This window comes from Columba livia, chromosome 18 (assembly GCF_036013475.1).
Source record: "Columba livia isolate bColLiv1 breed racing homer chromosome 18, bColLiv1.pat.W.v2, whole genome shotgun sequence".
Lineage (NCBI taxonomy): Eukaryota > Metazoa > Chordata > Aves > Columbiformes > Columbidae > Columba > Columba livia.
In genome coordinates this window covers 12,206,340-12,273,296 of record NC_088619.1, presented here as the reverse complement: position 1 = coordinate 12,273,296, position 66,957 = coordinate 12,206,340, and the positions used below count along the sequence as shown (strand labels likewise).

The 66,957-nt window shown below is 43.2% G+C and overlaps 1 protein-coding gene and 1 long non-coding RNA gene across 14 annotated transcripts; one reads left to right on the top strand and one right to left on the bottom strand.

Annotated features, from left to right (window-relative positions):
- Positions 1 to 13,578: 13,578 nt before the first annotated feature.
- On the top strand, positions 13,579 to 39,177 carry LOC110365798 (uncharacterized). 13 transcript variants are annotated; one of them, XM_065035031.1, is made up of 6 exons: positions 13,579 to 13,978; positions 15,945 to 15,990; positions 18,649 to 18,858; positions 19,677 to 19,912; positions 33,261 to 33,358; positions 34,655 to 39,177. In XM_065035031.1, the coding sequence occupies exons 1-6, from the start codon at positions 13,940 to 13,942 to the stop codon at positions 34,680 to 34,682; spliced, it is 657 nt and encodes a 218-aa protein (XP_064891103.1). In that variant the 5' UTR covers positions 13,579 to 13,939; the 3' UTR covers positions 34,683 to 39,177. The 13 variants fall into 13 exon arrangements, with proteins under 13 accessions (XP_064891103.1, XP_064891113.1, XP_064891106.1 ...); XM_065035041.1 differs by lacking the exons at positions 33,261 to 33,358; positions 34,655 to 39,177 and adding exons at positions 22,012 to 22,075; positions 25,328 to 25,692 and having other exon boundaries at positions 13,581 to 13,978; XM_065035034.1 differs by lacking the exons at positions 33,261 to 33,358; positions 34,655 to 39,177 and adding exons at positions 21,997 to 22,075; positions 25,328 to 25,692 and having other exon boundaries at positions 13,581 to 13,978.
- On the bottom strand, positions 19,508 to 53,956 carry LOC110365791 (uncharacterized). The gene is made up of 5 exons (XR_010467089.1): positions 53,683 to 53,956; positions 49,774 to 49,911; positions 29,749 to 29,903; positions 27,010 to 27,113; positions 19,508 to 25,620 (listed from the first exon to the last, which is right to left on the bottom strand). It is a non-coding gene; the product is annotated as an uncharacterized LOC110365791 (long non-coding RNA).
- Positions 53,957 to 66,957: the final 13,001 nt, after the last annotated feature.

Sequence of the window (66,957 nt, the reverse complement as noted above, 5' to 3'; positions counted from 1 at the left end):
AGGAAAAAGATCCCTTCGTGCCAGGGAACATGTTCTGCGGGGAGGTGATGTCATTGTTTAAGTCACAGAGGCAGTGGTCAGGAACCTTCTTCGTATTGAAAGATAGGCAGGTCCACAATGGTCCATGAAACTTCACGTAACTCCAACCATTCCTTTTGCTTGAGCTTAGAACAGAAACAGGTCGATTATTTATCGCCAGTCTAGCGTGGGTGCTGCTCAGAGCAGCACGCGGAGCCTGGGGAGTTGTGTCTCCAAGACCTATAATAATTCATTGCAATACCTTAACTAAGGCACTTCAGTGGTGGTTTTTGGTGTTCTTCCCTTTGTAAGATGGAGATAATAAGTCTGGAACCAAATTGTAAGCATTGCATTGTTTGAAATGAAATTTGTGAAAGATAATGTGCTCCTTGTGACAACGGAGGCCTTGAGGAAGGATCCAAAGCTCCTTCCCTCTTCTGTATTTCTGTAATCAGATCAAAGGCTTTGGATAAACACATCACATTAGCTGCTAGGAGGTGCCAGCATTTCTGAAACATATTTTTCCAAACTCTTTGTTTCTCAAGCATTTCTAAAGCATCTTTTTTTTGGTTCCTTTTTCTCATTTGCCTGTCATGAGGATCAACACGGACCGTACTGCAGCCGAGCAGTGAAACTGCTTCAAACACAGCAGCTGCGAAACACAGTGGCAGTAAGGAAAGGGAAAACATCTAAGGACAGGAATATCAGAGAATAGAACGTATTGGTAAAAAAGAATCTCAAGATATTCTCTGAGCTCCAGTTGGGTCTCCCTGTGAAGACTTTTCCATGGGGTGAATACTGCGAGATTTGCCGTGTAGAAACCCCTTGGTGCTGGCCGTGCTCCAGCACAACGACTGCACCAAAGGGGCTGAGGCGTATCCTACCAGCCAAGCAGAAAATTGCTTCAAGGCTAATGGCAGCAACACCTCCACAGAGCAAACCCTGCCATTAGCAATACAGCAGCACCCATGCCCAATGGGCCTATTGTGTCCCGTGCATGATTTTGCTCTTTGGCGCGAAGGGGAAACGTGCGTGTGAGTGCGAATGAGCGCGGGGGGGAAATCCCCGTCCGGCACGCTCGTGATGAATGGGCTGCAGTTGGCATGAAGTGGAACCCGCGCCAAGATGAGGCCCTCGTGTTCCTTCCAGTCCCCCACCCGCCTTCTCCCAAACACCGCATTATATTTTTAGCGTTTTTATTTTCTTGGAAAAATATATAAACTGCAGTTATAAAATGTGTTTGAGCAAATGAAATGGAGCTAGCAGGTGTACAAAACGGCCTAAAATGCTTCCCATGGCTGCAGTTAGAAAAAAAAGAAAAAGAAAAAAATGGGTAAACTTAAACAGTTCCATAGTACGGAAAAGCTCCAGGTAGAGTATATAAATGTCATTTTTTCACACTGCGCAGTCACTTTCATTTTTTACTCCCGCAATGAGTCTTGGTTTGGATCTTTATTTCTCACCCAGATTCAAGGCGTTAGTTCTCCCATTGCCACCTCTGAGGCAATAATACATCACAGGTACCCTGTTTCAAATTCTGAGGCCCCAGCACTCCGTGTGGAAAGCTGGTCTGCAAAGCAGTGACTTTATTCTGTTAATTACTATTTGCGACTTTATCCTGTTAATTACTCTCTTTGTTATCTCCACGTTGAATCTGGAGAAGACTTTGGTCCAGTCTGGAGATTATTTATGTTCAGGATTTAATTTTTAGTAGAATAGGGTTGCATTTACAAGCTTAATAAAAACTGAAGGACTGCTGGCAGTCCACGTAAAAATATAAGCACATATATATAGATTTGTATCAATGCATGTATACATATAGAGAAGACGTCTGCCCAAAATAATTTATAACCAAAATATACCAGTAGCCAAGAGACAGGAGGCTGTGCAAAGAAAATAACTCATTCTAAGTAGAGCTGGGAATAGACTTTTGTATTGTGCTTGTGCTGCCTGGTTTGGTGGAAATCCTCTCGGAAAGGGGCTGTTTGGGAGGTTAAGTGAATGGATTCTGACTCCTCTTTGCCCTCTGGGTGCTCAGAGGAGTTGGTACCTTGTATTTTGGATAAGGCCCATCACTGGCTCTTTGTACCAATCCTGAACAATTTGAACACAGAGAGGGAAGAGGTTGGCTTTCATTTGACAATGAAAAGTGACATTTTAGTGTGTCACATTCACATTTGATCTTTCTGAAACAGTTTGGTTCTCTAAGTAATTTTTTAATGCATAAATTCAATGCAATATCAAAATTTATTAGAACATATTTTCCCATCTCTGCTCTTTTGTTTAATCCTAACACATCCTATTTAACTCTAACGATAGAAATATTCTATCAGTTATTTTTTACAGGAATAAAATTCACAACCATGCTATTAATTACTAAATAAATATAATTGCTATTGTTTTGACTAATTCAGACTTTTGAACTGAATTCCAAATTTCAGCTGTGCATCTCAAAGTATCTTCTTGATTGCTCTGGCCTTGAGCAGTTGTCTGAAATGTTTGGTTCAAATCTTCAGTCCAATTTACTTTGTTGAACACCCCCTGTTCCTCTGGTATGTTAATTTATACGTGCACTTCTCCAGCCCCACTCATTGTGCTGATATGAGTATTAACGTGCAAGGCTGACAAATGTGTACGGATGGATTATTCCCAGTTGTGTGCCCAATTTTCTTTTAATGGGTCATTTTCTTCTGAATGGGTAATTCATTCCACCTTTGCTCTACAAACTAGAGACCTGGTTTAAATCTCATCTCTACGACATGGCTGCAAGTGTGATCTGAGTTTGCAAAATGGTGAGGATTCATTTGGAAAGCAAAGAGGAAAAGGAATAGAAAAAGGAGAGGGTTCATTGTCTGAGGTATAAGGTTTCTGGCTGTGCAAGAGCAACTGCAGAATGAGACAAAGACAAATGTCAGTAAATGAAAACATTTTGGAATGCAGAGGACTGTTGAAAAGCTTTGGAGATGTCTTCTCATCTAGTGTAACATTATCATTGTTCCAGCTTCTCCAGGTTTTTTGGTATCCCCATCTCTGAACAGAATTACAAACCTAATTACCAGAAATGAGTTTTTAAAGCCTGAAAGCAATCCAGCTCCCTGTACTAACAGTGATGGACTCGCAGGAAAACTATTTTAAACTCCTGATCCATGTGCGGTCTGAAGTTTAACATGATTTGCAGTTATGAGGACTGGAGCTCTATATTCCAGCCTGTCCATAGGCACAGACAAGTGAAATCCTTTCAAACAAACAGGGTGGAAATTCTTGGCTTCTCCAGGAACCAGCCCTATTTCCAGCAGATCGTGGTTTGGATTCCCAGCCTTCCCCTTGGCATTCCAGTTTTCCCCCTGCTTGCCACAGCTAGATTGTATTTGCTGTTTCTGGACCGAAATGCTGAACAAGATCCCGGTGCCTCAGGTAGGCGACGCTTCACCATGGAGGGAGAAATCCCTGTCTGAAGTCAGGGAATGGAACCTCCTCGTTAACAACTGGCAAACCTACAGGAAAGGAACTGAGCTGCCGTCAGTAGGTAACATATTAATGGCTGGTGTTTAATTTCTTATAGGTAAAACATAAGAATATGGTGGTCCTCACATTAGTGGTCTAACTACAGAAAAGTCTGTGTAGAAAGGCAGCGCCGTTTCCTTCCATCTGCCGTTAAGGGCCTTGCAGATCTGCCAGAAAAGGGAAAATTAACCTTCTGTGGAAATCCAGCAAAAGGCCTTTTCCCCTTTAAATCGTTAGAGGAGAACTTAATGATACATCGGCCTGCAGAGTGCGTTGCAGCCAGATGCACACGGGCATTCTGGATGTTTGACTGGTGGATTTTAGACACTGATGCTCCGTATTTCCTCCTGGGACTAGACTGACTGTAGATACCAATAACTCCATTTCCCTCTACCATTTCTGAACTGGGAAAGGTTAGAGGCTGTTGCAATCAGTAATAATATCTATTGCTAACTCAGCTCTGCTGAACCCAGTATGTGCTGGTTTCTCTGTGCATAACTGGCAAAAATAGCATCGAGGAGGAAAAGAAGACTCGGCCTTGTGCGGGAACAGATAAAGACGACTGCAGTCTGGCTGACAAAAAGCTCAGGGAGGCATAAATGAAGGGGTTATGGTGATGCTCAAAATGATAGCAACAAAATAAAAGAGAAAAGCTTGTGTTTTCTAAGACACTTTTAAATGCAAAGACTCATCTATAGCGAACAGATGCATGGTACAGGATTTTAATTGGCTGGAGACCAGATTAGTGACAATGCTATACGTGAAACTCGTTCATTTGACCAATGTTATGCTTCATTTTCATCAGTGCTGTCCATGGAATATTAGATATTTTGGCAGTTATTTAATAAGGCAAACGCACACAAGGAGCCCTTTAAGGTAAGAAGTAAAATAATCTCTATTTTCTCTTCAGGAGGTTTTGGCAAATGGGAAAAGATGGAGAAAAGGGAATAAAAAGTGTATGTGAAACAAAAGTTTTAACAGTGTGTCTAACCAATTGGTATAATTAAGTTTTACTTCAGCCCTCAGGAAACCCCAGGGAAGTTTGTGGCATCCCGGTTCGTGTGCATGTTAAGTAGGGGATCATGTAACCTCCATGCGATGTTGGAAAAGGTTGGTTTTTAAAGAGTTCCAGCGCTCGTTCGCAGCAGCGTCAGTCGGCGGCAGCTCTGGGCTGCAGCACTCTTGATCCAGAGCTGTCCCTGCCTGCACAGAGCTGAGTCTGGACTCACCCAAGTTCTCCAAGCTGGAAGTGGGGGCAATGGAAACGAAGGGAGAAGATGAACTAAACCAAATGGGTCAAAGTGCCCTGTGGCCGTGTGACAGCTGTGCCGTAAGAAATCAATACAATGAGCAGTAATGCCTTACGGTTGTTATTAATGGTGTCTCCTCATGAAAAAGCAGTAATGGGAGTAACCTCTTCAACAAGGGCAACGTTGTCCAGTATGCAGATCTTAGTTCCTTCCAAACATACTTAGCTGCCCAATATACCCAATTCTGCTCACCCTCAGTAGGCTTAATTGCTTAAGTTTCTTACAATATAGGAGTTAGTCTCATATCTTCATGAAGTCTCCTTTGAATACTTAAAGCTATCAGTTTACACTGGCATTATTTCTTGCATTCGGTACCAGGGTAAATCCTCAGCTGCTGAAATCAGTCCTGTTCTACTGCAGTGAAATTACATACAATTTGTATTGGAACTTCTTCCCAAATAAAAGCTTGCTTTTCCATTCCAAATGAAATGGAAAGCATGAGAAGGCTTTGCGCATCAGCTGATTCTTAACAATTTCAGTAGTCTTCCCGAGAAGATCTCAATTGTGCTATCTCATCGTGTAGGTGGAGATATAAAGAGTGAGGAGGAAGGACATTGCAACTCATTTTAACATATAAACCACTAATAATATTCCGAGTTACAAATTCTAAACCTTACCTTTTCTTCCCTTCTTTAGCCCTCCAAGCAGTCCCAAATACGAGAGACAAACATTCCGATGGTATTTCAAGAGTGCTGAGGTGGGAGATATAGATTTACGAAGGCCTTACAGTGAGGATTTTTTTTTAGCCCCCCAAACAATGCTGGTATAGAACATGTCCTCACAAAATATTCAACCCTTGCACATTTCCATTTTGGGCTTGCAACCAGGTGTGTCTGAGCTCCGTGCAGCGGGGTTTTACCCAGCGTGATTCCTGGAACGTAAATGCAGCTTGTGCCCATGTGCTTTCCCCAGCAGCTTCAGTTCCTGAACAAGCAGTTCTTTCCTTGCACGTAAGTCACCTACATGCTGGAAAAAACCCACAAGGAACATGCAAATAGCTGCCATGCATAATGTCCTCCAACACAGGCAGGCATCTTCTCTTAGGTGTCTCTCTTGGATTTCTTGGCTGTCTCAAAGGCTGGGATTGTGCACACTGACTTACATGTACTCTGGTTTTTTTGACAAAGCAGTGGGAGCAGGAGGAGTAAAGGCTATGGCACCCTCTAAGCTCCCTGTTGTGTGATCTAAATCAACAAATATTAAGTGGGAGCAAACAGGACATTTGCTTCAAACCACCCCCCCCCATCATCAGTGTTCTGGTCCAGAGCAGCCAGCACAGCCCAAGTCCACAATGGTTATATCTTTAGCTCGGGTGCTGCAGCACAATCCTCTGGTGTAGAACATCCCAGGCTTGCTCTCACAGGTGATTTTCTGCTGCAACAGCACTTTCACAGCTGTTTACTGAGAATGGCACAGATCTGGCATTTAATAAATTAGCTCTTCTGTAAAAAAGCTGTTAGAAGCTGCTCTGCCGGGGCTCCCCTGGGCTGAGTCAGACACCGGCCAGGGGCGGCTTTGTCTTTATGATCTTGCCTCTTGGAAAGGTTTTGAACTGGAGGCCTCTTCAAGCCCTACCTTGTAGCATTCTAAACATCTTTATTTTTATCCCCATTGCATCAAATGTTGGGCTGTATTTCCTTCCCAGGCCATCAGTCTACTCATGTCTTCTGCAAAACAGCATCTCTCTCTCATGCAAAGCATTAAAACCACCCCACTCATCACAGAAGGGTTAAAAACACGATTGGTGGGCAAAGACCCCCCCTTTTTGCTGCAAGGTTGGTTGAAATTGCGAATAGAGACTGACAGCTTGCCTGAGTGTTTGTGGTTCCATTTGAAACCACAAGACCCAGAAGCACATGGTTTCGATTCAGTGTCTTTCTCCAGCTAACACGAACCATTTGTTCAAGCAGCTTGGCTATCTGTTGGAGAACAGTTTTGCACCAGGATCAGCCTTGATTCACCCCAGACGGCCAAATACGTTCACATGGAAACCCAAGGCAAAAAAAAAAAAGGAAAAAAATCCCAAACAAAGGCTTGCATTTACTTTTTCTTGTTTATTTTTGCAGCTTGTAAAGGAGCTACTAATATCCTGGTTAAAAAAAAATAATAAAAAAAGAAAATCTGAAATGCCAATCAAAAGCAGCACCAAATTAGGTAGTGTTTACTTCAAAAATACGTTTTTCATTGCTTTTCTAAAGGCAAATTCCTGTAAAATGGTAATATCAAGGAGGGCATGGAAAGAAGAGACTTAAGTGACTCAAAAACATAGTTGGACCAATCTTTACAAATGTGGCCGTGTAAAGTGAAGCACGTAACAAGGCTAAAGTTTAGTCACTGAGCTCTCACACACAACGCACTTAAATAGACACTGAACGGCTTGTCATCGACCAGCCCTGGCTGGAATGAGCTGATGCCGCTGCAGAGAGCAGGACCCGCCACAACGGGGAATTGCACATGCAGAAACTCTGCCGAAGAGCATCTCTTACAGCCTGCTTACCCACCAAAGTCACTCCCTGTGCATCAGCACAGAGCTCTCCCCTCTCCTGCTCGCAGCAACGGGCACAACTTGCTCCGATAAACCAGCTTTTGATTATACGCTCGCACACCAACTCAAACCAGGCTCACTTCAAAGACCGGCAGCACAGAAGCGAGAGGTAATTTGATGAATTATTGTGGTGAGGCAATAAACCGGGTGTTCAGTTACCCCAAATCACAGGTATTAGGGCTGAAATGAATTCTCCTAAAACGATTTCCCATAATTTAGCCCCCGGGATTATTTGGTTTATCTTTCTCCTTGATATAAAACTCGTTCCAAGATATTACGTTACAATACAGGGAACCACCTACTGTCCTCGGAGGTGAAGTGCCTTGGAATCAAAAAGAAAGAAAGAGAGAATGCTTCTCTGCTGTGTCTCTATCTCCTAGTTAGGAATAAGTGACCATAAAATCTGTGTATGTGTGAAACCACAATATGTTCCCCTGTTCTGTCATTAAAAGCTCCTCACAACAGAACCGTGATCAGAGGTGGGAGTGCGTTCACCGGCGGGGAGGAGCATGCGATTATATACCCTGGGTTTACTTCCAAGAAAATATTCTATTTCTGGGAATTCAAAATAACATACATTTTATTTTAGTATTATGGGAATATTGAAAAGACTTCTAATGTTACTGCTTTTTTCAGCTACTATATAATCACAGTATAATTTTTATTAACAAAATGACTTCATAAATTCAGGGACGTGCAGCAGCCATTGCAAAGTGACCATGAGGCTTTGAGGGCTGAGATACGCTGTAGGTTTATCAGCAAAACTGCCCTGACCATTTTAAAGCTGAATAGAAATACAGGTTTAATGTTAACATCTGTTGTTTAAGACTGAACTCTTAAATTATGAGATATACATCAGACTCCAAGCAAGGAATGGGACAGTAGCATTTAGAATATGTTTGCTTTTATACCCGTTTCTTTTCTTTGGGGAGCAGCGGGTGCTGGTTGGGCCTCGGCAGTGGGACTGCTGCTGCCTTTGAGTTTCTCTGGTTACAACGGGGTTTATTTCAGGGATCAATCACAATCTGCTGGAAAGGGAACGTGTGTCCCGGCCATGTGCCCTGTGCTCGAGCCGTGAATTATCCGCTCCAGCCCCATGAAGAGACAAGGAGGCCCTGGCGAGGACTTGGGCTGTGCTGGACGGTTGGGTCTGGCTTAAGAAAAGGGGAACTCCTCCAGCGGTGGGGTTTCCTTTCTGCAGTGGCACCTCGGTGAGGCCGCACTGACAGCGTTGTGCTTCCATAGCTCATTATTTCACCCTGGATTTACAGCACGAAGAAGGCATCATAACGCACCAAGAGCCTTATAACATGACAGTATATATATTTTTTTAAACATAGGAAGCATAAGAAATGCAAACTGGTTAATTCCTAGAGCGTTCTGGTTCCATTTAGTGTGTTTTGCTTGCAAACGTGGCTTCAAATGTCTGGGATTATCAGATTCCTTTTGATGAATGATATTATGACAAGTTACTTCTACTGTTTTTTCTATTGGGAGAAATCATGTTTATGGAAACATAGAAGGGAGGAAAAGATAGCTTCAGGTTTAGGTTTTACTTTCCTATAAATAAAGCCTTCTGAACTGTTTCTCATTTGGAAATGGAATCATTTTCTGTTAACAAAAATAATAAAAAAATCAGGATGATATTTTACTAAAATAAGATTAAAACAAAAAATATTAAATTAATAAAATGAAATAATATCACTTCTACCAGCATGGGAAACTTTTACTCTTAAAAAGCTGAAAGACTTCAGTGTTACAGCTCTCAAGAGAGCACGGAAAAGTTTCCCTAATTTTAATGAAAGTGCAACTACCTCCTGTGGATAAGAATAAAGAGCCTCGTCTACGACTTACAGCGTTTGTTCATATGAATACAATTAGTTCACTTCTTTGTGCGATCAAGTGGTACCCAACAGAAACAAGCCCAATAATTATTTACAAACCATATGATTCTGGCTGTGGCTTTTGTTATTGTGCATGTGGTGCGGTTATTTACACCAGTGCACGCCAGTTACAGCCCAGTTCAGAAGGCGCTGGAATAAGGAGCGTATGGGATGGGAGCTGATGCGGTTGGCACCGAGGGGAGCACGGTGCTGTGGTCCTGCTCAGCCCTGTGATATTTCCCCATTGAACCAGGTCAGACACCTAAGAAGCTGATGGAAGCAATTGAGAAGCAAACAAAGCATGGACCCAATGCCATTAATAATTTTTTTACCTGAGATGACTGCAGGCTCGATTTCCATTCAGGTTAAGGCTCCTGTTAGCATGTTACTGGAGCATCATGCACTAGGTGACCATCAAAGGTCCCTTCCAACCCAAACTATTATATTATAATATATATATATAAAACTCATATATACATATATATATATATATATATATATATATATATAATATAACTCTTTATGTCCCTGCAGGCATCAGTCTGTTTTTCACGTCACACCATTTGCCTCTGTGGCAAGGCAGACTTTGGACTCCAACCTGAAATATGGAAGATTCAGCCCTATGTGATCATCAGTGTGCTGTTTTATCTCAGTACTGCACAACACAACGTCTTTGCTTGAAGGGGAGATTTCCGTGAATTGCAAAGGGGAAATATTTGCAGTAGCAAAGAAGAGACGAGCTGGAGGGTTTAATGTTTCTCACAAGCTCGAGTGCCGTGGACATCGTCCACTGTGCGGTGATGCAGGAGCAGGAGGAGGGTGCAGGGGGTGCCCGTGACCTCAGACACACGTTTGAGTCCAGGTTACAGCTGAACTGGAATCCTGAGGTTTTACTGGCCAGGAACCAGTTTGAAACCCACTCGAGCCACCCGAGTATTTTATAACATCGTAAAGACGGCATTGTTTAAAACATTTCAAAAATTCTCCACTCAATCTGGCAGCCTTCCAAAAGCGTCTTAAATGAGCCAAAACTATCAGCAGCCACCCACCTTCCTGTCCATTATCCTCTGATTAATGACATTCCACCAACAGGGTCCGACATTCAGAATCTCCCTGCTGCAGGACCTCTGCGTAAATATGATCTCTGAGACCTGTAAATTGTCTGTATAGTTTGCAGCTGTGTTCTATACGGAGGTGTCTCTTTGTCGTGGGGTGACCGTGCCGGAGGGGGTTCTCAGGAGGGGGAGAGAGACCAGGCCTTGCAGCATCTTGTAAAACCTTAATTAGATGCAGGAAAGCAGGAGAAATCAAATCATGCTGGAGGTACGATGCTGTTTCTGTGATTGTTTTTGTGCTCCTTATCCACTCACCTTGTACCTTCTGAGTCAAAACAGCCATAAGAAATAACCAACGGCCAACCTCTTCAGTTGGAATTAACTGTCAAATAGATTTAGCTCCATTAGGAAAAAGAACATCAATGTTTATTTCCTGTTATGGATGCAACATATAGATGGTAATTAGTTACAAGAACAATGTTATTTAGGCATCTTTATCCTACTAGTTGAAATCTTGAATTAGGATTTTTTATCCATATGACATTTTCTTTGCCCCCCCCGGTAACTTTTTATTACCTGACTGCCTGTAAAGGGGAAATTCAGAGTAAAACCACGAAGAAAAGACACATTAATTTAAAGTCAGAAGTTCACACTTCCGAAATGTCTTAGAGCTTCTGCATTGCCCTGGGCACGTGACAGAAGATGAGCAGAACATCTGGTTTGTGATTTCATCAGGAGCTGGGCAGTGAAACACCTTTAAAACTTGCATCTGAGGGGCCTCAGCTCTCACACAGAGGGTCATTGCTTCATGTCCATTTATTTTCTTAAGCATTGATTTTTTTGCCAAGTAGGTACAAAAGAGGAATGTGGTGGGATGCTGCACAGTTCCCTCAGGACATTCGGGTTTTATGTCCTGTGCATCTCTACACTCACCTCCGTTCTGAATTTGGTGTTACATGCTTACAGACAGACATTTCGGGGTGCACGGGTACCAATCTTCCTTTGTCTCATGTCAGTATATAGAAAAGGTATATCTAGAGGCACATCATATGATTTTTAAGAACACTTTATTTCCATGAGGAGCTACAGAGTACGTTTTCACTCAGCAGTGACTCATCTTTCTAGCTCTTTTTTTTTCTTGCTACTTCATCCAAGAAACTCTAAGTCAGCTCTGCCACGTCCCAAGTGTAGCAGGGATTCCTCACAGCCCTTGATGCAAACAGAACTAGTAATTCTCCTCAGAAATAGCAAGAAGCTGCTATTTGCGGGCTCGTGCTTTACGCAATGATGACCTTGGCTGAGGCAGCCCAAGTGGAAAGGGCCGCAGCGCATGAAGTCAGAGCCGCTGCGGTAAATACAGGTGGTGCCAGGAAGGCACCGTTTCAACAGCCCTGGCTCTGGAGCGCAGCTGGGCAGGGGCACCGCGTATGAGCTGGAGTTTCTTAGTCTGGGAACCTCATGGCACTATGTCATAGAGAGACAGGCCAGCTTGGGATCTCAGCTTGTTGGGTTTATTTATATATATATATGTATATATGTATTTTAATATGTAGACCCTTCTAATGTTCTACACAGCCATAAAAAAAAGAACGATAATAAAAACTGATGGGCTACAGAGATAGACTGGAAGCAAAATGACAGTTAATTGCGAATGGCCCAGGCTAATGTGATTTCAGAGAATTTCAGGTGTCAGTTGAGAGAAAAAAATTAATGGAGAGACCATTTCAGCACTTCACCTTGGCATTGAGAAATCATCAAGTGAGACATTATAGACCACGATCTAGACTCACACGCACCATTTTAGATGGCAAGAGTCAAACTAGGTGCATACCTACAGCCCATAAAACCCAATCACATGTGTGGCGATCTTAAAGTAAAACAAAACATAGCTCGGCTTCATGAAACAGCCTCAGCGGCCTCATGGCAGCTTGCTTGGACCACTGAGTGGTGAGGCTGACCTGTCTTTTTCTCCCTGTAAATCGCTAGATAGCATCGTGAGTAGCCAGTACCCATCAAATTGCCTTAGTTGACCAAAAGACATTGCAAAATCAGCCTTGTGGAACACTCTCTGACTTTTTCTGCATCTGTTTACTGCGTGGCTTCTTCACTGAACAGGCTGCATACTTGTTATCATATGAAATCACGTTTTATTGGAAGAAATATTGTCTAAGAAACACACTCTAGGTGTATGAGCTTACTGTTTCTCCCTGGGTCCTCAGCGTTCTTTCATCAGGACAGTTTTGTTGAAATGATATTACCTCTCTCGGACGTATTTCACAGGAGCTTTACAGTGATGATGAATAAAACAACTGTGGCGAGACTGCAATAAATTAATTGCACCATTTCATATGAGTAAGAGACTGAGACTGAAACACAAATCTGACTATGACTTGGGATTCGTGGTTGAAAGACTGGTATGAAAAAGAGAAGAGATGTCATGGCAGGAGTGGGAAGGGGTTTTGGGGAAAAAGGCAAAACCAGCCCCAGCACATTGTGGTTAATAATAAGCAATTTGCAGTCTCCCTTTCCATTCAGCCAAGTACATGGAAGATTTGAATTTCTAATTTAACAGTTGCATTTTGTGTTTTATGAGATGGAGAAAGTTTTTATGAATCTGTGTCTCTGCCTTTTATTGGCTGGAAACTCATTGTCTCGCTGCATTACAGGAGCCCTCCAAAAATCAAAGGCTTCCTGGGGAGCCAGGAGGGAGACGCCGACCTCTGCAGGTTCTGTTCTGTCTCAAGGAAGATCTCGGTTCCAGCTCTGCTACCTACACCGACAAATTCAGCCCTTCAGGTGCGCTACAGCTCCCCGTGTTGCTCTGTTAAACACCAAATTACTCTTAGCCTGTAGTGGGAAGGCTGAATTTTGTCCAGTTTAATAGAATATATAACAAATGACCCAGTCAGCTGCAATCAGAAACGTGCACAGAAGTTGTCTGAGCCCATGGGATGAGACACAGCACGTGTTGAAGCGCAGTGCCAGGGGCGTTGTGCAGGATCATCTCCCTGCTGTGACGTGTCACTCAAGGAAAGCAGCCCAACGCAGAATGGAAGCAAAGGTGCAAATCAAAGGTGAGCATTGCTTAAAACACCAACATCCACCATGTTTATTGGCACAATGAAATATTCTGTTGGAGGTGCAGCCCCGTGTTTCCATGATGACGCATGCTCAGACTGCAGGGCAGTGCTGTTTGTACCCACCTGTCCCCAGGGCAGGTCTCATTCCTCGTGGTGCCGGCACTGGTTGATCTGGATTGGCCTCCACCCCTCCCTGACACGGAAGGACCGGGAGGGAGCGTGGGGAGGAAATCCAGAGCAAAGCACTTGTTTGATAATCCCAACTTTATTTACAAAGGGAGAGAAGGCGACTTGTCAGACACCATTGCATTGCTGAAAGAAAACTGCAGACTTAACAAGAACTGCTGTCAGCTTGGGCAAGGGAGCATTTTGCAGTGGGAAGTCCCTGGACATGCCGTGACATGAAGTCCTGATTATATCTGTGCTGCTGCTGTTTTGCAGTTTGCTTGCTGTTGTTTTCCTGTGGTGCGAGAAAGCTTTTTGGACATCCCAGTAAGACGCTTTACTTTTATATGCCCCTTTTCTGGGATTTTTTTAGGCTAACATGCTCTGCTGTTGCTGTCTCTCAGCTACTTCAGAAGAGGTAAGAAAGCAGCTTCCCCTTTGCTGTCAAGAATGCAGGAAGGACATAGGGTAGAAGGGGAGAGGAAGGAGATTTTTAGTGTATGGTGGTGTGTACCAAGATCTGCTGTGGGGTCGTGCTGTTGGGAGAAGGGCTGGTCCTCCTGTGCTTGGCTGTTGGGAACAGTGACAGGGACTTACGCGTCCCACCGGTGGGTTTGGTTCATGTCCCACCTCCGGCCACCCACAGCCCCATCCGCCCCAGCTTCCCGCAGATCTCCCACAAGGATTTTGTGATGCACCTTGCAAAGCAAGCTGCCCACTGCTCACACCGAAGGGTCCGATCCTGCTCTGGGGATCTGCCCAAGGATGGAGGAGGCAGCGAATGGTCCCTCCTGCCATCTCAGCTCAGGGTCACTGTGGGGGAAGGTGACCCAAGTGGTGGTGGGACAGAGAACCCAGGGCAGGTACCAGCCCAGCCCCCAAAAGTGTGATGTGCCTTTAAGGATTACAGTAAATCGTTTCATAATTTTGGGCAATAGTTATGCTGGTTTTTCAGACAGATTTCAGAGAGTAACTGGCCTGGTAAATCCTGTGGGGCAAGAACTATGTTACAGCTGTACCACAGCATAAATGTAATTGATTAATTACTATTGCTATGAGATGACTAACAAGATTTCTCTGGTCTCCTTTCTTCATACTTAAAAAGGCAATTTCTACATTAAATTTTCAAGGGAAAGTGTGTTCCAAACCATATCATTTTTAATAGTGACATAGTCATCTGCTATATCAACACATAAAACATCCTGAAGACAAATGTAAGTCCTGATTATTCACAAATATAATTGCTGATTATTCCCCAATTTTCCAAACAGGGGTTAAAGCCAATTCTGCTATATTTAAGTTGCTTTGCCTATTAGTGCACTGTGACAATCCAGCTTTTTAATCTGAATAGAGCTGCTATTTTAGATATTTTTAATTTTGTGTTTAAAGCCCTGACATTTCACAGTTATCAAGTGAACAGGTGAAACTTTCCTGCAGGATTTGAGCCATAGTTCTCAGAATCAGATACTGTTCAGTATCTGAGTTGAACGGGCCTCACTGCCTGGTAGGTAAGAGTCGCTGCCCTCAGCTTCCAATGGAAAACAACACCAAAAACAACCCCAAAAAACCAAACAAGAAACGTGGGCACTGAAAGGGTAGAAAAAGTCAGGATTTCTTGAACGTTTTTGATTTTTAAAGACTTCCTGAACGGACTGGCAAGTGCTTTTTCCAGCATTTCATCCCAGGACAGGCTGGGCTGTAGGATTCGGGACAGGGAGTTATGAAGTGTGCGGCGTGGTGACGATGGGCAGGTAGCAGCTTCTGGTGGCAACACCAGCGCATGGCCTGGGTGCCAGAGCCAGAAAAGACCTAAAGAGCTTCTCTGTTCATCCACAGCCCGGGAGAGGGGTTGGTGCCAGCACAGCGTGCAGGTGGTACCTGATTTATCACCTCCGATGGCTTCGCAGGGCACAGGCATCACCTTTTCTCTGCGGTAGCCAAGCGTTAGGAGAGCGTTTGGATGTTGGCTCAGGACCCACCGGTGGGAAGACGACAAAGTTTCTGCTGGGGGAGCCGCAAAAGTCATAGGGAAAGTTGTACGGACTGTGGTGGGAGAGGTGAGGGAAACCAGCATCCTGCCCTGCTCAGAACGTTCCAAATCTGAGTTTTAGTCAGTATTTTGAGGGAAAGTTTTCCTTTTGTTGCTTCGCGTGGTTTATACACTTTGTGAACGTGTGGTCCAGTGAGATGGGACTTCATGCAGGTGGTCAAGTCCGGCAACTGCGGCCAGGTCTGATCCACCCCAGCCCTCCTGCTTTCCTGGGCTGCTCAGAGTCCCTTTCCCTCTGGAGAATATATCTCTGTCTATATAAAACCGTTGTGTAAAGAAAGCTGATTCCTCCTCTGTTTGCAAACGACATCCTAACCTTCCTTCTCTTCCACAGCGGGAACCCCTTCCTGTAAACACAAGGCAGCCCTGTCGAAACATTGGTAATAAGATTTTAACTATTTTCTTTGGACATTTCACTCCTCGCCCTCTTCTTTGTGGATAGTGGTTGAAGTGATAATTAGTAAACTCTGGTACTCATCCAAAAATGCGCCAGCTCTGAAATCGTACACAGATACACAAGAGGCGCGTGTGCGCAGATTGTCAGCACCCCAACTGCTGCCCTTGGCAGAAACAAAAACTAATGGTGCAGACCCCCTGCCAGAGGCTGTAAACATGCAGTTATAAAAGAGTATGTTAAATGGTAATGAGCTCACATTTATACAGCGCTTTTCAGCCAGAAGAACCCGACTGCTTTGCAAACTGCTGGGCGGTTCGGAAAGTCACTGCAGGGCTGCTAATGGGCAACCACTTTGGGACAATTTAGGACAGGAAGTGAAAAATGAAGGAAAACTCAAAGATCCCCCAAAATAGCTTGTTTACAAGAAACTCAGACTCAAAAAGTGTCAAAGCTGCAGAATGTGCAATGGATTATTTACAGAATGTGCAGTGGCTTATTTATGTGACAGAGAAACTCCAGCGGAGATCAAAATAACATTGCATGAGCAAAAAGTATATAACAAATGAGGACATTTTTTCCAGCCCAAGTGGGATGTGCTGACTTTACTACACTGCATGTCAATGCAAAGGTTCATTTAAAGGAGTGTGCAAGGACAGTTTCCATTTGTAATGCTAATTCAGTCATAAATTCTCCAACACAAGACACGAGTCCAGCTCTGTGCCGTTCACTCATGGAAAATGTTCCCGAGGCTCCAAATAACTGAAGCTTTGGTTGGGGTCACAGAAGGAGAAGTAAGAAGAACCTTATTTAATTGGTTGAACTAAAACTGACAAAACGTGAACTTTATTTTTCAGTTTGTAGGTGCTGCAGTTTGGATGAATTAAGGCACAATTTTCCTACATGGGCCAACTCACCTTATCTTACTCCATCCCTCCTGATGGGCCCCGACAATTTAACTTTCGATGAAATGTTTAAGCTTTCAGTAAAGACAAAGACCTTTAATGTTTTCCAGGATATCTATTTTTTAACAAAACTCTGATTTTCTCCAGAAAACAAGGCATGTTCTGTGAATATTTTCCTTTTCTGAAAACCCCATGTTTCCATCAAAGACCAGTCCCGGTCGGTCAGTGGGACGGGAGCCAAGAGGGTGCCGAAGAGAGTAAGCTGTGCGATAAATAATTATCCCAGAATTTGCTCTGAATTTTCCTTAAATTGGTTCTATATAACGTGCTTCGGGGTAGTCTAATCAAGTATTTATTTAATCATTGACTCTACTTTAAATACATTTTATGGAACTAGATGGAATTTCATAGAAAGTCATTTTTCCTTCTCTTATACTGTTATAAATCTATAGGAACATCTTGATCTTCAGTGACACCCTGCAGAAAAGGTTCTTGATTTCTCTTTATCGCTAGGATCCATGGCTTTATTGGCAAACCCCTGTGCTCCCTCCTGCTCGTCCCCCTGCTCCTTTTTTGTGTAGGGGGAAACTCAAACACAGAAAAGCAAAACAGAGAAGCAAAGCAAAGCACACTCAGCATTAATTTGGCAGCAGGGAAACTCACTAAAACAGATTTTATTGTTTAGAACTGAGACTGAAGTTTTCCTTCTATAAAAAAACAAACCTCTGTGACATTTGTTGGAAATGTTGCTAGCAAATGGCTCATGTATTCCATTGCGCGGGAGATGCAATTAGATTTCTGCAGGTTTGTAAAACAAACTATAGTCGAGTGCTGTCATGGAACCAGTGCTCCGATTTCCAGTTGGATAACTGAGCTTTTCATTAGGGCTCCAGCGGTGCAACTGTTCTGCAATTCCTAAAGCTGCCTAAGGGATTTGAATGTCAAATCCTGATTGAAATTGTTGTGAACTGCGCATACTCGAAAAGGACCTGAAACTTTGGCCTATATATTCTCTTTGTGTAAGAAGGAAGGATTTGCTTAGTGGAGAAAAGCTTTACAGGAGGTCTGAAAGATTCCTGGCTGAGATCCTCTGCTGCTGGAACTCAGTGGACTTTACCCCATGTGACTGGATCATTTGTAGCCACAAAGTGTAAAAGCCACCGTCATGTTTTCTTCCTAGCAAAGGAAGAGCCTTGTGGAGGCCACATAGTCCAGACCTTCATACCCAGGGGTTCTTCACCTTCCCTCTGGAGCATCTGGCACAGCAGTATTGTGCTTTCTGCTTTGGAGAGGTTCTTGGTGTGATCCAGTCTCAGACCTGATCACAGATGAGGTGTTTCTGATAACTACGGAGAGTCCTTCAGCAATACAGCATTTCCAAAACTTGCAGAGAGTGAGAAAAATGTTTCAATAGTCAATTTACATTTCAAATGGAAAAGCCATTGCAATTTTTTCTGCCACTTTGGAAGTTATCAATACGGACTGTTTCAACTATTTCAGCACTCCCACCGCCCTGGCTGCAAATGGCTTTGTTAGAAATTGCTCAGAATCTATCATTTTGTGAAGTTTTGATTTCAGGTAACAGAAGGACTCCCAAAGCCAAATGAAGGGTGTGTAGCTGATGTAAGTGACGTCCCGTGCTCATTTCAAACAAGTCTTTGCTTTCCTTCACCCTTTCCCCAAATCCCAGCGTGACTTATTCTCCTGCTAACTCTCCTCCGGGGCTCTGATTTCCCCAGGGCTCTTCAATAAGGAGGGGACCCTCACGATGAAGCTGGTGAACGTACGTGCCATCGACACCCTGTTCTCCGATGTCGCCGAGGCGTTCAACGAGCAGCACGGGGATCACTCTGAGATGCTGCGGGCTGCCCGAGGGCTGCGGGAGGTTTGTGGCTGCGCTCCCACGGCCGCTCTCACCGCCTGCATGGACACCCTGCGGCATGAGCACGGTACCCCCAGAGCCAACAGCTCATTGACGCCAGCCTTAGAATAATCAGGACCATGTGAATTACCTGATGCTACCGCATCACCGGACCCATGTCTGGAGCTGGTCAGAACCCCCATCATTGCTGCTTCACACGCTGTATGACACAGTATAGATAGATCTCAGACTTCTTGGGGATTCTGTCCATTTTTATAGCTTGTTTCTACTTCATGGTATGATATAACATTTCCACCTGGGCTGACTGATCTTTAAAACACATTGAGAGATCTGGCTTTTCTAGTGGCACCAACTCCAGCCCTGCCCTGTGACGTTGCCTTTGCGCAGAACCAGCCCCGAAACCTGGGGGGATCTGATCAGGAGAACAATGAGGTGTCTAATGGAGGATTAGGATGGATTTACAACATGCTTTTCAGAAAAGACTCACCCAATACCCCATGCTTTTCGCTAAATGAACAAACAGAAAAGATAGTTCACATTTAGCCAGGTGGAAAGACTATTGATTTCACTGCAGGGAAGCCAGAGCAGCTGTATCAGGGATGATTTTGGCCCCGTGTGCTTCAGGAAGTCCTTGAGGAAGTTATATATGAGTCTATTGGGTTGCTACTGGCAAACGCCTCTATTATACAGCACACGCACACAGAGCAGCGACAGTGATAAGGAAACTGGAAACAAGTTTATTTTTCTGGATGTTTTTCAGAGTCGGTCACCGGAGAGCTCTTGCGTCATGTGTTTAGTTTTGCAGAAACAAAAGTGTTTAGATATCTCTTTGTTGGACTTGAACCAGATGCAAGTCACAAGAGAAACGTTGCTTTGTCCTTTCAGGTGCCTCCAAGGTGCAGGTGCATGTGGAGGGCTATAGCTTTTCGCTCGTTGTAAAGGAGAAGCAAGTGCCTGAAAAACTGAAGCGGGTCCAGCGGCACATGGGGGAGCTGAGTCGTTCCACAAAGCGCGTCCTTGCGAGAACAACGACGCTTCGGGAAATGATCTGCTCGATGCTTCAGAACCAGAATGAGCTGGAAGAGAGGATCAAAACCGCAAACCCAGAGTATCTGAACCAGGTACGGCTAGAAAGTAACCTGAGAGAGAACATGCAAAAACTCAGCCTGGCCAAGGAGCTCTCCGAGCAGTATGATGGAGCAGCCAGGAGCGTCTTGAGGGAAATGGCCAAGTTGGCTGGCTCAGTGCTGGAGGGGGCTCCTGAAACAGGGGCTGAATAGGTGCTGATAACCTGCCCACACATAGTTGTCAGGATACTGTGTTTTGGGGCAAAGGCATTGACACAGGAGGGGCAGTTGGTGGAGATAAACACACACTAAGATTTTGGGAAAGAATGAAATAAATCGGTAAATCAGGTCCGTTAGCCTCCCACCCACTGCCATCAGGCTCCCGCTACCAACCACCTGCACGAAATGGCAGAAATAAAGCTTTTCTTCGGATACTCTGCAAAACTTGGGGTGATTGCTGTGAAATAATGCCGAGTCTGGAAAACTGTGTGCTGTGACACAGCCTTTGGAGAGCAGCTGGATAACCCTGATGCGCTTCGGGTACCCAGCGCGAAAGCCCCGTCCGGAGCAGGGTCCGTGCAATGGGGAGGGTCGGCTGCTTTTGCCATGCTGGACCGGTCAGAAAACTTATTGAATTCATCACATTTTTTAAGGATGAGGGAAAGAATAGAAACCACGAGTGAAATCCTACCCAGCGCCACAAATAACTACAAAGGGAGCTCAACCTCTGGGTTTTTAGGCTGTCTCTACTCTGCCCACTATTAGTGTTTTTCAGTCCTTTTTCTGTTTGCCTCAGCGTATCCCCAAAATACATCAACAATTCCCAGGAGACTTTTCTGCCCTTAATTGGCCTTGTGCTTCCTTCAGGTCTCCATCTGCTCACGTACCCGTGGGGCCAAGGGCAGCATCTTTCTTTGCTCTGTCGGTCTCCCTGTAACTCCCCATTAGCCTCTGTCTTGCCAGAAATACGAACTATTCAGACATTGCCTTTAGTTTGCCCATTTGCAAGGCACGTTTTGCATGAAGTTAGCAACTCAACAAAGACATTTGTAGCTTCATTCATATTCTAAATGGAAGGGCCACTATATTCAAATCAGGTAAGAGCCCTTGGTCTCCCCTTTTACTGCCCAGCCCAAGGGTTTCTCTCCGGACATATATCTGTTTCTATTCATTTAGTTTGTTAAGGAATTTGGGTGAAAGGTTCATTGTCACGGATGTTTCTTGCCGTTCACCTGATAACAGGTTGAAAACTACAGCAATGCTTCCAATAGGTCCATGGTAAATAATTTCTCAAACTCATTGACAATTTTAGCAGCCAGGGTCTCCACTTGACGTACAACTTTTTAGGGCACTAACTTTTCTAAAGCCTATTATTTCTGTCATTTTTGATGGAAAAAAAACAACTCAGGTCTTTTATCACAAGAAACAGTGGGTTCCTGTCTTCTGAGTGAGTCAGTTCTGTGGTCACTATATGGTCCTTACCAGGACTGGGACCCAATGTCCCGGAACAGGGGTGAGTGGGTGACCCTAGGAAGGGGAATGTTTCCTATATACGGTGTTCCTGATAACATGGAAGCATATATAACATCACGTAGCTGTGAATCCTGGCAGCACTGATCTTATTTCCTACAGATCTCAGGAGCTAATTGCACTATGACTCCAGTTCAGCTTTCTTGGGGTTCGCAGTGTATTTAATGGAACATATGTAATCTATATTAGCCTTGCACGTCCGGGAAATCTTGTATGGACTTGGGTTGCTATTGTTACACTCAGACACACCACAAACCTCATAATGTCTGTGGTTGATCCAGTCCAGTGCACTCAGACGTGTACGTTTCCAAGTAGCCCTTAGACATTTTGAAATGCACAGAGCTCCTCTGCTGCCGTTTCTAAGGTGGGAGAGCTCGCTGACCTGCGGAGCCCACGACCCTGCAACGTCGCCGTCATCCCTCAGCCATCCCGAGCCCAAGCTGACCATCAGGCGGAGTTCTTCTAGCTATTGGGAACGTCAAAGTGGAGTGTTTATTCACCCCTTTGGGTTACTAAAAACAAAAATATGTTTTGTCAAATGTGTTTTGTGAATAGAAGGATTTAAATTCATTGCTTCATTTATGAAAAAAAAAATAATCAATGTTTAGGTTTTGTACTTGCAGACCAGCTCAGGACTGAGACAAGTTTTGCAGCCCTGAAGTCACTGGGAAGAAGGACTGGCTGCAGGTCTGTGAGTTTTCATCTGAGCATCTCTGCTGAAAGCACATTGGTGTAGTTGCCTTTGTACATAAGTATTTCTTAATTAGAGTAAGCGTGGCAGATATCTACACCATGATAGAACTGGAGTCTGCTTTCTTCCTTAATGTCCATGAAATGCAGTAGCAAGGAGATCGATTTGGCAGCTAAATACTAGCCTGGAGTTTGGAAATTTGGATTATTTTCTCTATTTCATTTTCTGCTTTCTGAGCAACACAAATAGTCTGTCTTCTCCCAGATTCCCCATCTGTAAAGTGACAATGTTTCATGGGAGCCTTGGGAAGAGAAATAGGCTAAAAGCTCAAGAGGTCCTCGGGTAGTATTGTAATGTAGGGGTGGATATCCTCTGAACCTCAGGTGGCCAGACAGAAGGAGCTCTTGCGCCAACAGAGCCTCAGGAAGCTCCTTCAGTTCAAATAAACACTCCAACACCAGTTGCTTAGACACCCTATTGAAAACCTGCAAAACAAGGGTGGAAACCTCGGGAGCTGCTCACTGTGTCTGCTCAGGTTGGAAATCGGAAACTGTGTTTCACAGCCTTAAGGCTCTTCTCCTCATGACCGTGACTCAGGGGAGCAGAGGCTCTAACAGGAAAACAATGAGAACGGGAAGCTGGGCAACCCTACCAAGAAAAGGCTTTTAGTTTTGAGAAGGTGTTCAGGGGTGGACTTTGGCATAAACCTTGGACATGCCACAAAGCCTCCCTGCTGAAAACCTACACTCTTGTTTTCCTCATCACATTTGCCTTGTATATTTTAAGCGCTGCAGGGTGGCGTTGCTGGCCTGTGTCTGGCTGGAGCAGAAGGTGGGACCTCCATTGCTGCTCAGTCTTTCTAGGAAAAAGGGCACTGTATGAAAACACGTGGATCCTTAATTGGCCTCATTAAAGGATCTGGCCGTCTGGACCTCACTCATTCTAATTAGTCATCAATAGGGCAGTGATTTTTTTTGTAAACCACCTCTGTTCTCTTAGCTCTGCCTTTCCACTGAGTTTTTACCCAGAAATGCGTCTCCTTTGCTCTCAGCCGGGGCGGGTGGATGTGTTCTCACTCAGCAGCCGTCCACCCTGCTGTCCGCGGGCCAAGAGCTTGTTTCTTGGCAGGGCCGCTCAACCCAGGCCCGTAATCCGCGGCAGTCTGGAAAGGATGGAGCTAAATATGGCAAAGAAACCAGGAGCATGTGATCACCCCACCCTTCGCTTGTAAGTCAGTCTGGTATCCACGCTTCCAAATGTCATTACTGCGCAGAAAACCTTGGGTAACACATGGAGAAGGTTTCCAGTCATTGCTGAAGCACCTGTAAAGTTTTGGGGCTATTAACCAGCACCCCCTTGTTTCCAAGGAATTTCCCTCTGGTCACTATTACTTGCTGCTCACACAAGGACGGGTCAGGAGAAGCAGAGGTAGATGAACCAAATGATTCCTGCTGCTTCATTTGGGCTTCCCAGATTCACACGTTCCATATACTCCTTTTGAGTCACCCCGTTTACACCCAGGTAGAATCACCAGGACACTTCTCTGAGATGGAGCCTCCCCAGATTTGCCCATCCGGAAACAGGACAAGGCAAAACAATGACGGAAGCCACAAAAAGGTGGCTCTGGCTCAACAAGCATAAATAAGAATGCTTTAGGCACAACATGGTTTGCAGTAGTGGATGGTGAGGTCTGGAGAAAAATGGCAAAAATCAGTTCCTTCAACACTGATGGTGCACCAGTGGATAAATCAGTTGTGGGTGGTATAAAAAGCTGAGGAACCTCTAGGGTCATCTTCCCCAAACTATCGCATCATTCCCAAACCTATCGCAACTCTCACCTCTCTTCTCCCCTCTTGAATGAAGTTCCTTGTACTTCTTGGGCACTCAGTATTCTGAAAATCATGTGTTTAGGGAATGCATCTGAAAATACTGATGTAATATATTCACAGTCCCCCAGTACGCAGGTGAAGCAAAATGTTTTGGGTGGTTAATAAGAGAACTAAACGTCATTGTCTTGTACAGCTTGTCATGGGACTCAATGAGCCCAAGATGCAATGACCTGGTTGGGTCCAGAACAGTCTCCTAAAACCAGTGACAGCCCGACTCAAACGTGTGGTTTGGTGACATGAAAAGCTGGAGTAAGGCTGCTGAACCCAGGGAAAGCTGGCTTAGCCACCCTGTATGTTTTACAGTTAATCTTGTATCTGTGTTGAGGAAAAATACTCCTCAAAACTAGTTTTAGTGGGCCAACAAAGGCCTTGGGTTGCTAGACACCTTATTAATAATATTCGTCTGCAGTAGGGGGATGCAGTTCTTTATAAAGATTTATTAATAGTCATTATTATTTTCACAGAAGCTTTAATGTGCAGTAAAAGACCTATAAAGACAAGCAACCAAAGGAACTCATCGATTTCACGCTGATCTGCACTACAAAAATACCAGTCTTTTTAATTTTTTTTTTTCAAATACTAATAAAACAAAGAGCTTTCGGGAGCAGCAACAGCAGAAGGCGAATGTAAAGTGATATATTTGAGACCCAGGAGTATGGTGTAACTTACTCTTGCCTCTGCAGCCCGTTTATTGTGTTTGTCTGGTTGCCCCGGGAACCAGCTCACGCCGTTTCACTTATTTTATAATGTTCCTGTAAATGTTAGGTAGGGCCGGGATTTATTATACACTGTCAACACCTAAAATGGAACGCGCCGCTTAGTGTCATTTATTTGGCCAGATGCCTTTCCGTGCTCCCTTATAAAAAAAAAAAAATACATATATATATAAAATCTTTCTTATACAGATGTATGTGTGTGCATGTCTGTATGTGTGTGCATGTCTGCATGTGCATCTCTGTCCAAACAAACAAGGCCTGGGTGCTCTCCAGCGGGCTGTGCGGGGAGGAGCGGTGCTGGGTGGTGCGGACGCGGCGCTGCAGGAAGGTCTGAGCTGCCGCTGGGTGGGATCGGTGACTCACGGTGTTTGCGTGAGGTGGATATTTAGGGGACGGGGAAAGGCATGTTTACCAGGAGTGTTTATTAGCCCGAGAGCAGCAGCGTGATGCTGATGCTTCTGTCCCCAAAGGCCTCTGTTATTTCGGAGCGATGAATCATCAGAATTATTAGGGCTGGAGCGAGCTCCTCTGCTCTCCTCCACCGGCCCCTCAGCATGACGGAGCAGATTCGATTGCAGACTAGTGGGTGTGAGGCTTGTTTTTTAATATGTCTTTTTCTTTTTTCCCTTGGGTGGTTCCTCAGACTAATACATGGTGTTTAACCAGAGACTATTAACCTCTTAAACGCTCAAGAACAAACTCAATTAACGTCCCAGCTCCTCCAAATTGTGTTTCTGGATCGCCTCATCTTTTTTTTGCTCCTGCTACAAACTGCAGCCCTATCTCTGCTTCCCAGTTCCCAGAGGGCAGGGGTCTCCCCCGCATCCCGTTTTCCTTTACGCAGGAACACGGGTCTCCTCAGGTTCCCATCTCCTCTCTGGTCACCCTTTGCAGTAACAAGTGCCACATGTCCAGCAACTCTTCTTTCTCTTGCCCCTAAACAAGATGCAGTGATTCAGTATGACTGCAAATGCCTTTCTTGCCAATAAAAAACCCTGGACATTTGTACTCCTGATGTGATTTGCCTTCATCCTTACAAGGGGATTTGGATTCAGCAGTGGGGGGGGGCTGCTCCAGCTGAAAATAGGGGCTGTGTGAAGAGGTGAGGTGGATCAATCGATGGGTAAAAATCCAAGAAAAGTGGCTTTGTTCCTCGCCACACTTGGGGTTGATCCTGCCTCCCACTGACCAGAAATGTTCCCTCCTTGGCACGAAGCCTTTCGCCGCTAAACAGCTCCAAGGCCAAGGACACCAGCCAGCACCCAAAGCATCCAACACGTTGGGATTAGGCAGAGTCCTGAGGCTGGAGGTACAGAAGAGGGAGGATCTCCAAAAGGGTGAGGAATGCAAATGGAAAAAGGCAGAAACTGGGGCAGAGCGGCTGGTGAGAGCAGACTGCGTTGAGGGAAAACAGTCAGACGAGGAAAGTTGGACTTGATGGTCCAAGGCTGCATAGCGTGAATTTTTCTTTCAATTGGAATCTGTTAAGGATGGTGAATTTGCTTAGGAAATATTAGAGGTTAGGATTCTTATTTCCCATGTGATGCTGAGTAGTTTAAATCTTAATTCCTCACTTCTTCTGACTGTGAGGCAAAACTAAAGCGAAGCAGAATTCATTCATATCTGTGATGTGACCCGAGATCCTTGACTAAAGACTTCATAACAATGGACTCTTGAGTACGGTTGGGACATGATTTGTGTGAGCGTATGCCAGTACAACAGGACTCTGCTGGTTTGTTTCGGGCAAGAAGATGCATAGATAATGGATTTTTCTCACGTCTTGTTTTTCTTTCCGATAGATACGTCACAAGAAAGCGTATTTTGTGCACAGAGGTCTGGTTTTTCCTGAGACTTCTGTGCATGCAAATCAGCTCTTGGAATAAGTAGCAGCAATAGCCCCTCCAGAGGCATTTACCTAAGCCACATTCAATATAAATATGCACATACCCTCACCTATCTCCATTTTAGGAAATATTTCCAAACGTAAGAAGTGTGAGTTTCAACTTCTTCAAAAGAAAAATGCCACTGTTAAAGAAAAACTGAAATGACAATATACCTTTTTAATGAGCCTAAACCAGAATGGATATGTCAGTGACAAGAGGAACTTAGTGAAATCACAGCTGCTCTGTTTAATTGCCTCCTAATTTGCTCTTGGGTGTTGGTAATTGGAACAATTTGCCTACAGAAACCTGTGAGGTCTCAGACACTAATTGATTTTGTCTTGCTTAATCAGCTCCACAGAAAACAGAGCCCATTTCACCGACTGTTTTTAAGCTTAGCATGGTTATTGTGTGATACGTGGTGCCAGAAAATGGACCCACCTACCTAATCAAGTCATCCGTGGAGCAAACTCGGATCACGAGGCTGGGTCAGGTCCTTGCAAGGTGAGATGAAATGCTTCTGTTTGGTGCAATAGTCCTGAAAAAGACCTCAAATGAGATGGGACAATGTTGGTACGTGTACTAAATGTACAAAGGTGATATTTGAAGTTTATTCTAACTCAACCAGTCCTAAAAAATGTGGTGTTTGCAAGCATTTTCTTTTCTTGTTGTTGGAGGCCAGCTAGGTTTTAATGGAAATATAGGTTATGCCTCACATGTGTAGCGAAAGAGAATAGATCATATAATGGGCAATTTAATTTTCTTTCGAAAAACAATTCAGGTTCTCAATGTTATGATTTAAGGAGGCTCTGTTATTCTGGTTCAGGATGATTTATTATGCTCTTATTATCTTGTATGGGAAAAAATCGTGGAAGAAACATCTCACAAAATACTGATGTACCTTGTGATAAGGTCACTAGTTGGGAACAGAAACTATTTTCGGTGCCTGATATCCCTGATATTCCTGACTGGTGCCTTTGCTGGACATCAGGCCCAGGAGGAGAATCAGCCCTTTAAAGAAAACAGATGCACGTTTGCTGCATCAAGAGCAAACGCCACCACCACGCGGTTCCATATGGGTCTGAATTTCCATTTGCCATAACCACATTTTTTCAAAGGAAGTAGATTGTAAGTCTCTAAAGATTTATAGTTTCATTCTAAAATATCTATCATTTTAAACACAGCGCTGCTACTGACATCCACTGAGCTGCCCTCGATAGACTGGTAAAGTACTTAAAAAAAAAAAAAAGACATTACAATATATCCAGATATGTTTCAAGAACTTTTGTCGGGCATGGACTAACTTGGAGACATATTTCATAAAAACTGCTATTTGCATTTGAGCTGTATACTTTCGCTCTTTATGTCCTTTTCCATTGCTCCGCATTGCCAAGGCTTTTGCATAAATAGACATTTTCCCCGCCGGAGCCCACGGGCTGCGTGTGACATCACAGCTTGTCCTCAGAAACACCGTCACCGAGCCGCAGAAGATCTGACCTCAGGTGTTGGGCTTTTTGGTATAACCATTATTGAAAACACAGCGGTTGAGATTTACTGGCTGGTAAGAGTTTATAATGATCAGAGATTAAGGGTGGGACTTTGAAAACAGTATAAGCCTTGAGTGCAGTTGAGTTTGTACTCCATTACCCAGCAGCTTTTCAAAGCTCCACCCTAAATCTGTATGAAATTATTCTAGCGGCAAGGGAAGTATATTTACCTAATGTCAAATATTAAACATTACTGCCCATTAAAATATAGGGCTTCATTATATTTGGCCTGGTGCAGATGTGCAGGAGAGAAGGAGTAATTATCTTTTCCCGAGCTATGTATCTAGGCAGAGGAGTTGTCACTAATTTTTGGTGTCTGCCTGTGGGTAACGAGCATCTACTTTTTGCAGCCCGTAAGGAAGCGAGTTAAATCTTCAGACCACAATTTGCTTCTGAGAACTGGGTCCCTCAGAATGCAAGCGAGCTGAGTTGACCATGCAAAAAACAAACCCCGTGCCTCCAGGCTTGTGGGCACTTTGGAAAGTCGAGGCCAAAATAACTCGCCCGCTGTCACGCAGCAAACTGCTGGCAGCCCCGGGCCGGGAACACAGAGCTCTTTATTCCGGCCCCTGCGGCACCATCGTCCCTCGGCTCCTACGAGCTGGCCCGTGTCCGCGAGGGTGCACCTCTTGCTTTTGTCCCATTTTGCAAGCTGCTCGGGCCCACGCAGTCAAAGCAAAACCCCCGAACGGCTCTTGGAAAACCCTGCGGTGCCCAGGTGACAAAAACAAAAACCACCACCAAACCAGTCCCAATATTTGCACTGGAGACCAGAGTGTGGGAACTTGGCGTCGCTCCATTTGCTGGGGACGTTAGAGGCTAGGTGACAAATCTGGCCTGGGGATGGCAAGTGAGGCACCTTAGCTCTGGATTTTGCTGACAGAGGAAATCTTGTGAAAGCCACAGAGAGAACAACCTGCCAAGGGCAGCTCAGGCCCCGCGGGGTCAGAGCACATTGTGCGCGGGGAGTCCCCATGCAGCGAGACATGAAAACCCCGCGTGTCCCTGCTGCTCGTTAAGCTTGCGCAGTGACACAGAAATGCTTTTCTCTTCAACTCACTGGAAAACTGCAGCGAATTTAGCTGAAAGTGCAAATTGCTTTTGTAACGAGGGATGTTCTTGTATTTCTCGGCTTGGGCTTTTCTCCCATCTCTTTCTTCCCGACTGTTCTCTGCTTCTATCATGAGGCTTTTTCCCGAAGAAAGACAAACTTAGAGAGGGGAACAGAGAGTCCTGAGCTATGTGCAATGCCCGACTCTCAACCGTGCTGCCCAAGAGTTTGCAAAATAGCTGAAAATCAGTCAGTTTGGGGGTAAAACATCAACTGAAGCTCCCAAAGTAAGGGCTAGAGAGAGCAAGCTTGTTATGCTGTTGGATGAAAGCTCTAACGAAGCGTTGGAGACGTGAAATTGTGAAAACATTAGTCTCGCTCCTTCCACCTCAATCTTCTGCACTTGTTGGAGTAACTTAAACTCCATGTGGCTGTTTAACCGTGCACTTTAAAAAGTGACGAATGACAGTGTTTGAAGAAGCTGTTGGCTGTTTCGCCCATATGCCGCTGTTGGAAGCAAGAAAATGTCAGTGTAAAGCAAGAATGCAGTGGTCTGTATGAAGTGCAGGAACTACCAGATCCTTACCTCGCAAAGCCTCAAAAACACTCTCCTGCCCATAAATACCATTTTCAATGCGTTCTGCAGTAGAATGCCTCCCTCCGTGCTCATCGAGACAAAACCTCCCATGAAGTTCGCTGACCAACTTGGAAAACAGTTGTGTTTGCCTGAACGGACACTTGCTGAAAGAAGAAATTACAGGACATAGCGATACAGAAATAAGGACCCCATTAAGATTAACAGCCTTTAAGCTTCGCTGTCCTCGGTGAATAACCCCAGTTCATTGCCAAGAAGTGTCCTACTCAGCACCAGTACAGTATTTTACGTTGGATATGCTCAGGGAATGCTAAAACAACACTTAACCCAAGACCTGTAGAGTTTGGTTTCCAAGTATCCCAAAGCCATCTTCCCTAAAGAAATCCTGGGGCTGGGGGTATGATGGGGTCTCTTTGGTGGTGCCTGTTTCACTACAGTGATAGTTACCCCTGAACTACAACATTTTTCCCAGGAAAACTGCAAATATTGTAACATTATCATCTTCATAGACTTGGAAATGGCTTGAGGTTTGGCCTTCTCTGGCCATATATGATAGAGAGCAACAGAAGGGAGTGACTTTTTAACATATAATGGCTTTGGGCAATACTAGTAGACAATATATAGGTGAAAAATGAATTAAAGGCATCAGTTGTGAACCCCTCAGCCTTTTGAGGTTTAAAATGAGATTACTACCATTGCTTTAATGAATATTTCTCCTTCCTCACTCCTCTGTTTTTTCAGGGGAAAGGAGGAGGGAGATGGGGGATGGCGTATTACAGCAAAATGGTGGCAATTAGATGATAACAGTCGGCAGCACGGGCGGCGTCTTGTTACTGCTCATTTTGGAGGTGCCAAAGCTACATGGGACATCGTCATTATTATGGCTTGGAGTTGGCTAAGGTCACCCCGGTTCATCTGGTTTATACATTGGTAGCCTTCTACTTATTACTTGCCAAACAAACCTTTTTATTTTTGCACACGTTTATGTTGATTTTGTGGTTTCTGAAATTGGATTCTGTCTCCTACGGGCCCGAGTTTCCACGGCAACTACGGACCTTATCTGCTGCTGCTGTTTGGCAGACGGACAACAAGGCCTTTCAGTTTACTTCTCCAATTTTTTTTTAATATTATTTTCTTTAAAAACCTTTTTCTTCTTCATCGTGTTCTTTTTTTTTTTTTCTTCCCTTTTTTATTATTTTTACTTTTCCCAACCCCTGTCATTTAAAAATCACATAATTAATTGAGCACATCCTGTGCCACACGGGGCTGCCACGACTTTGAAGTCCCAATAGATCATTTTATAGAGCCATGGGTACCATTTTTTTCCAGCGCAGCACCAGGCGCCAGCGCGAGGGCTTGTGGAATTTAGCATATCCTACTCCAGGTATGATAAAGAAACCTTGGCACCTTCTGTTTGTTTTTACTAATTTCCTTTCCAAACTGCCTTTTCAATATAGAGGAAAGACCTCAGGACTTAAAGTTTGTTATTTTCTCTCCAAAGTTAGTCCCTGTTCCCCCTGCCTCCCTCCCTCCCCTTCCTTTAAACCAGACTGAACTGCTTCTTCGCTTGCTGCTAGGTTTTCTTTCTTTCTTTTGCTTTTCTTCAGCAAAGTGTGGTCTGATTTAGCATCATGTAGCTTGGAGCTGTTACCGATCCTACAGCAGCAGTGAAACCAGCCGAGGCAAAAAGACCCTGACAGGCTCTATTAACCCTTAAAAACAATAAATGATCTCATCACCTTCTCAAATACAGAAGAAGAAATAATAATACAATAATTTACTTCAGCGAGGGAACATGTCTTTTGGGGATTGATAGTGAAATCTATCCCAAAAGACACTGTTGCTGCTTTTCCACTGGGCTGAAAATAAACCGCAATGCCTCTCAGCATTAAAACAGGAGAACGTGCGTATATAGACATAGCTACAAACCTATTTACACGTAGGTATGTATGTGAAGAATTCCTGGCCAAGGAATAGTTATATTCCACTAGATGTTATAGATACAAAAGGCTTTGGAAATCTTTCATTTGTGTCTAAAGGCACCATGGAGTTGTGAAACAGTAACGTCGTTACTGAGTTATCCTGATGCTGTTCCTGCACACAGGGCTGTGTAAGAAGAATTAAGACTTTTGTGTACATTATGTACATTTATGTACATTAATGCAAGCAGCCAAGAAGTTATCAGTTACCTGAGCTGTGCAAGCAAGAGGTTTTCTGCTTAACTGCCTGACCCAAAGGACACATCAAGCAAATATTTGCCCCCAGTTAATTTTAAAATGACAAAAATAATTCCAGTTTCATTTTGAAAGTGCCTTTTAACATTATTTTCTTCCCCCCCCAGTTAAAAATAGGACTCTTTGGAAAGAAAGAATCATGAATATTGAAGCATTTCTGTGTCAAAACCATTGCAACGACCCATGTTGATAGCCTTGATGTTTTGTCTCATTTGTAATGGCAGAGCTACGGTGGAATGCAAGATTTGCAAACAGCTTCTGCCGACTGAAAACTACAGTGCTTGGCAAATAAACCATTTCCCTTCCTGTGAACGAGGCTCTGCAGGCCAGACCCGAACTCCTGCGGCTCTGGAGAAGTTGTGCTGCTCATTTAACAGGGACGGCGCTCCAAGAATTAGCACTGAAAGAAACATATTGAAGGAAGGTTCGGACTTGGAGAGCACCTCTATTCGACTTATACATTTATAGACAGGAGACTGATTGGTCAGTCAATTATTCTCTGGAATTTTGTGGACTCCAGGCAAGTCAGCTCAAGATATATGAACCTATCCATTTCAGTAATAAAACTCCATAAATCTGTCCTACATTTGGACTTAGAGCGCAACCTGAAAGTTGGCAAATTTCAAATCATTCGGGGTGACATTACAAGCAATTACTCAACAGCTACCTACCATGGTCTTAACGATACAGAATATGAAAATTAAATCTCTATATGCACGTGTAAGTAGTGAGCTAATTAAAGTAGCCATTGGCTTTTTATGATGATTTCTTTAACTACAGAACTCATACAGTGAAAACCTACACCTTTTTTTTTCCTGCAAGATGAATATCAGACAATGAAGTTGCAGAAGTGTATGAGACTGGTTTGGTTTAACTTGGGTCTTCTCAATTTACTTTCTCTGTCACTGCCCTCTTGATGTTTTAATGGAAGTAAAAGAAAATGCTCCTTTTTTGTATTAGAGCTATGCATGTGGGTGAATCTTTTGGCAATGTTAACAAGAAATAGATTCAGTTTTATTTTGAAATGTTCACAATTATTTAAGCAAAAGAGAAAACCAGCCACATTGCAGAATGAGTTTACTACATTGAGAGGGTTTTACCTTTCATACGGTGTATCTAATTTTGCAGAATAACGAGGTTAAGTATGAGTTGCAAAGAGAACTTGTCCAAGGGAAGGCCAGGCTGGAGATGTTCTTGTTGCAGAAATGTAGATGCGATTCACACTTGGAACACTATGAACTCTTCAGTCTAAGACATGTTTTGTTTCAGGGTGATAACACCGTATCGTGCTCTACAACAGAACTCCTCCTCTTGAGCTGCCCGGCTCCTTTCTCTGTTTTGCCAGACCTACCAGGTAATTTTAACAGGTAGGTGGAAATTAAGGTCACCAGCCTGATGAAAGCTATACACAAAATAACTTTAGCAAAATGTGCCTTAGTCTGAATTCCAGCACATTCTCTGAGTGGTGTCTCTTAGGTCAGAGCTGTGTTGCACCTTCCTCTAACATTGTACAGCAACACACCATCTCGTTTTACTCCAAAGTAGCGTTTTTCAAAGCTGGAAGCATCCAGTCTTAATTTTCCCCATGGTCTGCGGCTGTGTAAAACAGCAATGTGAGTAATTGTTGCTATTTGTTAGCTCTTGCCTCAAACCACTCTGTGTATATATTCACAAATAAGTCCCTAATAATTAAATTCTTCAGGTTTTGATCTTGCTCACAGGAGCAGAGTAATTTTCGTTCCCTTATGGATTAGATTATCCTGAAAGGTTACGATTCAAGCCTCCCCTTTTTCTCCGATATGATTCTTCCAGACCTTGGGACTGATAGGGCCCTGCACAGCACCAGGTCTATGTTTTCTCTGTAAATACAGCCTACAAAATTTCAACAAGTCAGCCCTTGTGTGCCACACCGAGAGATTGATGACAAACCACATTATTTTTCCCCTCCATATAACTGCCCACAATTACAACGGTGCTCTCTCAAAACACTGGTTTGTTTTTGTCCGAGGAGCAAAGAGCACAAGCACAGGCTGATAACTCGGTGTAGAGCTGGCGGCAACACTGAGAAGCATTATTTGTGCAAAATGCCCTTTTTCTTCCCTCTTTTTTTCCAGTCCACGGTAAAATATCGGATCTGATTCTGCCACATGTGCTTATGCAAAGCCAGTAACTCATCAGCAAAGGTCACCTCAATACCAAAGTAAAGAGAGGAGGGGATCAAGACTTTGCAATCCTTGCTCAGTTCTCTGCTCCTGTGATGGGGAGGTCACACCTAAACCAAGGTGTCTGCTGAAATTAGGTTTATTAGTGTTTCCTTTAGATTAGGTTTCTAAGTTGTTTGCGGGTTGCTTCTTGTTGTTGTTTTAACCCAAATATCTATATTTTCTGTTGTTGTTGGGTTTGAAGACAGCTGACCTGCCGTGCCAATGCAACTCTGATCACTTGTAGAATGCCACTAATATACAAAGCCAGAAAGCTGAAAAATGGCAGGCCCATAGGATTTGCAACAATAAATAAAATACTAAACAAAAGGCTCTGTCTTCTGAAAGAGAGAAGTGAGATTAGATTGTCACAGTCAACCTATCAACCCTTTCTGAACCTAATATCCAGTTCTCTTATTTTTGTACTGACATTCCTTCCGCATTTGGGTTGTATCTCTTTAGACACAATAAGACGCTGGGAACACTCTGATGGTTGGGTGCTCTGATGATATTTCCAGAAGTATCGCTGTCCTCCAGATAACTGAATTCCCAGACTCAGTTACAAACTTCCGAGCAAAGGCAGCACCTGAAAAGCAAGTCCTCCTGCTTTCAAGTTAAAAATGCTTAGAGCATCAAACATATGTCAAAATCACTAATTTGTCATGAAGCTGCTACGGGCTTATATCATCAATCATCTTGACACACTGTACTTGAAACGGTGCTGAAAAGATACAAGTCATTTACTCCAAAATGTTTTCTTTATCTGTGTGCACCCTTAAAAACTTCCATAAGAGCAGTGAAATGTGGGCGCTCCCTACTCATTGTTTACAAGGTGTGTTTAACTTTTGTAGGTTGTATATGAAACGAGAATGACTGAGTCTTTCTTCATGCAGCGGCATTTTTACTCAAAGCACGTTTCTGAGTGATAAAGAACTCACTTGTGTTGACTTTACCCCTTTAAACTTTACATATTTTCTGCTAATTCCAGTCTTTTTTTAAAATTTATTTTAGATTTCTAGCTAAATTGTGCACAGATCATCCAGAGTACTGTAGATAAGAAATAAATGACCGAATTATACAACTGTGATACATATTTTACTAATATTTACCCATCTCTGGAAAAAAATGAGATTCCAATGGGACAAATTGAATCAATCCAATTTTTAGGGACCACATCTACAATTTCTACAGTTTCTCATCCCTGTACAAAATCTTATGTGCGTTAATGTCATACACATACTGTACCCCAAGGTTTCCCAATAACTTCTGTGAGACTATTGTGGCTTCTAAAGCTTAGGTAGCTTTAGCAAAGACAAACAAGGTCCTAAAAGAACAGTCTTAAATTATTCTGAAATTGTAAACTGTCTCTACAATGGTTATTTGAAGCTAAATGGTTCTGAAGTCTTAATCCTTTCTTGAAATTTCAGGCCCAAAAAGTAATAAAAATCTGGAAAATGAAATTGGGTCTTGAGATTTCAGTCACAGATGAACTGAAACACACTTCCAAATTCTATGTGATTTCCTTGAATCTCAAAGCAAATTGGAGAGTAAAACCTTATAATTGATATGTTCGTGTTCGTCGCCAATATTTAAGAATGTTTTAATTCTAGAGAAATACTAAAAATCCAGCATTTAGTTCTAAAAGCGCAATAAGTGTTGTCAGCAGCTCAGTGTCCGTGCAAATTCAGTTTCTTGTGCAGGGGGATGAGAAGCATTTCAAAGACGTTTTGGCAGTGAAGCAGCATAAAGACTATTGGGCTGATGCCTCAGGTAGCTCTGAAAATCCCACCAGCTTTCCATGTGGTTCCTGACACCTCAGTGGAAAGTCTATGCAGTTTAATCCTGGGAGCTCCAGCCCTGCACTGGGGCCGGGTTGGAAATGGAGTTACCAGAAGTGGAAACCCTCTGTAGTGAACTCAGAAATCCTTTTGCTTTTGTAGCAAAGATGTATACATTTCATTTGTGGGGTTTTAATTGGTTTTGATTTGTTTCTTTCAGTAGTTAGTCAGTTCGGGATGTCTGGGTCCGTAGGCCGTTTGGGAATCTTTTGTGAAGGTGACGGGTCTCAAGCTCCTTGCAGGAGTTGGGATACTGAGGGGATAATGAGGGGAAGAGCCGACATTGCATTTCTTTTCCTTAAAAGAGAAAGGCTGAAGGAGAGCAATAAAGCAAAAGGCATTTCCTAAAGGTAGCCATTAAATCATTCAACACGCCGGTCCCTCAAGAGCAGAGAGGTTCCTCTTTCCTTTCCAGAATGGGTTTTACTGACCATTTCTCATCCAGTGCTCAGTGTCTTCACCCGGCCCTCCCCGTGCACCCACCCAGCCTCCCTCCAGCAGGACAGCACCACGGCTCCTCCTGACATGGGCCTTGGCCCATAGATCACTTCCCAAAAACTTTTCAATGGGTCCCCAATGATGCCGACCGAGGGCTCTGTTTTGCTCGTGATAATGTGCTAATGCTCCGAGACCTGGCATCAATCTTCTCTACGCATCATAATTTGTCAAAGTCACAACATGGGGCTGGAAACTAAAAAAAAAAAAAAAAGAAAAATCCAACAAAAAAATAGTAGGAAGAGATAGAAAACGTGTCTTTTTTTTCAGTTCCCTCCCATGTGACCTTCCCCTCCTCCACTCCCCCATCCCCTTTTCTCTTAATCTCTAAACCATCTGATTGTACAGAAATGGTAAAGAAAAGGTTTAGTTTCTCGCTCCTGTGTCTGCTTTTTTGTGTGTGTGTATGTGCTTGCTGGACATGTTTGTAAATGGAAACTGAGAAGTCATGACGGGAACCTTTGCCACCTTTGGTCAGGAAAACGCTTTGGGAGAAGGTTGGTCAACTGGTGCTCATTCCCAGTTAAGTCGTCATTTAGGCTGGTAAAATTAGATGGAAAAGCATGATCATATCAAAAGGGCCTAACGGCTGATGGGTTTTGTTTTTAATCATCTCTGAGGCCACAATCCCACAGACCACATCAAAATGTTCTCTAGAGCTTGTTTAAAGCAAAAAGAAAAAAAGTCAGGAGAGAGAAAATCAAACTTAATTCTCCTCTCTTTTCCTTTTCGAAGTTCCAATTTCTTCTTTTCAACGTTTTTTTCACCCACTGTCTCCTTGCCCTGCTGTCATCCCACTCAGCTGCTGATAAAATAGTTCTATTTAAAACACCTCATGAAAATAAATTGACTTGGATGCTCAGCTGCTGTTTGTGCTCTGAAATGCCAAGACAGACGAAACATGCATTGCTAATACCGCTGTTAATGTCTGCTTAGCGGAGGCTTCGAGGTCCAGAAAATGACTTGTGGTGGCATTTGAGTCCTTATCCCTCCCTTGTCTTTTTATGGTGCATAATTGGTAGACAAGAAACAGAATAAGGGTGTTTCTCTGGCAGCGTTTAAAGTCAATTGACGCTACTGGGAAGAGCCAGATCTCTGGACCTGACATTTTATTCATTATCAACGCAGCCAGGTCTCAGCTAGAAACAGATGATGAAAGCTGGTATAAACTGACGGGAAAACTTAGATTAATTGATGGAGTGAAACCAATGGAGTGCCACCAGAGATGCGCAGTTCTGCTGCTACTTTTCATTACGTTCTTATTAAATACATAGACAGAAAATGACAAGCCAGCCTTCCAAGCCCCTCCAAGGAATTCTCCCTGGTGTGTTCACTGTGCGGCACTTTTAGCAATGCTGCTAAAATCAGCGTGAGCAGCAAAGCAAAGGTGAGATCGGTGCCACAGCCCCAGACAGACTCTGTGCAATTTGGAGTGGCAGAATCCAGCCTGCAATGCCTTGCAGAGTAAGGCAGAATATATTCTACAAGATAATTGCATTTAAAGCATTAATGGATAGGCGGCCGCTGCCTGTGCGCGGGGCTGGCAGCGCTTCCCGGCCCCCGGCACAACCAGCCTCACCCCAGGTAACTCTTCACAAGCAAACTCTCCTAATCAGAGTGTGACGGGCGACACACAGCCTTGAATCCGGTGTTAACCTGCCACGGAAAACAAGCCGTGGGGTTGTTTCCATGAGGAATCTTGGAAGGCAGACAATGGGTGGAAGGGAAAGAATGGGGGGGAGTGTGGAGGGCAAACAGGACGGGATATGAAAGGGAAGGGTCCGTGGCCAAGGTTGGCTCCGAACAGAATGCTCGTGGGCTGGGTTTTGGGTTTCAGACCTCTGCTGACAATTTGCTACACTTGGTATCAGGAAGATTAGAAGGGAAATGTTTCTGCAGGTCTTTGAAGAGGAGAAGGAGCTACACAAGCCTATAATAACTTTCTTGGTTTTCTTAGATTTGAGCACAAGAACAGTGACAAACTTCACCTTGTAACCAGGCCTGATCCTGCTGTGCTTCTGGGGTTCTCTACGCTCCATTAAACCCCAGGAGTTGGTTTTGGGACTTGTGGAGCTCAAGTCCAGCATCACTGTTTGGGTACCACTGCTCTCCTTGCACAAAGGACCCAAAGGGAGAGGGAAAACCAAACAAGATGCAAACATAGGAGGTGTAGGGGGGGGTTGGTGCTGCACCACCCCATCCTTCTCCTGATGGGATCTCCACCAGCACTGGGATAGGGGAAGGGGCTGGGCTGACACCAGTTATCTTGTTCCCCCATCCCCGTGCACATAGGAGCCACCCAACTGGAATGATGGGATTTATTCCACGGTGACACCAGTGGAAACTGGACTTGAACCAGTCCTCATCTGATGACTATTTAAGTAGCTTTTTATTAGCTATACTTTCTATAAACAGAGATTTAAAAAAAAATTCTACTGGAATTACCCAGAGGAAACTGTATCTTTGGAGGCCAAATAAAAGTTCATATAATAGGTCTTCTTTATATGAGAATAATGTCTTCAAACCAATTATATCAAGGAATATAATTACACGCTTACACAGTAAATTAAATACATTTTTAAACACAAATGAGATTGAATGTCAATTACAGCTTCCAAAAACATATTTAGTTAAAAGTAATTTCCGCTTCACAGATTTAACTTTTCAAGCAAATTTTATTAATATGGATAGCTATTATTGTTTAATGTACAAATTAGAAGGGATAGAGTTGTTGAGGTAGTGCAAAGCCAGCAGTTTGAAAGTGCTGAAGAATGTCAAACTCCAGGGAGAGCTGCAGTGAACCAACATATCTGTGCAAAGGAAAATCACTATTTTCAAAGATTGTTATCAAAATAGATGCTGACTAATGGCTTGTTTAGCCAAGAACAACATGTTTTCTTCTTACCGGGGTTCCTTATTTCACTGTGTATATTTGGCCTCCCTGTGTAATTTCCCTCGTGAGTTCATCACACAGAGGTGGCGATACAATATTTGATGTGCAATGACTCTGGTGTCAGGAAGGTGAAAGCAAAGATACTTTGTTCAAAGACACTGGGGAAAGTTTTCGGACAGGAGCTGAAAGGGAAGAACGGCTTCTGTTTATTTGGTTTAGGTGCTTCTGTTTAAACGGGAAAATACAGCAAACTGAAAAACTGTGTTGAAAATGTCATGGTTATTAAAAATAATTAAGCCAATTATAGAAAAGTCACCAAAATATTGCATTTTAAATATGGATACATACTCCTGAATATAAATTGAGTAATGTCCCTGACATTTCAAGTCAGACTTTCAGTGCCCATATTTTTCATTCTGGCATTCGATCCAGCTTGTAGCGTATGTTTTATCATAGCGCTGTAACTGTTGACTCCAACTGATTATTTGCTTAAAGTTAAGCATGAGCTTAAGTCCTCGGCTGCATTGGCGCTTACGTGGACATTCCCACCAGTATAATATTCCGAGTCCCTCCTGTGATTACAGTATTCCCCACAATGGGAACCCCAATATTCCTAAGGACTTTGGCACTCTTGGCCAATGTCAACAGAATGGGAGGTGCTATTTCATTAATTTCCCCTGACTAGGGACAAAAATAACTTCATATATTTCTTGGTTTTGTGTTTCAACCTCCAGGAGAACAATTTTCTTAAAAGGTAAAGAAGTTGGTTACGTTATATTGCAGTTGGTTACATTAGACTGTAATTTCACAAGGCATCAGTGATTCCAGAGACTGATTTTTTGACAAGGAAAAAAATGAGCACACATTTGCTAGCGTCAATAGTCACCTTTCCTCATGCATAAAGCATATGAACACATTTTTGGCTGTCAGCGTTTGAACAACAGAAAACGGGAAGGAAGAAGCATAGACATGTTTTAAGTTTCTGACAAACGGTTTTGATGAACGGGGATCCCCGCGCTGGCTCGAGAGTGAGGACAGAAAAATGGGTCCCCACGGTGCAGGGCAAGATCTCCTCTAATAACAGAACGAGTGAGCAAATCAGGGGAACCACAACTTTCCTACTGTGTGAGAGACCACAAATAATGGAAGACAAACAGATACGAGAAGGAGCGATTCATTTTCCATGCCCGTTAAGTTTTCCAGGTAGAACTGGGTGTCAATGTATTTATGATTCGGTCTCCTATATCTCTTTGGGTCGCCCCTAGAGCAGCCTGGAGCTGGATTTAGGCTTTCGGTCCATTTTGCAGTATACATCGCCTGCTAAAATGAAGTCTTGTAAATCAATCTGCAGCCATGTAAAGCAGGACTCCATTATAAATCTGCAGCAACACAAATGGTTAAAAATCTCAGTATAATAAAGGCCATGTGCACAAATCCTGGAACTATTGCAACAAATGGCTCTCATTTTTTTTTTTTTTTAATTTATTGTTGCAATTTATTTTTAATACTGTACTATCAGTAATAACACAATCACATATTTGAAACTGGTATTAATAATTTTTGCAGCCACTAAACACCTGAAAACCCTCTTCTCCTCTCTTTATTGGCACCCTTGATTTTCATGAGTGTTATTAGTTAAAATAAAGGAGTGCAAGGAGATGCCGTGTTGCGAAAGACCAGGTGTCCATCTGTTTCAAAATAATTCTTCTAGTTATAGTCAAGCTTTGAATGCTTTCAAATCATGTGGTGTTGAATAGAAGCAAATCCATTATTCAGTGTGACAACATATGAGCAACTGTGCTGACAAAGCGCTAATGCAACGCTCCGAGAATCCTGCACTTCAACGACAGTGTGGACAATGTCCTATGTGCCTTTTCCATGGTGCGTATATACATATGTGTATATATATATATATGTGTGTGTATGTATTAAAAAGGAAGCCTGTAGCAGGGGGAAGAATTAAAACCAGGTCTCTGAATTCCCAAGTTAACCTTTACTACTGGATTATTTTCTCTCTCTTGTGCAGATACTGCCTGTGCACACTGTATACAAATATGAAAGAGATTTACTGGAGAAATAACCCTAGGCACAATAATGCAAGTGTGCACGTGTGTACATATATATAAATATATATATTCTCAATATCAGCCCAAGAAAGCATTGCCTCATAAAAGGTCTCTGAACACTCAGTAAATTCTGGGCCAGATTTCAACTCATGTTCCTGAGATAAGGAGCAGAGGGAGGAGGAAGCAAAAGAGAGCAGCAATCCTTTTATCCTTCTGGCCGCATATGGTAGGTCTATTTCAGCAGATGTGAATAAAAATAGATATATTTACAGTTGCAGTTGGATACGGAATCGAGCAGAAGCGAACACAGAGCAGCCGTTTTCATCGATGCTAATACCATAATAGTCTGGATTACGCAGTGCGCTGTTGCAATAATAACATTCGTTTGCTGTCAGCACTCCTGTGTAAAAACAAATTAGCTGGATGATTAATGAATATCAAACCCAGCATGTGGATTCTCCTCTGCGATGCTTCAGCACAGTGTGAAATGTGCTGCCGCGAGCGCTGTCTCTGCTGTTTGCATTGCACATGTGGGTACCACTGAGAAAGGTACTTTCTAACCACTGTATCTTTTCAGGCATTTTTTTTAAAATAACAATATATAAGAAAAACCACTGAGAGCCCAGAAAGAGGTGCTGAGGTGAGAAAGGTCCCTTTACATTCAATCTGAGCTCTACCGGACCAGCATCCCCAAGGAAGCTTTACCGCAAACCCTCCAACAAGCAATCGGACAAGAAATTGAATTAGAGAGATGATGATCAGTACTGAGGGTCACTTTGGTACTTTGGGGCACGTAGCAACACTTTATATACTAGGTGGTCTTTTGGGCCATAATTTGGGCTCACTGCAAGTGAAGTGATTTTAGGCAGCAAAGCAGTTCTTATAAGACCGAGTTAATCAACACCTCCACAGTAAAGAAGGGTGAGACGTGTACTGAGGTGCAGGTGCTACATCCAGTGATTCGATGTGTGCAGAATAAATTAATAAAGGATTACAATCAGTAAGTGAACATATGGATGCATGCAGTGGTTGAAGGCATTAATTCCAAGTTATTCCACATGTATAATATAATTTTGTATCAAAACCTTAGCATTACAACTTACAAAATAGCCAGCTGTGTACTACACTATATACAAGCAGGGACAAAATGTTGGTTCTTTTAAGAGTCTCAGCTTGACAGTTACGTTCTCTCTTATATATGTGTGTTCATACAACTCTCAAAACCCTGTTCTCTTTCGTGACATCTCCACTGCAATTAATTAACACACAGACACTTCAAACTATTGACCGAAGTGCTTTGTGACACAAGGAGCTGGTGAGACCTTGTGCTGTGCAAAGGGGAATCGGTGGCTGTTGTCTGGGTGACAGCAGTTCTGGAGCTCAAGGGGTGACAGAGACATTTGTGCTGGGACATGGAGCAAACACACACATGCACAGACCGATGTGTATTTTGCTTGTTAATGAAACACTCCAAAAAAGCCCAGGAGCGGTCACACAAAGCATCTGCTCCTTCTCCTTTGACAATCGCCTCCTCCTCACCTTGACTGCATTTTCTTCTTTAAACTTCTGCCTTTTTTCCTGCTTCCTAGATCACAGACCTGAATGGAACCAGAGCCAAATCTGACCACAGAGAACTGGCATCTGTCATCAAAATACTCCTGCAGAGATTGGCTCTTTGTTTTTCTTGCCATGCATACGTGGGCTGCAGCATTCTGGGCATTTTAAACCTTTTTCTTTTTGTTGTTTTACTTGGGAATATTCACCCATCTCTTTCAGGAGTGTTTTAGACAATACTGCATAGAACTTCCATGGTGAATAGGTAGATGCAGTAATTAATCAAGATTATAAACGACCAAGGTCCCCAATGTGCCCGGGTGCCCTACAAGGAGTCGACTCCGTAAGCCCTGGGTGGTTTTGCAATAAAAGGCAAAAGCGTAACTGGTTTTCCTGTGATCGGCAGCACTGAGCGTGTTCCTTACTGAGGGACTCCAGGCTTTTTAGCATTTATGGGGTTAACTGTGTTTTTTATGTTATATATACACACACATGCGCGTCAAGTAGTTATATAATATAAAAAGGCTCTTTTCTGCTATCCCCACAGCGTGCAATAGGACTCCACATATAGCACACCAAAAAAATAAAAAAATAATGAAAAAAAGCCCAAACACTGCCAAAATCTACATTTTCATTTGGCAAACTAGTTAAATCTATTCATAATCTGGTGCCTGAATCAAGTTTCAGACCAGACTAGACTGCCTTGGCTCCTGGTTTTTGTTGCTCGACCTGTCTCTGACTGAATTTAGCTATGATGTTACATCTTTAGCTGTAGAAAATTTCTAATAATGGTAGCCTGTTTTATTTTGCCACTGGAGGGTACAAGTTCCAGCATTTCCGTACTGAGGTCCAATTGGAGCCAGTTTCGGACTTTTTTTTGGACAGAAACCTTCCTTGTTGCTTTTCACTGTTTTCTTTTTGCCTTCTTTATTTTTGTTTGATTTTATTTTAATAATGTTCACTCTCACAGCTTTCGGAAGGCAGAATAAAATCACAGCAAATCTGCAGTGAAATGTGTGGTGTCGAAAGTCCATATTTACCAAGTCACCTGTCTTGGTGGTGAGAGCTCCCTCTTTGCCCCCCAGCAGCTGATGGGGATGATGATGGGAATGATGCTGAGGATGATGCTGAGGATAGAGCCGGGGTTTCTGGACCGTCTCTTGGGATTCATCTCCTCCTTAGGAGGCCATAGGTCACAATTTGATTCAGGTGGTGTGGAAACAAACATTAATTGGAACTATATTAATCCCCACCTTTGGGCACAGGTGGCAAGACCAGCATTAGTAAGAGCCTGTTCTGAATCCAAAAGGAGATGCCCCATCAGCGGTCAGAAATGGATTTGAAATTTCAGTCCCTGTTCTTACCAATTTTAGCTCCACCAAAGCCATAAGATTCCTGTTACGCCCCTCGGCATCTCGGTTGACATGTTGCTATAGCATCTAGAAGTCTTTTATGCCCAAGTGCAAGGAGGAAGGTTGGACCGCGCCATGGATGGCTGGGGTGGAGGGACCCCCCGCGTGGGCAGCAGAGACCCCTGGGGACACCCCGGTGGCTCAGCGATGTCTCTCACTGTGGCTTTTGACTGACTTTTTCTTGAAATAATCCAGTTCAGATTTTCCGTGAGACCTGCTGCTTGCTGGAACAGGAAATCTTTATAGTTTTATATAACACTAATAGGCCACCAGAAAGTTTGGCTATAGGAATAACTCTACGCAGAGAATTACAGAATGTGGACAGAAGTCTCATTTTTGGTATAGAGAGATGAACCAGAGTGATTTAATGGGCTTTGGTAAATTAATCTAGGATCTCAGTTTGGACTCAGCAATGACATGACCCTCACTAAAACTAGAAAGAGTAAAATCTCAGGATTTGTTTGGGAAACATTGTTTTTCATTTTAGTTTAAGCGTTTTAAGGATAAGTGAGGCAACAAGAGAGATTCTGAAGCAACCTACTTGTAAAGTTTTAGTTGTAAAAGCACCATGTGCTGAGGTCAAAGCAGATGTTGCTTTGGTGTTACGCCTTTGTTTTGAATCAGGAAATGAATATAAGGAGTCGATTTGAGTAAAAAGGTTTCACCTCTGGGTTTTCTCTCAATCAGAGCGTGTTCATTTACCACACGCTTATGCATAAATCCGCCTCAGAAGAACAGCAAGACCAGGGAATGCTGATGCTTAATAGGAGGATTATATGATTCTGGAGCATTTGTGTTAGAACTTGACTGACATAAAGTCCTCCAGGGGGAACATGGTGAAGGGCATAAGGAGGGTACGTAGTTCAGGGCTAATTGGGACTGTTTGGAGCAAATGCAATAAAACCAGGGAGCCAGAAGGCTGTGCTGAGCTGGGGATGCTCCACCTTGCCAAGTCTGGGTGGGTTTGTGTTAAATTGGATGTCTGCACTTTTTTTGTTGCCCTGCCCAACCCTCATCATTATATGCTTGCATAGAAAATTAAGTTACCACACCTTTAATGACCTTAATTTCCTAATTCTGACAGAGTTCCCATTGCCAGTGATTCACTCTCTACTTTTCACACACTTCTTCTGTGTCAACTGGTGATTATTATTATTATTATTATTATTATTATTATTGTTTTTTAAACCAGGTATCTCTCCATGGCCAAACACTGGACTTATGATTTTCTTTTCTCTTTAGCTAGTTGAAACATAGTACATAATAAACTACGATCAATATTCTCTTAGAGATGGGATTCCTCCGAAGTTTCCACTCTGCGGGGACCATAGTAAAAGCAAAACATTTCCTGCCTTGTCCTTTCTGACCCATCATCTTCTTGACTCGCCTCGGACCTCACCAGAAAGACGCCACTGAACAAGCAAACACGCTGCAGAACATTGCTCCTTGGACACCAGTGCCAAACCAGTGCCTTCGATTAAATGTATCTGCAAAGCGTAAGGTTTGCATGAACGTCAGTGTGAGCTGAGACCTTTGTGGTTCAACTCCGATGAATCCAACAGTGCTCGATGGAAATTTTTTCAGGTATTACAGAGGTTGTTCTTCAAAAATGTGAATTTGATTTAATTAAGTTAAGCCATTCTCAAAAGACTAGTTCTGCTCTACAGCATTGCTGGGAGGGTATATTGAATGATCCGCTCTCTTAAATTCTGTAAACTTAGAGTAATTTCATAGTGTCCTAATACCTGTAGAGCCTTACTGGCAGGTAATTGAATGTGTCTTCTAATCAGAGCATTTAAATGGTAACATGTGGCAAGCAATATAATGCCAAAACAGAACCATCAGACAGGGAACAGTCACAAAATGACCATTCTGCATACTATTGATATAAAAAAGGTGGGAAGGGGGATTATAAAAGTGTGAGGTATTAACACATAGGCTCCCATAACCTGGTCTGATTCTCCAGTGCTACGACTAGTTTATAAACCCTTTATAGCCCTCTGCCTCAGGGACCCATTATCAAATTTATTGTGGTATTTGTATGCGTGAATTAGCCACTAGTCTCCACTAGATCCATTCGTCTTGACATGCTTGAAATTTAGAGTTCAACCCAATGTGTTTCCTGCAGTCACATTTGAGTATCATTTACCCTCTTTTCCCATTCCTATTCTTTTTGGGGAAGTCATCTGGGAGAACCTGGTGCTAGTGATGATCATCATTGTATTATAAGCAAAGTACAGAAATTACAGAGAATTTAACTGCAGCTACTTGGTAAATTTGCTTCTAAGGCTCCATTCTGGGAAACCACGTTGTCATTGATCCCTGAGCCTCCGCTTCTAAAGTGCAATTGGAGTGTTTTGCAAGACCTAAAATCACCACTGGTACAGCGCATCAAACTCAATGAATTTTTGACGGATTATTTCTTTAATGATCCAGCGAGAGGGCTGTGAATAGTGTCTGCTTGCGCACACACTGTGTGCTGTTATTCCCTGCACAGCCCCGTAATTTGCTTTAAAGAGAAGAGCAGATTAACAAGAGGGGAACTGCGTTGTATGAGGAGACCCCAGTGACATGACGTGTCCGTGAACCTTCTGATTTTTCATCCCTAATCGGATATTTCCATACAAGCATTTTTGTGAGGTAAGTATAAATGTGTATTTAATCTTTCTTGCCTGTACTAGTTATTCCTGCAGCTCCCCGTGCCGCTGTACTGCCTGCTCAAAGTTAGGCAAGAGTTTAACAGACTGAAGACTAATTTGCACATGCACTATCACACCCATGTGATACACAGCAGAAACGTGCAGTGGAAATAAATAGATATTGCACCTTGAATAGGTACTGCATCCCTGTGAAACTATCACAATAGATGACAAGTTATCATAACATGCAACCTGTTCCATTTGTTTTGCATTTTTTCAAAAGGTAGATTGTCAACTTCTGCTCTCAAACATTTTTCCAGAACCTCTCTGTTTTGATGGTCAAAATCCTCCTTTCAATTCCCAGCCAGAACGCATTCGCTGTCAATTCACACCTGGTAGTTCTTGTTCTCAAACCATCCTTCAATTCCAACAGCTTGCCTCCCACTCTGCAATTTAGTCCTAGCATATTTCCAGCAAACAGTCATAAATAAGGACTATTTGAATTGTGCTTTCAGACTCTAAAAGGTGGCAATGACAATTTATTCTTCTTTTAGTCAATAGGAAAAGAAACACAGGTTTAATGTGGGGAAGATTTTCCGTCCAGGGACTGCACAGCGGGTGATGCTCTGGGCCATTCTCTGTGCCTGGGGGCTCAGCCACGTGCCAGAAAACCACACTTATTCCATATCAACAGCAATGGGAGGAAGGGGACAGTGGGTTTAAACCATGACACAGGTCTGTCTGAACCAGGTTGTCTTGCCATTTCCATTCTGAACTTATCCAAAGAGTGCTTTCTAAGTTAAAAATGGATATTTGGTTTCTGAACAGGAAGTTTGCTTTCTTTCAACCTCGTTTTGGAGTTCTTTAAGATAAGACTAAATATTTACAAAGCTGGGGCTGAGATTGAAGTAGATATAAAACCACCAGTGTTGCTTAGGAAAAAAAACAGACAAACAAACAAATTTAAAATAAAATACTAACCCTGCAGTAAACTCTCAGGGTAAAGAAATGGTGATGGGCTTACCCAAAAAATCCTGCTGATTAATAAATATATTCTGTTAATGGGGATCAGGGAGTCTCCACCTAACTAACATATAGGATTAAATCTTTTCTCCTAATTTCCTTGATTCCATAAAAAAAATACTATTCTCTTACACCATGTTTTATTGACCAGAATTCAGCTGTCTTCATCTCTGGTTACTGGTCAGGCTGTTTGGTTGGATCCAAACCACTGCAGAGTGACGAGCTTTGAGCTCGGTTACCTGGGCAGGGAGGAGGAGGCAAAGCCGGGTTTATCTCCTGGGGAGTCGAGCAGGCAGTTTAGTCGTTTCATTCTGGTATTGCCAAAAGTCACTACTGAGCAAAGCAAATTGGATAAACCAATGCTCAGGAGGGTTAACTCCTATGTTTAGCTGAGGTTATAGTCACTGCAGATGGGACACAACTTATTTCAGCGTATCATGCTGGATTCAGACCTGCACAATCTCCATCTTTGCATGGGAAAAGCTTTTAAAAGCCTCCGGTCTTATTATGCAGTGCTGGACATATCTTTTAGATATGAAACAATTTGGAAATACAGACCACTATCAGCTTTGTCAAATACGAAGTTTAAGAAAACATGGGTAAGGTTAATACCTTTATTAATCCCTGGTGCCTACACGCTATTGTTGGTGCAAGCATGTCTTAATGTTATTACAAATTTGTCCCTTTTATCCCATTCCAAGTTACTTTTCTGTACCTCGTGCACAGTGTGAGGGTATCAATAGTTTCTAACATAAACAACTTGCTGACCATTGGTGGTGTTTTTCCTGCCTTTAAGACAGCAGTTGTTTCCCCTCACCTCGGGGAGCCATCCCAGGAGCCTGAAATCCTTGGAAATGGCGGGCCCGTTTCCAAACACATCCCTTTTTGTTGCAGACAGTTTTAGTCAGCTACAGACTTGCAGAAGCAATTACCGCAAAATTGGCTCAGCCCGCCTAACGTGCCTCTCCAAATATTGTATCGAAACAATGATTTTCAGTGATTTAGACTGTTATTTAGTCCCCAAATAAAACCCCTCATCATTCCCACGTATTCTCCCTGAGTGCCGCGCGGCGCGATGTGGGTTGTGATGTTCCTTGCCGGCACCAGCCAGTGTTTACATCTTTGTCTGGCACCACATGAAACCGCGTTTGCTTATAAACAGGCTGATATGATCAGTGAACTTAGGAATGATGGATCATGGACCATTTTTATCCTTCCAAGAGGACCCGTGAATGCCCTGGGAAGGTTCCTTCTGAGATCTTTGTTGTTAGTTATTTGCTTTCCTTGGACTATGTATGCATGGTAGAAGTGATGCTGGATGTCTTTCCTATGTTGGTGATGCAGGCTTGTTTCTTAAGTAAATTAAGTGTAACTTATACCTATTGACTTGCCATCTCAACGTCATGTCATCAAAAAAGGCAGCGATTTGTAAGACAGTGCTGTTGGCTTATATTAAAACCAACCGGGTGGACATCAACATTAGTTTAACATCATTATCAAGTATAAATTCACCATAAAGAAAATCAACTAAAGAATTCCACTTGATTTCCACCAGCATGAAACAAGCAGAATACCTTTGGAGGATTTAGTCTAAAGTCCAGAAAGTTTCTAAGACACATGTAAAATTATTACTTCAATTTTGACTGGGTTTCAAAACTTACGGTATGTGGTTGTTTCTGGACTGGACGTTTCCTTGGATCTTACTGGACTACCAGGGGATTATGTGGCCATTTCAGAGTGCAGGGGATGACAAACTTGCTGACTCAGCTGGTGTCCTCCAACCCAATGACCTTAGATTCCTGAAAAACAGAGGATACTTTTAATTTTTCCTAAACATTTTAAAGTTCTTATGTGTCATGCAAGGTACTCATTCCCCTTCTCAAAGTGTTCTTCAGGAAAATGTAAATGCATGCAAATCAATCATAATAATCCATATCCACATCCATTTGGATGAGGCAGTAGAATATATGCGCCCACGTGGTATTTTGGTTGAAAACAATCCCATAGGATGGGAAGCAGAAAGGAAGGTGGGCGACTCGGTTGGACCTTTAAGTATTTTTTTATATGAAGTGAATTTAGCTGAGCACACATTTTGAAGGGCTGTTCTGAGGCTCATGCTGATGGTTTTGCCAAAGCCCCAAAATAATTTACAAATGTAATGGTCTGAGGGATTGTTGAGCAGCATTTGCTGAAAGCTACATTCAGTTCATCGGAAAGAGGTATTTTGGCCTTATGAAAACAACACGTTTAATAGGGACACACAAGCAGAATAGAATAGACTAAAAACCTGAAGATTTCAACAGCAGCTGGGCTGGTATTTATGGAAACACAGTGATGTGTACAGAACAACAAGGACATTCTTGTGGCTGTGATGCCTTCATTTGTTGTTGTTCATACTTGTTCTGGGTAAAAAGAGGCAGGAATAACAGAGACTTTTTTTTAGGAACAGATGTATTTTTAAAATATTGGTTTTCTGCTTCCAAGCATGGGTGAAGCTGATTGAAGAACGAGGAGCTCCTGAGAGCTGCCAATCTGACATATGGACCGTGTTTCCCATCTTGTCTTATGAGTTAAAAGATAAAATCGATGACTGTATCCACTACCCTTCTCTTATAGTATTTGGGTAGCTGCTTGTTTTAGTCTCTCTCATTAAACGTGCTGTGGAACTATATAAAGATACCTGCAAATTTTCAGATTCAGCAGGAAGTGGGGTTATTTCATACGGGAGTGCAGCACATTAATCTGGAAGTGTATGGCAACATATACTAATACAAATCATACAGTCGGGCTCGACACGAAGGGACTACAGAGCACTGCTACCCCTTGGCAGCCTTGTCTCGACTCCCGTGATCAAAGCTCCAATCAATCACCTAAGCCCCCGCAGCCGCCCAAGCTGGGAGACACCACGCTAGACCCAGCTTAGCCTAATGGAGTCATGTCTTTAAACCAGCAAGAAGCTGGCAAACGAACAAACAAAACATGATTGTATCTTACACGGGGCTGAGTGAGGGAACCTCTGCCCACGAAACAGAGGTGAGGTGAGACAGGGTGCGGGGTCATCACCAGGTTTGCTTTGAGGACCAGAACATCTAAGGTGGCTCAACCCACCAGTGGCAGCTTTTTTTTCCCTTAAGAAAAAAGCATGGTACTGCTGTTGTGGAGATTATCAAGACTCCTGCGAGTATCCACAGGCGAGGAAATGGACATTCCTGGTATGAACGGTACAGGGTTCAGTTCTAAGTGATAACACCTCAACAGCATCTGCTTCCAAAGGAAGACTCCGTGTTCTTGTTCTTCTGGCTAAAAAGCTTTGGGTCAAGAGAGTTTCTGTGTTGTCTTTGAGTTTGGAAGCCAAAGTGGACTGGCGACTTCCCCGTGTCTTCTGCTGATGTCTGAATAACACTGTACGTATTGGTGAATTTTTTGAGAGATTACTCACAATAAAAATAAACTACTGGTTTGTGTACCAAATCTAAGACAACCACAAGTGGAAACCAAAGCAAGTAAATAAGGCTTTTTCTTGTAACTCTTGATAATTATTGCTCACATTGAAAGAAAAAAAAAATGGGCAAAGTGTTAAACGAATGTGGGTTTCCATGTTGCCTTAGTACTTGAAAACAAGTTTTTGAACTAAACCAAGTAATAAATTTGGAAGCCTGCTTTTCCAGTCATGATTTTTGATCAGACAACTTAAAAGCTAGAACCACTTTGGCTAAATTTTGTTGGTCCTACAACATAGTATGTGAAATACAATCATCTCAACCATAATATTATTTCCTCACAAGAAACTGCTTCCCTTCTTATTCCACATGAAAAAATAAACCTCAACACGTGCACAACCTGAAGTTCAATAATCTATCACTGGTAGCTCCCAAGCTTTCTACTCATCTCTATTATGATGCTGAATTTAGGAACAACCTGAAATCCCCTTTTTTAGTGAACAGAGCAGCCAGCATTAGCTCCAGGGACACTACACCATGAAGGGTTTGCCATCAAAACGCAGTCGCACGAATGGTCTGCATTTTACAGGTGGACGGCTGAGGCAGAGAGAGATTTAGTGTGGACTTTTCCTGCTCTTTGGCCACCTAAATATTAGGCATCTTCGTAATGAAAGGAGGAGACAGACTTATCCAGAAGACAAACCAGCCCACTCATCTTGGACTGCTGTCTGACAGAGGGACGATTCATCCTCCTGTTGATCATCAAGGGATCCTACACAACCTGGAGGACCAGGGTCGGGCTGGATGAATCCCAGCTCACCCATCAGCCTGCTGCTCGGGGCAGGTAGGAAACCACCCCAGACTGACATTTCAGTGCTGTAGCTTTTTCTTCTGCAAGAATTGACCCACACCCCCTCAGACGCTCAGAAGCCCCCTCTGGAACACTGTGTCCATTTGGCTGTGCTCATGCTCCTGGTCCTCCCCTTGCCCTGGGATAATCCAGGCTTTAAACCGAGCTCAGGAAGTACACTCAGCCTGAGAACAATTCACATGGCTTGCATTTTCTTGGAAAGATGTCAGCACATCACTTTAAAGTACTACAAAATAAAAAAAGCACTTGGGAAAGAGAATTTGACATAGGTAGCTGTCAGTGACAGTACAACAAAAAAAATCACCTAATGTGCAGAAGTATAGAAATTAATAACTATAACCTATTAAAAGCTGGCAGCTGCACATGCAGATCACAAGTGCCTGCCAAGGAGCGGCATAATCTGGGCAGAATTGTCCCACCATTAAACAGAAGGGTGGGGCAATGTCCTCCTCACTGTCTAAAGGTACTGAACACATTTAATTTGTATTACTCATGGTGTTACAGATGCCTGTAAGGTGACAATGGCAGTTACGTTGTACTAAGGGGAAAGGAGCACCCACAATTTCTGCTTCACGAAGGGGAGACGGACATTGAGAGACAAAAACTCCATTGCTCAGTCTGTTACACCCATGGGCAATCAGACCTTTGCTCCCAGCTACAAAATCATCTGCAGTGCCCCAGGTACCCCAGCAAACAGCGGTACCAGCTGCCATGGCAGACACCTTACAGCAGCCAGACACCAGATAACCGAACACTAAGAGATTTCTGTCTGTATTTGGCAAGTCGGAGTTTGGACTGAGTCCTGAAGAACAAGAACACGTAGCTAAATTAGTCTGAAACATTTCCAAGTCGTGGTGCTGCATATTCCAGACCATTAGTGACTGAAGTCCTTGGGAGCCCTCACCTCTCCGGAGAGCACATGGATGCTCCGAAAAGGCACCTCACATCACTCCAACTTTAGGAAACACATGCTGAGATGGTTTTCAGTCCCTGCCACCCACACCCCTACGCTGATACCGTGATAATTCGCAGCTATTCCCGCAGAACACATCCAACAGCACAAACCGCCCCCCCCTCACATTTAAACAAACAAACCCAACTAAAACCACAGCGAGCTCTAAGGGAGGAATGGATTAGAGCAACGCATGACTCTATTTTCCCCAACACTTCTCCCACTCACAGATACTGAATGAGATCCCAGTCTCTTATTTAACTCTGCTTACTGTCAAGACTTCGGAAAAAGGGCTACTGCAGCTTACATTTTGCAGACTTCATTGCCATGCCAGCTCACACCTTCTAAATCCCAACTCTATTTACACGAGGGTGGGGCGTGTAAATCCACGGAGGAATTATTCTAACGAAGCAACCTACTGCCACCACTTGATCAGAACGAGCTCTGCAGGACGAAGCACTGAGCTTGCTTGCGAGGGCCATTCGTCTTCATCTTAGAAGTGGAAAATATTTAATTGCATGCAAGCCTGCAGTACTGTATGAAGAAAGATGCATTATGCTACTGGGGAAATGCACGGTGAAAATAAATTTGGATCTATGTCCATCCTTGAGGCTCAAGGAAGGAAGAATAAGCATATACAGGCAGACTGCAAATGCAGCCCCTAGAATATCTCTTGTACATGACACTTGACGTGCACATGCTGACCACTCATCTCCATTATTTTAAAGAGCTTTTTTTCTATTCCAGTGATTGTCAATAATTACATACAGGGACAAACACAGCACAAATTGGTACAAGCAAAATTGCAAACAGAATTCCACAGAGGCTGTGCTACAAGGTGAAAAGCATTGGAAGGAGCGGGCAATTGGTGGGTTCTTATCTTTTGAGGTGTTTCAATGCTGGAACTGAGCAACCTATGGCAACAGCATCATCTCAGGAAATAAAAGAGTGTGAATGAACAAGGGGAGGTCATTGCATTTCCAGGAACACGTGCCCAGAGGTAGGTACAACGTACAGACACAGCTGGGCATTTGAAAAAGCCCTTTTGGCACTTCAAGCCTGTACAGGGTGGTACAAGAGAACCAAGAGCTGCGGGAGCTTTGTCACAGAATTCAGATGAAAGTGGTACCCAGTGAACATCCCATCCTTCACCTTTTCAGAGACTACAGCACTGTAGGTCAAAGACAGCAAAATTAACGGGGCTGGAGCCACTTAAAGTCCCAGCCAAGCACCAGGGAGTCATGTTTGAACAAGACAACACTGCCTGGTGCACCATGTCCATTTGCTGAGCCACCATCCACCTTCTGGTGGCCACGGGGTACCAACTGCACGTTCATCAGCCATGCCCTGTGCAGTTTCTCATCCCAGCACATATGTGGACGTGCTGGTGACCACCCCACATCCAGCACTGGAGCTGCCTCTGCTCTCCAGCACATTTCTGTTTCTGTAGCTCCCCGCCTGCATTTGAATCTTCGGCAGCCCTGGTAAGACGATGATCTAAACTGACCTAAATTCCAGGTCAAGCAAAATTTCGGTTAATTTCACTGATGTAATTTTTTTTTAATTTTAATTGGCATAGTCCCTCTGGGGCAGGGACTTTTTCCAGGGAGTGCGTGTACAAGCTGAATTCACTGATGGAGTCTCACAGAGTCTTTGAAACCCCTGATCTCCAAACTTCTTTTATATTTAGCCTCCACACATTCATATCAGGGTGTTCCTACCACCTCAGGAAAAAAAGAGGCGCGCACACACACTCAAAATTGGGGGCACGGGGTGTGATGCTTACAGAGTCCTGCCAGAAGCAGCTTTTTCTGCAGATTGAAAGATCAGGAAAACATAAATGCAAACAGAGAGCCCATTAAACACTGGTGGAAAAATGGAAGCCCTGGAAAGTCTCCAATATAACCAAAAAGCAGGCCAGGACTGGAGTGATTCTGTGTTTGTTTTCTGTCCATTTTTCATGGTTTGCTCATTGTCACTTCGAACCCTCCCAATGTCATTAATAGAGCTGACCAATGGTATTTCTAAGAAAAATGTTTTCATTTAAAAAAAAATTTCCTGAAAATAATTTTTCTGAATGTGATGATATATTGTTGAAATATTCCCTTTTCTATAAACAATTGACTTTAGTTAAGCAATGTTTCTAGAAAATTTTACTGGAAATGTTACCAAATCTTTGTCAATTCATCACATATGTAGCATTCTTACCTGACAAAATACGTTGGAAAGAAGTGCAAAATACGGTCATCTGTAATATGATGAAATGTAAGAAATGTTGCTTGTGGTAGCACAATAGTTCATGTTCTCAAGTTTTGAGTGGCTCTAACAACCATCCCCAAACTTCATGCCATTTACAGCGTTGTGACTCAATTATGTGCTGATGAGAAGGGAAAGGCTGCTCAGCAAAGCTTAATTTCAAATGGGCGTCTTTGAACAAGCGTTCTGCCATCCTTGCTGTCCTCAGACTTGGAGACATTGGGTGCATTAACTCTTCTTTCCCATCCCACCAAAACAGAGAATCACATCGGTTTTCCTCACTTTCCCATTTCCAACACAGCTTGCTATTGAATATGCCAAAATTTCCCTGTTTTAGAATCATAGGATCATTTCAGTTGGAAGAGACTCTCATGACCGTCAAGTCCAACCACAATCCATCCTTCTCTTCCTTTTTCTTTCATGCTATTATTTTACAGATGCCCAACTCCACCTGCAAACTAACGCAATTCATCAAAATATCTCCAAATTAACTTCATGGGAAGGTTAAGATGATAACATGGGACAAACTTCCACTGAGACACGTGGGGATGGATGGACTGGGAAGAACTTGGTGCTTCCAAGACCCCAGAAACCTGGTCAAAGTGATGGGGAAGGAGCTGGTGTCCCCCACCCCGGGGCAGATGCACCTCGCCCATGGGCAGAGCCCGTTGGGACCACCCCAGGTAACACAGGATTAGGTGTGGCAAGGGAAAAACACAACTTAGGAGTAGCCAGAAAATGACACACAGGAGATGAATTGTGACCAGTTTAGAGGGAAAGGAGGTTCCTCAGCTACGTATTAAAGAAATATCTTAATCACAGTAATAGCTTAATTTTGTGTATAATTACAAACTCTGCTCTTCCTTCACTCCCCCACCCTGTCAGTGGTTAATTTCGCACACACAACATGCACACTAAATATTACCCTGCTGTATATGTGGGGTACTTATTGACACAGATGCAGAGCGTTTTAAAATGGGAGGAGGGGGGAAGGGGATGGGGAAGCACTGGAGCCAGGACACAGGGCCCAGCCCCACTCCAATGGTAATTTGTGGTTTTTCCTCCAACATTTAGTAGCCACAAAGAAGTCTTAGAAATTTCTGGTCAGAACCAGGACTCCCCTGTTCCTCTGCAGACGAAACACTGAGCCCTTACACTCCAACGCAATAAATATTTCATCTGGTTTGGAGGGAGAAGGGGTGGAGTCCGGCAGAAATTGTGTTTCACAAATGCAAATGACAGCTCAGACCCTCGAAAAGCCAAATGCTACCTTGGCCCCCACCTCCGCACGTGTCCAGGAGCACAGGGGCGTCTGTGCAGGAAACTACAATAAGTGGGAGAACCCATATTAGTAACTGATTGATGAAAACATCACACAGAGGGAGGAAACTCAGCATCAAAGCCAGTCTGCAAAGACTCATTAAGAGACAGAAATAGAAGTTTAAAACACTTTGCGCTGCATAGATGCTGATCAATAATCAATACAATGCCCGGTTAGAGGACAGATTCCCAAAAAGAGATTTATTTTGCCTTCTCCTGCTTTACTCTGCAAGTCAGATTTTGGAGCATTACGCTTAAGTTTGATCATCCCTCTTTGCCTTTTGAAGGCACTTGCTCTGATTCCAGTAACATTGTGATCAACGGCTCCTTGGCCAAGGACATGCTGGACAAACCTGGGAGGTGTCTATTCACTGTTTTGTACTCTGTGCCTTTGGGGAGTCCTTGGTATTCAATCCAGTAGGAGACAATTTAATTTCAACATTAAAATGAATGAAATTTAAGGGCCAAAATAAAAGTTAGCAAAAAAAAAAAAAAAAGCAAAATTACTGTCTGATTATACAAAAGGGAGATTCAAGAAAATATATTGCAAAGACAGACATCGAACCACTGTGTAAGTGTTGTACATGTGAGCAGGAGGGTTTTCTGCAAACAGGCACATAAGTAACAAATGAGTCTCATGCATAAGTAATCGTTTATGTCCTGAATAATACCTCATCTTTATTTCTGGGGTTAAAAGCTTAGATTACTGTAAGTTCTCCTTGTGTTTCTTCTCAGTGCAAGGAGGCTCCAGACCCGAGGCACTGCAGTTATCCCAGCGCGGTAGGTCACCACATTTTCAAGGGGCAAATGGCTCTCTAGGAAGGTTTAACTGCTAACAGTAAAATCTTGAAAGACTCTCATAAAAATAAAATAGCTAAGCAGCCAAGATCATAAAGACTCATCTTATGAACTGCTGCAGCTCTCCAAAGAAAATAGAATATAAAAGGCAGGATGTCCTCCAGCATGACAAAGAGGAAGACAAACCTATGTCTGTACTGTCAGTAATAGGAGAATGAGTTCATTTTATACATTAACACAACAGCTTTCAAAAATTCATGTTGTCCTAGCACTGAATGAACTATCTGTCCAACCATTCCGGACAAATAAGCTGTGATAAAGAAAAGGGTTGAAATCAATACATGGAGTTAAGTAAAAAACTCCATGAGCCATTGAACTGGAAGAGAGAACAATCCAGATCTGCATTTCCAAAGCTGAACAGAGACAGACATGGGAATTTGCAGGAGGATTGTTTTCCCACAGCCCATAACCACTACACGGAATAAATCAGGGGCAGATATTACTCAGGGCAGGACTCTAATCTAACACTAAGTGCTTTTAACACTGAAGGGAGATGCCCGCGTCGCTCTTGTGCTGCTGCCCTCTGAGGGATTTATATTCAGTTTTTAATAGTTGTTACTGGGAGGAAGATTTAATTCCAGCCCTCAATAACTGATAAAATTCTGGGTCTGCTGAAGTCTGGAGCACACAGGAGCCATTCCCATCATTTGAACAGTCCATCTGCATCGCTCTCCGCGATCCCGTCCCAGCAAAGCCACTCGACATCTCCAGAAACAGCTTCCAATTAACATGAAAACCACCACATCAGGTCAGACAAATATTCAGGAGCAGAAGCTAATGTAAGCTGCAATCAGGAGTCTCTCAGTAAGTGACATTGTTAATAGCCCCCGAAGATTTAATGTTTCATCCTTTATTTAAACTCCGATTGGCCCCTTGTATCACTCGGGGACTGAAAGCCACAGGTTACCGTGTTATCTCATTTTGCTCCATTAATTCTCAGGGCTGTCAGGCTCCTCCTGAAATGTCGAGACTTGGGTACATTAACTGTCCTGACCACGTTTCAGAGCAGATGAACAGTGTCAGGACCAGGTCATGTACAAGCTACATGAATAAAATATCCATATTAAGTCTAAAAATGAGTGTCACAGATGCTCAGGTCAGCACGTGGGAGCACAAGTAGCCGATCCCTTTCTGCAAGTGCAGAGATATCAACCTCAAGAGAGCTGGAAAAATGGGTTGAACAACAGTTTATTGGCCATTGCTCCGGATCAGCAGGTCAGAGGTTTGGGGACTGATCAGCCCCTTGTTTATTTTCAGACTGAATCAATTAATGTAAAACAGCAAACAGTGTCTCAGGAACCCGCTGGCAAAACTTGTCTGGGGGTTCATGTGAATCTCATGAGCCACGCTGGGGATTTTCTGGGCCAAGCCATTAAGTTCAGATTTCACTTCATTATGATTACCCTAATTAAAAGAAAAGCCAACACGTTTTCTGAATGGACTTGGGAGAATTTCTCTGCTTTAGTAGCCCTGGGGTGAACACACCTGTGGGTAAATGTGTGTTTTTCTACCCCCAGAACCAAAAAGCAGGAGCCCTCCATGCAGTGTTTAGGACTGGGATTATTATTTGCATAGAAAGTGGCCTCACATCAGCCAAAGAAGTTGGTATAAAATCTGAAATGACCATTTACTCTCAATATGATTGATAACAAAAACAGGTATTTTTTTTAAATTTTGTTTTGGTTGGATGTTGATATAATTTCTAATTCAGTAACTTATTGACTATTATTAGCAGGAACAAAATGTTTTTCAACTGTACAAACTACAAAAAGTGCAAGTGATTATGAAATTACCACCTACTTTCACTATCTGAACTCACAAAAAAGTGCAAACAATAACATGGAAAGGGTTCTGGAACTTGATAAACCTCAATGGTCCAGTTCCGTGATTTTTAACAGAAACAAATCTCCAGATTGACAAGGTGACAAGAGAAAACAAATCTATCCTCGATTCCTTCAGTTGAAGATCTTTAAAGGTACAGAGAAGTAATTATGTTATTTTAAATACCTGATTTTAATACTGATGGTGTCTCAAGTTAAACCAAAAGGCTGAAATTAGAAATAGACATTATTTCATAGATTTATTAAAAGCTGCAAATATCTTGCTGTTTAAAATGATAATAAATCAGCCTAGATCCTGAAGCGTATTTATTATGCTTGGAACTAGCAATAATAAAACCAAAGCTTCTGCAATACTCACGGTGGAGTTTAGTGGAAATAAAATGAACCTCCGCAGTCTGGTTTTTGCGCTCAGTGCATTGTCATATTTTTGGACCCAAGGCACTTCTAAAATGACATTACTCAAAGTTGCAATAAGTGCGTTCAAGTGTGAATGGCCGTGTTGCTGGCTGGGCTGGGGCCAGCCCGGTGGTCTCTGCCATGGCTGGCACCGGCCCCGGCCGCGTCCAGCGCGCCCCGGAGCGCAGGTCACGCCAGAGCCGCCGCGGCTTCTTCCCCTTCCCAAAGCCAGAGCGGTTTCAGGAACGGGATCTGTGAATAACTCTCCAATGAAATGAAGCTGTATGTAGGTTCCAAAAATAAACCAGCATTTCCATATGCTGATTTTCGCTAAGTTTATCAAGCTCGCTCTTGTTTTTGCTTTGCAACCTATATATTTTGCAACTTTTTTGGAAAAGGAACTTTTTTCCTTAGTCCTTTTACCTCCAGAAATCCAATAGGCTGGTTCTTCAAACCTTCACACATATTCGCTTTCTGTTTAAATAAATTTAAACATAGCTCCATGAGGGAGTCTCTCCCTGGGAGAAGCTCGAGCAGGGCTGGCGCCACCACCTCCAAGACAACAACAACAAAACCTTAGCTGAGAAAAGTTGGTTTAAATGTACATTCTAATGTTTACCATTTGGCCACAGCAATCTCCATTATACCATGAACAGATGATTCTGACATCATCTGAGAAAGAAAATGTCTTAATAGGAACAAGTCTGGAGAACGAAATTTCCTGTTTTTTCAAGTATCTCAAAGAGTTTAAATGGTAAGTGGTCAGTGGAATGTAAACAAATAAATAAAATGAAAACAAAGTGATTTCCTACACAAACACTTTCCATGCTGAAGTATTGCAACTATTACTTGGTTGGTTTTTTTCCTAATACACAACATCCCTGGCTTGACTTAGAAAGATTCACTGGGGTTCCCATTCAGACCAGGCTGGACAAGGCTCCACATTAATTTTGCCTCAATAACAGTGGAAAACATGCACACAAACTATGGTTTTGATGAAGCTGCTTCACCTGAAGATTTGCATTAAGGTTTTCATTAGTCCAAACCTAAATGCAAAGCCGAATGCTGGCTTACAGCCTCATGCATATATGAACAATATGGACATCGAATGCCACGTCCCATTGAGCTTCACCCTCCCACACGTTCAGGTGGCTTTAATTGTAACTTATTAAACCTATCAAGACATGATCCTTAATCAAGAATTTTTTGTAAAACTGTGATGCACAATGCAGTGTTCAGATTAGTTATTACCACTAAGGGTAAAATAAAAGGAGCTTGTAAATAAACACGGAACAACCTATTGATCTCTGGCATGAAGCTGCTATCAGGCTGCTGGTTGACTGCAGGGTAGCTCAGGATAGGGATGCAATGCTGAAACACAGCACTTGCTACTCCGGGGGTATAAGGAAAGAGCAACAAAAGGAAAAATAATCTGTGAAGGGGGTGCTGGCAACAGTGGAGCCCAACGTGTTGAGCTGCCACCTCTGTGCCCACCGGTCACCTCCCCAGGGACCTCCTCCAAAACTTAGTCTTGTGCACATTATTTACCAGTGTAAGTGGAACGTGCACTCATTCTCCTCCTTTGCCCATTGCCGTTAGCCTGTTTCAATGCAACGTGTACCCCGGTTCAATGTGAAATGTGCACACCTCAGGTGTTCGTAGGTCTGTCTGCAGCTGAGCTGCTCTGGCATCGCTCCACTGCCCTCTTCAGATCTACCCCGGTTTAACCCAGCGCAGGATCTGGCCTTTCTTTAGACAGAGCCTTAAACAACAGATGGATTAAAATCACTGCGAATATCACACAGAGGGATACACACATTCCTGCCTGCATTTAGGCTAATATATCCATGTTACAATTTTGCTCTCGAATCTCGGATACAAACTCTACCCACAGCTGAACATTTACTGCAAGAAGAAAAATGTGATGGCAGAGGCAGCAGTGAGACATCTGTGCTGCCAGTTCTATTGACTTCATCCCAAATTTAATGACATTTTGTAGGTGGGTCTCAACTTTCCATTAGAAGGAAAAGCAGTTTTTTTAGCCTGTACAGAGAAGCAAGGCAGGAAAGCACAATCCTTAAAAACATGTGAGGCTTTCACAATTTCAAACATGATTCTCAGGTTTCAGCTGAGTTGCGGAGCCAGCGTCATCCTCAGAGGGAGCCGGCTCCGATTCCTGTTCTTGCTGTATTAGGAAGGCACTTTACACGAACAGGCATGGGAAATCTCCAAATCCAACATCCAGCTCGTGTATTCTACATGTTTTTAAATGATTACATAAAATAAAAACCCCAAACCACTCGTAGCAGCAATTAGCCTCAAAACAATGGGGTTCCCATTCAGACCAGGCCGGACAAGACATTACAGACAGGCAGAGCTCGCGGGTTCCCCCTGCTCCAGCCAGGATGGGGACCTTCAAAAATGAACCAGCTGGTTGGAAATAATAAACGTGTGGGTCCTCACTTTTCATTCCTTCTTCTGTTTCATGGTCAAGTGGTTTCCATGGGCCTGGGAGTGGGGACACCTCCCATGCTGGCAGTGTTAGTGCTTTCACCACCCTGTGACACCTGTGCCAACCCTGTGAGCACCCAAATGTCCCCTGAAGAAGATGACCACTGCAAAGCATCCCCTCTGATCCCTTTTCTGCTGCCGTTTAGAAGAAAAAGCTCCCACTGGTTCAGAATGGTGGGAGGACCTTTGCTGGATACCACAGCCACAAGCCAATAAAGCACCGCTTAACTTTGCCTTCCTATGAAGCAAGCGAGCTGCCATCCCCACATTGAAAGCTTCCCAAATTACCTTCCTCAGTGTCTGTACAGGTCTAGCTTGCTGAATGCTGCCTTGCTTCTGCCTGGGCAGGAGTGATTTCAGGTTCCCCCCATCCCGGGACACTCTCAGTGCCGCTCCCCCCTGCCCATAGGTGCTGATGTCCCCAGCCCCATCCAACAGCAGCACCTGGGTGGGATGGGAACAGTGGGAATAGCTCTTTCCAAACAGTTTCTCCTCACAGATACGCTCCGTGCATGTGTGTCTGGTGAGGAGCTGCTTGGCCATTTATTTTTCCTCTCGGTAGGCATGTTCGGAGCTGTGGGTGGCCTCTCCTGTTTAAAATAAAGAAGCCAGGAGGAAGCTCTGCCCTTTGCCGACTGAAAAACAAAGCATCTGTCCTGTACCATACAGGGTAAGAAAGCAGCAGAGTTCAGTCTGCTAGACAGATCCTTAATTTTATTTTATTTAATTTTCTCTTGGTTTGAAGGAAACAGGAATGCAAGGCAAAAATGAGACAACAACCTTGTGGAAGAACAGCCTCAATGGCTCTATTTGAAGTAACTGCTGTGATTCTGGATGGTCAACTTTTGTCTCTATAGATGTTCAGAAGTTCAAAGTATCTGATACCAGTTCACAACTACTGAATGGTCTTGACCCACATTTTATTGTATTAAGGTTCCCAGAGCTACCAGCCCAGTTCGGTTGCAGAGACTTATCTACAGGGCCATGTAAGGCACAATACGCTTCATCCTTTAGTCACTTTCTGTTAAAGAAAATCCCTTTAGAGCTTTGTTCAGTTTGCCTCCACTTCTACCTGTTTGAGGCATGTCCCTTTAATCGTGGCTTCTAGCCTCATTAATAAGACATGCAAAAGAAGCAGGGCTAGAACAAGATTATTATTATTATTTATTTCAGAGCCTCTTAACATATTGCAAAACCATCTTGGCAAACCTGAAGACACCAAATTCTCTGAAAAATTACTCTACGCAGCCCAGCCCAGTCCATTAGTCATGGGCGTACACACGAGGACATTACAACACAGAGCACGAAGAACTAAGTCACCTCATCGATCCTCCCAGCACAGGACAGGTTGGTTTTCTGCCTTCCCTTTCACCGTTCTATACCGTTTAATCTCATAATAAATATTCCCCTTCTGCAATGGAAATTTGTCCACCGTAGGGACATTTATGACTTGTCATCGGATGTTGGACCAACGTGAACACATCACGAGCAAGCACACGGATCTCAGCCTTCCCGCTCCCAATTGTTCCTGACATAACGACTCCGGGATGTTTCTGGTCCTGCGTGCCACATCCTGACAGCATAAGAAACAGGGTGCAGTGCCACTAGCCCGTGATTTACATAGTGTCCATTATATCACTGCTTAACTCAGCTCTGTGCATCCAGTGAAAACCCCATTTTTCTGTCTGAAACTTGGCTAAGGAATGGAAGGAGATGCTTCATTATTGCATGTCTTTAAGTGGAAGAAGAGCCTATTTTTAAACTGGTATTTTGCAGGTCATTAATCCACAACCTGGATGGGAGCCTTTAGCTATTGACCTCCCCAGTGACCAAGTTATTTACTACATATGAGGAATGGCTATTTTCCATAGCTGCTTTCAAAAGACATTGCACATTTCAGAGGCATTATGGAGCATTGTAGCAGCCTCCATGATACCCAGTGGCTTGTAGCCTTAATCCTCCCTGAAAGATATACAGGGCACTTTAACAGTGACTCATGCCAGTGGAACAGAATGGTTATGTAATGTCCTTAACATGTGATGCACATTATTCTTATTATTTCTTGGATACTCCAGTCTAATAACTCCGCATGGTATTAATATTGAGCAATTATCCCAGTGTATGTGAGCTGCATAACACCCACAGAAAATTTGCAAATCTTATCAATACAGTTCCCAAATCAAGTCCATGATTAGCACCAACAAGTAGGCAGAACCAAGCTTTTAGGACCAACTCGAAAATTAGATACAAGAGGAAGTATTTATTGCACACGTAATTATATCCCACAAAAATTGACCACGGTTTCATAAAATCAAGGTTGCTTTCTGGCAGTGCTGATAATTGACATGCACAAACAAAAGAAGGTGAATGCTGATCTGGATTGAAATTACTGTGTAGGGACAGGGGAGTGATCTCACCAGACCAGTACCTGGTCCCCCAGAAAAGGCATTTTGGAGCGATGGGGGAAGCTGGAACCAGGGAGATAAGGAATAACCAGCCCAAGATTAAATTTCCAGTGAAAGCAACCAGGAGGACACTTGTGCACACAAATGTTAGCCCCAGGCTCCCCAAGATCAATTCTCCCTCACTTTTCACACATCTTCTATTATGCCCACTACATCTCCATGTCTATAGGTGTTACACAGACCCAGCACAGCTTTACTACTGTTGGAATAAACCACCATACTACACAAATGATACTTCAGCACCTATCTCAAGACAGACTGAATTAAGGAGGACATGATGATGAACAGAAGGTCCCCCCTAAATGATACTCTCAGCCCAAGTTTCCATGGCTTAATCTGTGTTTTGGTTTAACAGGGAAGGACTCCATGGTGGCGTGTTGTTTCAGTGGTTGGAGTATGACATAAAGTAAACCCCGTAAGTTCAAAGTGTCTCACTGTTTACGGGAATCCCACCACCCGAGAACTGGCAGGAGCATCCCAGATTACTCATCTGCGTTAACTCTTTGGATAAACATTTTCCTGTTGAGTGTAAGGTCAAGCTGCACATTCCCTGACAAAAACCCCACATTCAAAAATAAACACAACATATGTCTGAATTATGGGCTTATTTCATGCAAAAAGATACATTTACGCAAGGGCAACTCATCATGACATGCTCATTTTCCAAACTAGCAAGATCTCCTCCTGTGAAGGGATTTTGGGGGAGTAATTACTGTGGAACAGAGATCTAAATATTAATGAGTGACAGCCCTTCAAGAAGCAGGAGCAGCGTTAAGCCATGCCAGCTACAGGAGATGAGAGTTTGGGGATGGCTTTGTAAGTCTTGCTCTTGTGAGCCGGGGAGGCGAAGGAGCTGGCGGACACACCGGGTTTGCTGCTCCTGAGAGCCGAGCTGGGAAAGCAATCTAATGCTCTAATGGCAGAAACACCTACATCTCCCACATAGACCGTAATAAATTACTGGCATCAATTGAATTTCCATGATGTCAAATAAGTGTGAAGGAAAATAGACTGTGACTAAATTGAGGAAAGGAGCGTGGAGCAAAACCACGGGAGCAAGGTCGGTTTTGCTTTCCCCAAAGAAGGAGGCGGCACATTTGAAAGTAAGAATTGAAGCAGAAACACAAGTCACAGTGACGACTGTGCAGAGGTTCTGCTTAACAGCAGCCCTGCAAGCCCACCACTTCTTATAACATAATTACATGCATCTAGCACTGAAGGTTAAAGCAAGGTAAGGATGCATTTATGGTAAATAATATTCAAGGCAACAAAAATTTGTATTTCAAGTCTGAAGGCACCTCTGTCCCACAAACCGCGTTTAAAGACAATGCATCAACAATAATTTCTATAGAAAATTAGAAGTCTGAGAGATCAGAGAATTATATTTGCAATGCAGCACACATCTGAATAGTTTCCTACCTGTTCTTTCTTGGTTTACTGTCAAGCAGCAACACAGCATCATTTCCGTTTTTCCTATTTGACTTTCTCCACAAATTTTCTAACTTTTAACTTAAACTGCAAAAGGATGAGACTTCCAGTAAAGCTCAGCACCTATACATTGCTGTTTAACATTGTTGAAGTAATGTTTATAATCCAAGCCATCACCTCTAAAAGAGGAAGGCTTCCCACATAATCTAATCCCGGGAACCTTCTGGGTCCTGCTAATCCCAGACTAAGTTGTCTGGTCACTACGAAGAACTCAAAAGACACCAAGAAACCACACAAATCAGATGAATGTGTGGATGTCTGTGAAAGGCTTTGGCCCAGGGGCTGTGCAGACACCCCAGGCCAGGGATGTGTCAAACACAACTCATACTTAAGGGGTGGATATTCTTAAAAATCTGGTAAAACATAATTAAACCTCTTGGCTTTGGCAATGTGCTGAAAATGATCACCATCACAAATGCTGCTCACACCATCTTCTGGGCACAACAG

What these genes read in the sequence shown, in the direction of transcription:
- LOC110365798 (XM_021300355.2), top strand. Translation starts at nt 13,940, where the DNA reads ATGCTCTGCTGTTGCTGTCTCTCAGCTACTTCAGAAGAG. An exon ending in TCTCAGCTACTTCAGAAGAG is followed by an intron (nt 13,979 to 15,944) that starts GTAAGAAAGCAG and finishes TCTCTTCCACAG; the next exon opens with CGGGAACCCCTTCCTGTAAA. An exon ending in GCAGCCCTGTCGAAACATTG is followed by an intron (nt 15,991 to 18,648) that starts GTAATAAGATTT and finishes TGATTTCCCCAG; the next exon opens with GGCTCTTCAATAAGGAGGGG.